The 72,089-nt window shown below is 43.3% G+C and overlaps 3 protein-coding genes across 6 annotated transcripts in view; 1 reads left to right on the top strand and 2 right to left on the bottom strand.

The window, feature by feature from the left end:
* The window catches only part of jam2a (junctional adhesion molecule 2a), a 13,609-nt gene extending 6,041 nt beyond the window's left edge, over nucleotides 1-7,568 (top strand). The window contains exons 2-10 of the mRNA XM_041866952.2: nucleotides 2,546-2,722; nucleotides 3,021-3,170; nucleotides 3,304-3,491; nucleotides 4,167-4,269; nucleotides 5,123-5,230; nucleotides 5,451-5,463; nucleotides 6,368-6,439; nucleotides 6,755-6,788; nucleotides 7,094-7,568. Of these exons, the coding sequence (XP_041722886.2) occupies nucleotides 2,546-2,722; nucleotides 3,021-3,170; nucleotides 3,304-3,491; nucleotides 4,167-4,269; nucleotides 5,123-5,230; nucleotides 5,451-5,463; nucleotides 6,368-6,439; nucleotides 6,755-6,788; nucleotides 7,094-7,132 (884 nt within the window). The 3' untranslated portion in view covers nucleotides 7,133-7,568. The remainder of the gene's footprint in view (nucleotides 1-2,545; nucleotides 2,723-3,020; nucleotides 3,171-3,303; nucleotides 3,492-4,166; nucleotides 4,270-5,122; nucleotides 5,231-5,450; nucleotides 5,464-6,367; nucleotides 6,440-6,754; nucleotides 6,789-7,093) is intronic.
* A 1,143-nt stretch (nucleotides 7,569-8,711) lies between these two features.
* On the bottom strand, nucleotides 8,712-15,085 carry atp5pf (ATP synthase peripheral stalk subunit F6). Its single transcript, XM_041866953.2, has 4 exons — nucleotides 14,980-15,085; nucleotides 14,344-14,514; nucleotides 9,580-9,707; nucleotides 8,712-8,825 (listed from the first exon to the last, which is right to left on the bottom strand). The coding sequence occupies exons 2-4, from the start codon at nucleotides 14,511-14,513 to the stop codon at nucleotides 8,797-8,799; spliced, it is 327 nt and encodes a 108-aa protein (XP_041722887.1). The 5' UTR covers nucleotide 14,514; nucleotides 14,980-15,085; the 3' UTR covers nucleotides 8,712-8,796.
* A 13,408-nt stretch (nucleotides 15,086-28,493) lies between these two features.
* Nucleotides 28,494-67,335, bottom strand: appa (amyloid beta (A4) precursor protein a). Of its 4 annotated transcripts, none has more exons than XM_041866956.2 (16): nucleotides 67,143-67,335; nucleotides 48,215-48,382; nucleotides 46,184-46,313; nucleotides 45,842-45,954; nucleotides 44,063-44,247; nucleotides 43,244-43,536; nucleotides 41,946-42,113; nucleotides 37,367-37,500; nucleotides 36,937-37,011; nucleotides 36,525-36,674; nucleotides 36,054-36,182; nucleotides 35,557-35,656; nucleotides 32,592-32,822; nucleotides 32,173-32,318; nucleotides 31,281-31,427; nucleotides 28,494-30,560 (listed from the first exon to the last, which is right to left on the bottom strand). In XM_041866956.2, exons 1-16 carry the CDS (start codon nucleotides 67,200-67,202, stop codon nucleotides 30,459-30,461), a joined length of 2,331 nt encoding a protein of 776 aa, XP_041722890.2. In that variant the 5' UTR covers nucleotides 67,203-67,335; the 3' UTR covers nucleotides 28,494-30,458. The 4 variants fall into 4 exon arrangements, with proteins under 4 accessions (XP_041722890.2, XP_041722889.2, XP_041722891.2 ...); XM_041866955.2 differs by having other exon boundaries at nucleotides 36,525-36,683; nucleotides 67,143-67,334; XM_041866957.2 differs by lacking the exon at nucleotides 36,937-37,011 and having other exon boundaries at nucleotides 36,525-36,683.
* Nucleotides 67,336-72,089: the final 4,754 nt, after the last annotated feature.

Raw genomic sequence — 72,089 nt, 5'->3', positions numbered from 1 at the left:
CAAGAAACACGAGCAATGGATATTAGACCGGTGGAAATGTATCCTTTGGTCTGGAGTCCAAATTTGAGATTTTTGGTTCCAACCGCTGTGTCTTTGTGAGACGCGGTGTGGTGAATGGATGATCTCCGCATGTGTAGTTCCCACCGTAAAGCATGGAGGAGGAGGTGTTATGGTGTGGGGGTGCTTTGCTGGTGACACTGTCTGTGATTTATTTAGAATCCAAGGCACACTTAACCAGCATTCTGCTGCGATATGCCATCCCATCTGGTTTGGGCTTAGTGGGACTATCATTTGTTTTTCAACAGGACAATGAACCAACACACCTCCAGGCTGTGTAATGGCTATTTTACCAATAAGTGATTGAGTGCTGCATCAGATGACCTGGCCTCCACAATCCCCCGACCTCAACCCAATTGAGATGGTTTGGGATGAGTCGGACGGCAGAGTGAAGGAAAATCAGCCAACAAGTGCTCAGCATATGTGGGAACTCCTTCAAGACTGTTGGAAAAGCATTCCAGGTGAAGCTGGTTGAGAGAATGCCAAGAGTGTGCAAAGCTGTCATCAAGGCAAAGGGTGGCTAATTGAAGAATCGCAAATATAAAATAAATTTTTATTTGTTTAACACTTTTTGGGTTACTACATGATTCCATATGTGTTATTTCATAGTTTTGATGTCTTCACTATTATTATACAATGTAGAAAATAGTAAAAATAAATAAAACCCTTGAATGAGTATGTGTCCAAACTTCTGACTGGTACTGTATATATGTATGTATGTATGTATGTATGTATGTATGTATGTATGTATGTATGTATGTATGTATGTATGTATGTATGGATATATATATATATATATATATACACTATATATATATATATATGTATATATACTACTGTTCATATAGTATGTAGTATATATATATATACTTGTGTGATATATATATATATATGTGTATATATATATCATATATAGTGTAGACATTGTATTATATATGTGTGTATATATATATATATGTGTGTATATATATATATATATGTGTATATATATATATGTGTGTGTGTATATATATATATATATGTATATATGTGTATATATAGTTTATATATTTATATAGTTTGATATTAGTATACCCTATTTGCATTTATGTATAGCATAGCTAATACTGTTGTGCGATATATATATATATACACTACTGTTCAAAAGTTTGGGGTCACTTAGAAATGTCCTTGTTTTTGAAAGACATTTTTAAAAATTGTCCATTCAAATAACATCAAATACAGTGTAGACATTGTTCATGTTGTAAATGGCTATTGTAGTTTTATTGCTTCTTTAATCAGCACAACAGTTTTCAGCTGTGCTAACATAATTGCAAAAGGGTTTTCTAATGATCAATTAGCCTTTTAAAATGATAAACTTGGATTAGCAAACACAACGTGCCATTGGAACACAGGGCTGATGTTTGCTGATAATGGGCCTCTGTACGCCTATGTAGATATTCCATAAACAATCAGCCGTTTCCAGCTACAATAGCCATTTACAACATGAACAATGTCTACACTGTATTTCTGATCAATTTGATGTTATTTTAATGGACAAGGAATTTGCTTTTCTTTTCGAAAACAAGGACATTTCTAAGTGACCCCAAACTTTTGAACGGTAGTGTATATTTACAACAAATATTTACGGGGGATTGGAAATGATGCAGACAATTACATTGATGGAAGCTACAATCTAGCTGCAATATTAAATCTGATCTACCCCCCCCAAAAAAAATAATCTTTATTCGTATAAATAAAACGGATTTATTGAATTCTCCATGTGGTACAGGAAAAAACAACAATTTAATCAATTTTAGAATAAGGCTGTAATATAACAAAATGTGGAAAAAGTCAAGGGGTCTGAATACTTTCCGAAGTCTCTTCATTTAATATAACAGGCTTTTAAAATTCAATATTGATGCACAATTTCTACTTAAAATACCAAAAGGGATGCAAAAGGCAGTCTTTTCATGGAACGACCCGCATATTAAGTGTGCGTGTGTGTAGTACATAACATTACTGTACCAAACACGCTCCTCCCTCGATGGACGGGTGTTACCCGGGCGACCTGTGGTCAGCAACAGGATGACAAAACTATAATCCTGACCTCATCAACCAACAGGAAGGGCTGCTCCTATTTCCTATTCCTGTCAAGATGCACAAGTTCAACTGGCAGACACACAGGCACACAGACACAGAGGCACACAGAGACACAGTCAGCCAGCCAACCAACCAATCATCCATGCTCCACTTCCAATCTGGTCCAGAGGAAAAACTGGTTCATAAAAGCTGTAATTGGTTCATACAACATTTACAACTGGTTCATCATAACTGAATATAACTGGTTTATAACAGATTATAACTAGTTCATAACTGATTATAACTGCCGTATAGCTGATTTTATAACTGAGTTAACTTGTTCATAACTGGTCCTCCATCTTACAACCCTTTCCCCCAACCCCATACGTGGCACCTCTCTCTCTCTCTCTCTCTCTCCATCCCTCAGGCCTTCCCATTGTCCCTGTTACCGTGTCAACAACCACACCCAAGGTGGAGGTCCGTGAGAACTCTGATGCGGTTCTGAGCTGTGATTTTCGGACAGAGAAGGAACAGAATCCTCGAATCGAGTGGAAGAAGAAAGGAACAGATGTATCATTTGTTTACTATGAGGGACACTTCAGAGGTGATTGGCTGTCCTGGCACATTGTCTTCCATCGCTGTCTTTCTCTTTCTGTCTCTTTTAACCCCTGTCCAGAGCCCATCTCCAGACTCCGATTTCATTTACTCTCCTCACATGAGGGAAATTCATTTTAAGAGCTTCATCAACATAAAGCAGAATGTGATGAACATTACAAAGACATTTGAATGAGAAGTTACCAGAGGATTGATGGTAGTTTAAGTATAAAACTTTTCCTTAAGAAACTAAATATCCATCCCCCCCCACCCCCCTTCTCTGTGTTGACCGGTTTCCCCTCTCCCAGGTGACTTTGCGGGGCGTGCAAGGATCAAGGGGGCGACGGTGACCCTACAGAGGGTGACCCAGAAAGACGCGGGCGAGTACCGCTGTGAGATCAGTGCCCCTCACGACACCATCACCCTGGGGGAGACTAACATCACCCTCAAAGTCTTGGGTGGGTACCACACCATCTGTCTGATTGGCTGACTGAGAGGGTCTGACTGACTGTGTGTCTGTGTGTTGTCTCAGACATGCTGTTTGTGCACCCCCTTAACCCTGCTGACATTGTGGCTGTACCCTCCCCACAGTGCCCCCCCACACCCCATCCTGTGAGATCCCCAGCTCAGCCCTGACGGGTTCTGTGGTGCAGCTGCGCTGTAGGGACCAGCAGAGCATCCCCCCAGCCACCTACTCCTGGTACAAAGATGACAAGCCGCTGACCCCCTCCCGTATGGCCAACGCCACCTACCACCTTAACCCAGTTACGGGCATACTGGTGAGATACTTTTTAAGAACAGTGTATATGCAGTCATACCATTGATGCTTTGGCACGATTTACTCAATGTATGTGCCAGTAAAGCAATATGAATTTGAATTTGAGAGAACGAGGGCCCAGCCACACACACACTGACTGTGTGTTACATAGGAGCCACACTAGGGCGTCAAGAAAATAGTCTTTTTTTTTAACCTGCTACACTGGAAGTGTAACTTTTGGCCAGCGAGAGCAATGTGCGAGCTTCTTTATCCTATTTGAGCTGAAAATGGAACCAAAGTGTAACTTCACCTACAGCTCACTTATGCCCAAGTTTCATTGAGATTAATAGGAGCGCCTCACGCTCCGTATACTGTTAGATATGCATCCGGTGTAGCAGGCCTCCAATACAGACTCCAATACATGGAAGTATAACCAACCACTAGCACAGTATATGTTAATATAAACTTCAGTACGACACTCAAACCTTAGCTACAGTTCAGACCAACAGTGGCTACCTACAGGTCACTTCCCTTTGGTCAGACATCAACCCATATAGACCCTTAGTTCGGAAGCACACTGGTAAACTCTAGACCAATTGCCAAAAATACTGTACAGGTTCTGTGCATCATATCCTCTTCCTCTCTCTTTTTCTTTCTGTTGATCCCTCCATCTGTCTCTTTCCCTCTCCTCTGGAAGGAGTTTAAGATGGTGGCGAGAGGCGACGCGGGACAGTACAGCTGTCTGGCATCAAACGAAGTGGGGCCGCCCAAGATGTGTGAGGCTAAACACATGAAGATAGGTGGGTGTGCATGCATGCAAGTGTGTGTGTTATTATAAGAATGATCAAATCAAATCAAATGTTATTTGTCACATGCGCCGAATACCACAGGTGTAGACCTTACAGTGAAATGCTTACTTACAAGCCCTTAACCAACAATGCAGTTTTAAGAAAAATAAGTGTTAAGTAAAAAATAGATAAGTAAAAATACAGGGGGTACCGGTACAGAGTCAATGTGTGGGGGCACAGGTTAGTCGAGGTAATTTGTACATGTAGGTAGAGTTAAAGTGACTATGCATAGATAATAAACAGAGAGTAGCAGCAGCGTAAAAGAGGGGGTGGGGGAACAATGCAAATAGTCCGGGTAGCCATTTGATTAACTGTTTAGTAGTCTTATGGCTTGGGGGTAGAAGCTGTTAAGAAGCCTTTTTGGACCTAGACTTGGCGCTCCAGTACCGCTAGCCATGATTGTTGTTCATATGAGTGTAGTTTTGTCTTTCCACAAACTACCGTGACTCTCGTGTTTCAGATATGTTTTATTGTGAAGTGTAGGTATATAGGCATACAACTGTACAATTGGTCTTCTAAGCTTCTTTTTTACATACAAGAAAACATTAGAACAAATGGATACAACAAAAACAGTAATAAAAAAATAAAGAAAAGACCTCTTGAATATCCCTAAAAGCCGTGGCTTTTGTGGAGCAATAGGTAACGATGCTTCAGGTCCAAGATATTGTGGATACTGGCTTGAGGGTTGGTTACATAGAGGAGAATGTCATCTGCGTATAGAGAAATGTTATTTGATGTGTCGTTAGTATTGAAACCAACTAGCGTGACTCTCAACCTCTCTCGCTCCCTCCACTCTCTCTTTCAGAGGATGTAAACATGGCAGGGGTCGTTGCTGCGGTCGTGGTCATCTGTCTGGTCATCGCCATTTGTGGCTTCGGGGGGTACTATGCACACCGTAATGGCTACTTCAGCAGTGAGTCTGTCTGTCCCTCTCTCTGTCTTTCCATGTACATACAATATGTATCTGTCTGCCCGTTTGTCTGTCTGACTGTCTGTCTGTCTGTCTGTCTGTCAGTCTGTCTGTTAGTAAATACAATTTGCTAGTGAAAGTTTTTGTACTCACTTCCTCTTACTTTCTGTCTCCACTCTCCTCCTCTCCCCCCATCCTCCCTCCAATTTCAATCCATCTCCAGGACACAGAGGAAGGTAAGAGCTTGTGTCTCCTTAAAGCCATTCAGAATTATTAAAATATAGTGAACACACCCTGACACTGAATACATCTACATTGCTGTGTAACTACCACAGACTAATAGAGGTGTGTGCGTGTTAATGTGCTGAGTAAGTGTAGTGTATTAAGATTATGATGGTGTTAAATGTTTTTCATGAAGAAATGGAATGTTGTTTATGTTAGTATCAAGAGGGAATGTTTTAGGTGTAACGTCACATACAACAGACCGGAAGTGTGTTGTAGACAGGGGAGACTGGGGATTGGCCAGAAGAGGGAGCATCATTGGTTATAAATAGGGGGGAAAACGAAGAAGAAAGGCAGAACGAGCAGCCATTCTGAGGCGTCACTCTCCGGGTGTCATGTCACCTGTAACTTATGCTGTAACCTCGTGATTTTAATAAAAGCCTCTAACACGATGCAGCATAAACGGACTCTTTGTTGACAGCAATAACTGGCCACCACTCATCCGATACGACATAAGGTCAGTAGAGAGTGATAGGTGTGTGTGATTGAGCCCAGCGGTGCAAGCCTGTCTCTTCTCACAGAGAGAGACACTAACAGGTGATTTGTGACCCAGTTAAAAAAAACTAGGTTTGTTATTTTGACTGACTGACTCTAGATTAGGCCAGTTAGATGACTAAGAATACTATCATGATTATTTTAAATGAATTACAAATAATAACAATAATTAATCATCCTTTATCTAGGGAAGTCATATTGTGATTGACATCTCTATTTCAAGTGAACCCTGGCTGCTTATAAACTCCCCTCCCGGCTGAATTGTGATTAGCTTACCTGCTCCGTGTGGTCGTGTTGTTAGTAACCCTAAGCATGGTGTGTGAACCTCATCACCCCCTCACTCAACTTTGACCCCCCCCCCAGGTCCTTTTGGATCCCTCAGTGTCACGGTGTGGCCCACATCAGCAGCCAAAACCTCCACAGAACAGAAGACAAGTGAGTCTTACCCACAGACAGACAGAGTAATAGATTTAAAAGTAGACAATTGAACAATTGACAATGAACAGGACTTTACATAGAAGCACACACTGTGTTTGTGTGCGCTTGCGCGTGTGTGCCCAGGAGTCCTTTACAGAAAAGGTTGCCCTTTCAGCTCCCTAGGACCGTGTCCTGTGCTGTGTTAGATGTAGTGGTGTTCTTTGATAGTGGCCAATGTTTTTACTGCGACCACAGCTGCATCACATTTATGAAACTCGCTCCCTCCACTGTGTCAAACAATCTAGTATCTTTATAAATGCCTCTGTCTTCCAGGACGAATGCCAACTACAGCCCTCCGCCCCAAGATGTGAGTAATTTTCTCTGATTTTGTCTGTTGGTGTATTCATGGATGGGTATTATATTCACAGGAAATGTTGACTTGAGCATTACCGCTTACACATTACTTTGAGCACATAACATTTTCTAGATTGATTCTAGATAACATTTTATCACCATATTAAAAGACAATATGATAATTACTGGTAGAATTATCTTGGTGGTAGTAGTAGTAGTAAGTAAAATTCTCCAAATGTTACTAATAATGGAGAGAAAAAGAGCTGAACTGCAGTAGTTCTGACCGAATGAAAATATGCTACTGTTCTTCTCTCTCAGCCTGTGGACTTCAAACACACCCAGTCCTTCATGCTGTGAGGACCTCGACAACCCCTAAAAGAAACCACACACACCAGCATCATGGCAAGACTGGAGTAGTTTTATTCGATCCAAATGAATAGCAAGGAGGCACAGACAACTTAGCGTAGAGGCCCTGTATTCCTCCTGTTTTGCTGTACTTGGGCCCTCAATGCGAGCCTATTATATTAGTCACATGGCACTCTATTCCCCCTCTGGTGGCCAAGTTGTTAAAAATGACATCCCACACAAATGCTCACTTACCCCTCAACTGGCCAAAACATGAACTACCTAAATCTTATTTTATACCAAAGACTTGAACATGGCATCTGAGTGTAATATACTGTAAATATTTTCTGATGGCTTTTGGCTAAGCATAGATTTTTATTTAACTAGGCAAGTCAGTTAAGAACAAATTCTTATTTACAATGGCAGCCTACCCCGGCCAAACCCTAATCTGGATGATGCTGGGCCAATTGTGCGCCACCCTATGGACTCCCAATCACGGCCGGTTATAATACAGCCTGGAATCGAACCAGGGTCTGTGGTGCAGTGCCTTAGACTGCTGCGCGACTTGGGAGCCCACAATGCAGAATAAGAAAATCCATCTTCTTCCGCGGGCAGTACTCGCGGAGACCTCATTCACGGTAAACACTGCATATGTCGGTTCAAAATTACCTAGTTAATGTCTGCGTCAAATTAGCATACTGTAATTTTGTAAAAATCCACATCAAAATCCATCTGTTTTAAGATAGAGATGTTTTTTTGTTGTTGCTTGGGCTGGATCTCAATAATATTAAAGTAGTGTTTGTGAGACCAGGAGACTTGTGAGACCGAAAAACACCACTGAGCTCACCAAAATAGTTTTATGGCGGCTTCCTCTCTTTCTTGAATATTGGCCATCCACTATATTGCTTTCAGAACCGTGCATGTGAAGGAAAGGAGAAGCTTGGGGCTCGATTCAATCTGTATTGCTGAAGTTCAGAGCTATGATAGAAATGTAAAGGTTATGTTCCTGTGTTCGCAGAGACTGCATTCACGTTAAACGCTGCATATGTCAGCTCAATCGTAAATTACCTTTATATTTCAAACGTGCTAAAGCTCTGAACTTCAACAGTACTGATTGAATTGAGACCTTTGAGATGGACCCCTGCTCACTCGAAGTTGCCAACATTTTGTGATGCCCAATGCCTTTCAAAAGTAGTTATGTCATATTCTATCTAGGGGCTCTTTTGTAAGTGTTTTCTTGTTTTGTTTAAGCAAAAGTATTATTGTGCTACTGCATTTTTTTTATAATAGAGTATGTTTCTTAGGCAATGGATGAATGAGTTGCTGTTAGTTTATTCTTTGTAAGATGTTTATTCAGTATTAAAGATTTATCCAAAACGTGTTCAATCATTTCTCACCATGTAGTCTCTTCCCACAGCCGCTGGAGCAGGGTGGAGCGCCATGAGTCAGGCGAGCGAGACTCATCATTCAAAATCAGTAAATGATCAAAACATTTTATAAAGTAGAAATGCAAGCATGTAAGGTAGAACATGGTTTGCAAAACCACTCTCACTATAACCCCTTGACTGATTAGCATAAGAAAGCAAAAATGTTCACATTTAATCCAACATCCTTTATTAAATAGTACATTATAATGGTGACATGTAGGACAGAGACAACGTCATCATGGCCAGTGTTCACTTGGCCACTTCCTGCAGCTGGGGCTCTGGAGAAGAGAGAAGGGAGATTGTGAGTAATGCTGGGTCGTATTCATTACTGCATACCGTAGTAAAACACTTTGCAAAGGAAAACAAAAACAAGCGTTTATTGGACAAGTTCCAGTAGTTCCTTTCATGTTTTTGTATATATATTTATCGTTTGGTGCCTAATGAATACAACCCTGGTTGATGGTGAATGAATCCTTTAAACCACCTGTGTCAAACTCATTCCACGGAGGGCCGAGTCTGTGGGTTTTCGCTCCTCCCTTGTACTTGATGAATTAAGGTCACTAATTAGTAAAGAACTCACCTCACTGGTTGTCTAGGTCTTAATTGAAAGGAAAAAACTAAAACACGCAGACACTAGGCCCACTATGGAATGACTTTGACACCCCTGCTTTAAGCATAGAATGAGTGTAAGTTATGTAGGGTGAGATGGTGGTATTACAATTTAGTCTGACTGAGCTACCAATAAATGCTACTACTGCAGTAGAGCTGGGCGACATGGACAAAACCCATATCACAATAAAGAGAAATCAAACGATACGTTTATTAAAATGAATTTACACCCCAGTTACTTTTTTATATTACCCTTTAAACGTCGTAGCTATCAATTGTCCCATTAGCAATCACCCATATTATTTCATACATCACATTTCTCTACTGTAGGCTACTTATCGTTATTAATGATATTAGTAAAATGTCTGATCATTTTCAGTTTATCATCCCAGCTCTATACTGCAGTGCATCGCCTTAACGAACCTGTAAATTTGAAGTCAGGGAATTTGGTGAGGTCACCGGTCCCATATAACCTCTGCAGTTTGGTGATCTCCTCTGAGACACCCTTTTCATAGGAGGGGCCTGCATCAACGATCCCACCTGCTGCAGCCCTGGAGAAAAGGGAGAGAGATGGGGAATTAACCTTTAACCTCTTAAGGATCGGACACTTTTTTTCAATTTTCGCCTAAAATGACATACCAAAATCTAACTGCCTGTAGCTCAGGACCTGAAGCAAGGATATGCATATTCTTGATACCATTTGAAAGGAAACACTGAGGTTTGTGGAAATGTGAAATGAATGTAGGAGAATAACACATTAGATCTGGTAATACAAACAAAAAAACATGCGTTTTCTATTTATTTGTTCCATCATCTTTGAAATGCAAGAGAAAGCCCACAATATAATATTGCAGTTTAGGCGCAGCAGTGTGTGCAAAGTTTCAGATTGATCCAATGAAGAATTGCAATACTGGACTATTTTGTATTAAGTCTGCCCAAATGTGCCGAATTGGTCAATTGATACATTTTCAAGTACATAACTATAGAGAACATATTAAAATGATACATTAATACAAAATGTAAGTTTACACACTCCCAGGAATGTCATACATGATGGATCATTAGCTTATACACTAACTTTCACACATCTAGCAGGGTGGGTGTGGAGCCAGAGACAGCAGGGGTTCAAACTGTAGAACCCAGTTCCTACATTTGAATATAAAAATTGATTTTATCAAACAAAACTATGCTAGCTTTTATCTCTGGGACCCTTAGGATGACAAATCAGAGCAAGATTACTGAATGTAAGTATATTATTTACCTTCAGAGGTGAATGTATCAAACCAGTTGCCGTGATACGTTTTTTGTTGTTGTGTACTCTCCTCAAACAAGAGCATGGTATTTTTTCACTGTAATAGCTACTGTAAATTGGTGCAGTGCAGTTATATTAACAAGAATTTAAGCTTTCTGCCCATATAAGACATGTCTATGTCCTGGAAAGTTTGCTGTTACTTACAAAAGTCATGCTAATCACATTGGCGCACGTTAGCGCAACTGTCCCGTATACGGGACACCGATCCCGTAGAGGTAAAAAACAACACTGTAGCATAGAATACACTACTCTGTGGTAGGGCTGACCCCATTTTGTCGATAGGCTGTTGGTTGACCCTTTATTTCTTTAGTCGTGGTGTACAAGAGACCTGTCTGATTTGCGCCTATGAGTGGACTAATCTATTGTGGAGGCCGTGGGAATGGCACTGTCCATCACTCCAAGACGTGCTACTGAAATTGTATATGGTTATATTACATATGATAACAATGATGCAAAACTAATAAAAAAAGATTAATTTATAACAAATGCACCTTCTCCCACGTTGGACAGTGGTCACTGTCTGCGGTTCTGAAACACATCAGTGCGCTGTTGAATTGGCACCTTTTCCTAGACCAAGTTGCTATGTGCATAATAGCAAAGTTAACCAGCATATTGGTGTTGAGAACAATGCAGCGGAGGCAGCATCAGAATGAGGAGATGAGAAAACAGCCCTTGCCTTATTGTCTAAGAAAAGTGAGGTGAGAGGAAACCAACTTAATTAGGTCTATAAATCAGTAGCCTAACTATTAAATGTGCCTGGCTTTATATAGTCTTAATACCATAACTTACTTAGGCCTATATTTCAATACTTATGTAGGCTACTGTATCAATCATTCATTCATTCATGTCATCACACAGCATATGAGTCATTCATGATTTTAAATGCAATCAAGCGAGCCTTGAATAATTAGCGTACACAATAAATAAACCGTTCCATTTCGGAAATTGCATTCATGAATGAATGCGACTGTTTTTAGTCTTTGCTGTAATAAAGGCTTAATAAAAAAAACATCAGAACAAATTCTCTGGTACGCTTATAATGTATTTTACGTTGTTCCAAATGTTCCGAAAAATTATATTGTAATCTATACAGCACCTGTTTGGCGCACACAATATGCACGCAGCGCTTGCTCCTTACCTTATTTTTCTTGATCTCCAGTATTTTCCACAACTAGTCAAATTTATTCCACACATCTGACTTCCCCTTTACCTCATGAGCAACCAGTAAACATTCCCCCTTTTTGAGTTTGTCACGTCCTCTGCATCCATTTTGCTGTTATGGCGTTCAGAGTTTGTTATAACCAATTTATTGATGTGATTATTATATGCTACAGGTCAGGCCCTATTGGTCACGTGCATGCGATGCATACATGTGTCACGTAAAGAGAGCAAGGGTTGAGGGAATAGGGAATGTTTTTCCTAAACAAATGAGGAATTTCAGTAACAGAACTTTTCAGTCAGAAATGGCTGTAATTATGTTGCAGCTTAAGCAACATGGACAGCACGATAAACACTTTGATGTTCTGTGGTGGTCACTGCAGCAGGGAGGAGAGAGAGAACAGGTGCTAGTCAAAGTCACTCGCTATCTTTTTTTTTTTTTAACAAAGCGCAGCAAGTCTTAGCCCTGCACAATTAAATCAACTGCTGGTCGGACTCCCTCTAGTCATTTTTGTATCTTAATTATTTAATCAAACAGTGTGCTTAAAGCATCAGACAAGCTCAGTGAATATAGTTGATTTGATTAAAACACATAGGATGTCTATATATATGGACAAAATACACGTTTTAAAATTTCAACCAATCAATTGGTCGAAAGAACAGACGAATCTTGGTCACCAAGATTTTTTTGTCGGAGACAGCCCTACTGTTGTTGTAGTGGATGAGTTCAAGAAACCACATAACTAATCAGCCCTATAATTATTATACCCTATAATGTCTCAGACATGTATACCCTATAAAAACATATTCAGCATCCTATGCGTTTCATGGATCTTGCCATCTAGGCATATATGGCCGACGTACTGTATAATCAAGTCTGCCAGCTCCGTTCCTGACATTTCTATTTGCAACGTCTGCTTACTGAACGTATGGCCCAGCCTTCTGTAAATTGCTCTGCAGTGCTAAAATGACGTGCAGACTCCCTGCCACCATCTCAGTCATGACATCACGGGTCATTCCACTTAAGCCTAGTTAACTTATTGCCTTCCAACATGAAGAAACATGTACAGTGGGGAAAAAAAGTATTTAGTCAGTTCTCCCACTTAAAAAGATGAGAGAGGCCTGTAATTTTCATCATATGTACACGTCAACTATGACAGACAAATTGAGATTTTTTTTTCAAGACAATCACATTGTAGGATTTTTAATGAATTTATTTGCAAATTATGGTGGAAAATAAGTATTTGGTCACCTACAAACAAGCAAGATTTCTGGCTCTCACAGACCTGTAACAACGTCTTTAAGAGGCTCCTCTGTCCTCCACTCATTACCTGTATTAATGGCACCTGTTTGAACTTGTTATCAGTATAAAAAGACACCTGTCCACAACCTCAAACAGTCACACTCCAAACTCCACTATGGCCAAGACCAAAGAACTGTCAAAGGACCCCAGAAACAAAATTGTAGACCTGCACCAGGCTGGGAAGACTGAATCTGCAATAGGTAAGCAGCTTGGTTTGAAGAAATCAACTGTGGGAGCAATTATTAGGAAATGGAAGACATACAAGACCACTGATAATCTCCCTCGATCTGGGGCTCCACGCAAGATCTCACCCCGTGGGGTCAAAATGATCACAAGAACGGTGAGCAAAAATCCCAGAACCACACGGGGGGACCTAGTGAATGACCTGCAGAGAGCTGGGACCAAAGTAACAAAGCCTACCATCAGTAACACACTACGCCGCCAGGGACTCAAATCCTGCAGTGCCAGACGTGTCCCCCTGCTTAAGCCAGTACATGTCCAGGCCCGTCTGAAGTTTGCTAGAGTGCATTTGGATGATCCAGAAGAGGATTGGGAGAATGTCATATGGTCAGATGAAACCAAAATAGAACTTTTTGGTAAAAACTCAACTCGTCGTGTTTGGAGGACAAAGAATGCTGAGTTGCATCCAAAGAACACCATACCTACTGTGAAGCATGGGGGTGGAAACATCATGCTTTGGGGCTGTTTTTCTGCAAAGGGACCAGGACCGACTGATCCGTGTAAAGGAAAGAATGAATGGGGCCATGTATCGTGAGATTTTGAGTGAAAACCTCCTTCCATCAGCAAGGGCATTGAAGATGAAACGTGGCTGGGTCTTTCAGCATGACAATGATCCCAAACACACCGCCCAGGCAACGAAGGAGTGGCTTCGTAAGAAGTATTTCAAGGTCCTGGAGTGGCCTAGCCAGTCTCCAGATCTCAACCCCATAGAAAATCTTTGGAGGGAGTTGAAAGTCCGTGTTGCACAGCGACAGCCCCAAAACATCACTGCTCTAGAGGAGATCTGCATGGAGGAATGGGCCAAAATACCAGCAACAGTGTGTGAAAACCTTGTGAAGACTTACAGAAAACGTTTGACCTGTGTCATTGCCAACTAAGGGTATATAACAAAGTATTGAGAAACTTTTGTTATTGACCAAATACTTATTTTCCACCATAATTTGCAAATAAATGCATAGAAAATCCTACAATGTGATTTTCTGGAGAAAAAAATTCTCATTTTGTCTGTCATAGTTGACGTGTACCTATGATGAAAATTACAGGCCTCTCTCATCTTTTTAAGTGGGAGAACTTGCACAATTGGTGGCTGACTAAATACTTTTTTTCCCCACTGTACATTAGAGTAGGCCAGCGGTGACAGTCGGACAATAGTGCGGTTATTTATTACACTCACTTGCTCTTGGTGCTGTAGTCGCGGATCTTGTCTAGGAATAGTTTCTGGATAGGGTCCAGGTCCTTGGCCCGGTTGAAGAGGACAGCAGACAGGCCGACATTCCTGCGCAGTGTCAATGACACCGCGGAGCGGAACAGCGAGGACAGACGGAATAGTTTATGAAGCGCCATACTATCAAACGGAGAGAGAGGGACAAATGACAACAGTTAACTTTGACAGTACCAAACTAGCTAACAAACTGAACAGGTATATTACTGACGAAAGCTAAACAGTGCATGTACAGTAGCTAGCTGAAGTTCCTAGCAAGTTAACGTTAACGGTTCCTAGCTAGATAGCTGACGGAAGTAACGTGGCTGTGGTAACTAGTGGAAACCCAACCTGTGCACATCTTCCATACAGGCATCTAAAGCAAAAAAGACATGACACTAGCTAACTTACAGTATTTGAGGAAGTTACAGTATTAGTCGACCCTATGATAACTTTAGCTAGCTAGCTTAGCACTCGCGTTATCATGTTTGTCTCTTACCAGCCAGCTATGACTTGTATTAGCATGAAGACGACGAACATGTAAGATTTGTCGTTAATACAATGAAAACGATTAAAATGCGTTAAATTCTGCTGAAAAACACCACTCACCTTGAATTTGACACTCCTGTACAGGCTGAGCGATTGCTTCCAATGTGATAAACCGCTTTGCATCATGGGTATTCTTTTAATTGGTCGTGTTCGCGAACATCAATGTACATCCTGGCTGCGCATCTCTACATGTTGTCCAGCGACAGTTTTTATCCTAGCAATAATGACATAATAATTATGCTTTATTTGCTACCTTATTTGGTATTTTATTTCTGAAATGAAAATCAAACTAGTCAATGCCTTGAAGGTGCATGTCTATGCCCCTGTGGCAATGCACCAACTGTCACACACAAAAAACATAATTGCTGGATTTACACAACTGATTTAGTCTTTCCCTCAACTTCTTTGTGCAGTCCTCTAAATCTGTTTTTCTTTAGGCTATTGAAAACTGGATTTACAGTGTGCACCAGTAACCTACTGATTGTATTCATCTCATTCATCAGATTTTAGTTGTCTATGATCTCCTACTGAAATAAAATACTACATGGGCTATAATAAGATGACAATAAGCAATCATGTGGTGTTGATCAAAGCAAAATCAAACAGGACAAAAAATACATATATTTTTAAATTACATACCTTCCTACGCTCTCAGAAGAAAAGGTACAGAATTGTAGCCTAGCTTAGGCCTATTTAAATGGATACAAACTAGAGGGCTGCATTCCCGCGGGATGCCTGCAGGACCTGCGGGTCCCGACAGAGATCATTGTGGCGCAGTCTGCATTTTTCATGCAGAGGGTGGGAGCGGGCAGTCAGACAGACTACTTAGGGAGGATGTCAGAGATTTAGCAGTGTAGTGCCAGGACAACAACCTCTCCCTCAACGTCAGTTTGACCAATGAGCTGATCGTGGACTATAGGAGAAAGAGGGGACAGCACGCCCCCATCCACATCGATGGAGCTGTTGTGGAGCGGGTCGAGATCTTCAAGCTCCTTGGCGTACACATCACTAAGGACTGAATATGGTCCATACACACCCGCACAGACGTGAAGAGAGCACGGCAGCGCCTCTTCCACCTCAGGAGGCTGAAAAGATTTGGCATGGGCCCTCAGATCCTCAAAAAGTTCTACAGCTGCACCATCGAGAGCATCATGACTGGCTTCATCACCACTTGGTATGGCAATTGCACCACCCTTGACCGCAAAGGGCTACAGAGGGTGGTGCGGACAGCCCAGTACATCCAGGACCTCTATATCAGATGGTGTCAGAGGAAGGCCCGAAAAATGTCCAAAGACTCCAGTCACCCAAGCCATAGACTCTTCACTCTGCTACCATCCGGCAAATGGTACCAAAGCATCGTCTCTCGGACCAACAGGCTCCAAGACAGCTTCTACCTCCAATCCTTAAGACTGCTAAATAGCCAGACTGCTAAATAGTCAATTAATGGTACCCAAACTATCTGCACTGACTCTATCTTGCACTGACCCTACGCACAATCACTAGATGTTATATACACTCTATATACACACTCCCTCACACACACTACACTGTCACTCCCACACAAAACCCTCACACATTCACATACACACACACACACACTTTTACACTCATCATTTGATGCTGCTACACTGTTCTTTATTTTACTCTTATTGTTATCTATCCAGATGCCTAGTCACTTTACCCTGCCTTCATGTACATATCTACCTCAAATACCTCGTACCTCTGCACATTGATCTGGTACTGGTACTCCCTGTATATAGCTCCATTCTTGTGTATTTTATTCTATTGTGTTAGTTACTATGACATTTTTTTATTATTATGTTTAAACTCTGCATTGTTGGGAAAGGTTCGTAAGCAAGCATTTCACTGTAAAGTCTGCACACTTGTATTCGGCGCATGTGATAAATACAAATGTATTTGATTTGAAAATATTTTTTGTTGTCCTGTAGATTATTTGGAAACGGTCCTCTTTCTGCTTTGTATGCGTAGGGGCTCTGCATGGTCAATCCAACGTCTGCAGTGGCCATACAGCATTTAGTGCGATGCAGCCTCCGCAGAAGTCAGAGCATTCATACTTCTTGCGCTTCGCGGAGCAGAGCTGTTGTGAAGGAAGTTGTCAAGGAAGTGAGTTTGTGTTTATACAGGACCTCCTGCCCCCACCTAAGGTCAACCTATCATGTAAATGTGGAGCTATACGGAGCCCTCCGCATTGTTAAGACATTTGGGAGGCGCACAGCGATGCGGTACAGAGCTCGATTTGGCCTCTGCGTGCCCCTAGAGGCTACGCAATTGCGTCAAATCCTCTGTACGGAGCCACTTAATCACAATTCCAGAGCAAGCATAAATTGGCTTTAACAATGCAGACGGCTCTGCATAGCTCCGCATTGACATGATTGGTTGATGGTAGGTAGGGGCGGTACATCCTGTATAAACACAAACTCACTTCCCTGACAACAAAAACATGGATAAACTTTGACAAAAGACTATCAGAACAGCTTCACAAATAAATAACATGTTTATGATACCTCATGTAGGGATTTCAAAGACACAAAAATTAGTTTGAGGTAATGGAGATAGATGCGGTAATGAGGATAATGGAATAAATGCAGACCATGGGGAATAGAAGGACGCTGGATTGGATCACGTTCAACAAATCTGATCTAACACAGTGGATATTTGTTAAATCCTTAATGATTTATGTATTGTAACAGGCCCATAATGTGGTTACTAAAATCCGATTTGGATATATTTGGCTGTTTTTGCTGCATAACATTTAGAAGTTGTCCCTTTTCAGGTTTAGAAAAAGTGACTGTTAAATGCTAACTCCCATTCGTATAAACTGGTAGGGTACCAAAAAATGTCTGCAGCATTGAAGGTCCCCAAGAACACAGTGGCCTCCATCATTCTTAAATGGAAGAAGTTTGGAACCACCAAGACTTCCTAGAGCTGGCCACCCGGCCAAACTGAGCAATCGGGGGAGAAGGACCAAGAACCCGATGGTCACTCTGACAGAGCTCAAGAGTTCCTCTGTGGAGATGGGAGAACCTTCCAGAAGGACAACCATCTCTGCAGCACTCCACCAATCAGGCCTTTATGGTAGAGTGGTCAGACTGAAGCCACTCCTCAGTAAAAGGCACATGACAGTCCGCTTGGAGTTTTCCAAAAGGCACCTAAAGGACTCTCAGACCATGAGAAACAAGATTCTCTGGTCTGATGAAACCAAGATTGAACTCTTTGGCCTGAATGACAAGCGTCACGTCTGGAGGAAGCCTGGCACCATCCCTACAGTGAAGCATGATGGTGGCAGCATCATGCTGTGGGGATGTTTTTCAGCGGCAGGGACTGGGAGACTAGTCAGGATCGAGGAAAAGATGAAAGGAGCAAAGTAGAGAGAGAGATCCTTGATGAAAACATGCTCCAGAGTGCTCAGGACCTCAGACTGGGGCAAAGGTTCACCTTCCAACAGGACAATGACCCTAATCACACAGCCAAGACAAAGCAGGAGTGGCTTTGGGACAAGTCTCTGAATGTCCTTGGGTGGCCCAGCCAGAGTCCGGACTTGAACCCGATTGAACATATCTGGAGAGACCTGAAAATAGCTGTGCAGCAACACTTCCCATCCAACCTGACAGAGCTAGAGAGGATATGCAGAGAAGAATGGGAGAAACTCCCCAAATACAGGTGTGCCAAGCTTGTAGCATCTTACCCAAGAAGACTCAAGGCCTTAATCAAAGGTGCTTCAACAAAGTATTGACTAAAGGGTCTGAATACTTATGTAAATGTGATATTTCAGTTCTTAATTTATAATAAATTTGCAAAAACATCTAAAAACCTATTTTTGCTTTGTCATTATGGGGCATTGGGTGTAGATTGATGAGGAGAAAAAATCAATTTAATCCATTTTAGAATAAGGCTGTAACGTAACAAAATGTGGAAAAAGTCAAGGGGTCTGAATACTTTCCGAATGCACTGTGTATGGAGCTCTGCGGAGCCCTCCGCATTGTTACACAATTTGGGAGGCGCACAGCGATGCGGTACAGAGCTCGATTTGGTGTTGCGTCACACACTCCATACTGAGCCTCCGGGTCTCATTGCAAAGAGCAAGCATAAATTGGCTTTACCTCAGTCCTCTACTGTTTTTAATGTACATCTGTGATATTTATTACCCCATGACATGTGGCCCAGTTTGCAGATGATCTCTGTTATTGGGCCTCTGTTATTGGGCCTTTGCCTATGCTGGAAAAAAGCTACAGAGGAGCATAACAGAGATCGAGAACTGAGCCAATCAGTGGTGGGTCAAGCTCAACCCCCTGAAGACCCAGTACTTACTCTTCTCCAGAAACCCCAAAAGAACCAAGCAAGTGCACCTTAAACTGTATGGACAGGCACTCCAGACGACCCCAACGGCTAAGTTCCTTGGGGTCACATTTCAAGAAAACATGTCCTGGAGTGCCCACACGGAGTGCATGGAGAAGGAGGGAAGGAAGTGAATGAACCACCTGAGGGTACTCTGCAGAAGGAAAGGAGGAGGCACGCCTGGAACAGCCATCAGAGTGTACCAGAGCTACATCCCGCCACTCTTTGAGTATGCTACACAAGCCTGGTGTAACGTGGGGAGGTCTCATGTCAGACTATTCAAAACTTTGCCATCAAGATGGCATACAGACTCCCCACGTACACAAACACACACTACATACATTAACTTTCAGGATTGAGAACAGTAGAGGAGAGGATGGCTGTTCTGGGGCGCAGGTTTACCCTCAGGTTGGTGGACAATCCATCTCTGAAACCCATGATTCGGGAGGAACAAGCTGACCCCCCAGATTTTTATCCAGCACCCTCCTCTCCATGCTTCTTAAATATTGAGCATATCACTTTTAAAACCATTTTAGAGTGGATATCTGATGCATTTTATTGTGATTTTATCCACTCTTACTCCCGCTGATAGGTACTTCAATAGAAGCTGACATTTTAACAACCTAAACGCCGGTTTTACTGCACTTTAAATCCATTAAAGTTTTTTAAAAATCATATCAAGTTGAGAAAAAAAGAAAATAAAGAAAGGAGAACTGGACCACCCCCTCCGCCTTGTACCTTGCCAAACCTGACCTTCACCAGACCGATACATGGAGAAGACGGATAGAAGAGGGCATGAAGCCCTGAGATGTCCCTACCAGTCCCAAAGTTCGTCGCCTCCTAGTTGGGCGTGCGAGATCAAGTGAGTCTAGTAGGATATGTGTGGTCTCATTGAAATAGAGTAGGCTGCCTATGCATTGGCGGAGAATCACGTGGCAGTTATATTTCCAAGGAAATTACCTTAAATATGAGTAGAATATAGTTTACTACAATGTCTGTAAATAAATATTGATCATGGGAAAAGTGTAGGGCGCTCAACCAATGTGAGTCAAGGTGCAATCAAATTTTTTTTATCATAATTGAAAAGGAAAACGTGCGCACAGGACACCATGGTGAGAGAGTGTTGCGTCTTTTCATTTTAAATAAATATTGATTACCCGTTTATATGTCTTGGCCTGCAAATCGTCCTCCTAAAAGGTAGGATATATCCTATATGCAAAATAGAAAGTGCAAGTGACCGCTGTCATCCTTCTTGCTGCTTCAAGTTCAGTAGCCATAGGCCTACTTGCGAGATCAGGGGCGTGTGTGGTCTCAATTAAATAGAGTAGGCTATAGCCTATTTAATACACATATACAGTCATGGTCAAAAGTTTTGAGAATGACACAAGTATTGGTCTTCACAAAGTTTGCTGCTTCAGTGTTTTTAGATATTTTTGTCAGATGTTACTATGGTATACTGAAGTATAATTACAAGCATTCCATAAGTGTCAAAGGCTTTTATTGACAATTACATTAAGTTTATGCAAATAGTCAATATTTGTAGTGTTGACCCTTCTTTTTCAAGACCTCTGCAATCCGCCCTGGCATGCTGTCAATTAACTTCTGGGCCACAATCCTGACTGATGGCAGCCCATTCTTGCATAATCAATGCTTGGAGTTTGTCAGAATTTGTGGGTTTTTGTTTGTCCACCCGCTTCTTGAGGATTGACCACAAGTTCTCAATGGGATTAAGGTCTGGGGAGTTTCCTGGCCATGGACCCAAAATGTCAATGTTTTGTTCCCGAGCCACTTAGTTATCACTTTTGCCTTATGGCAAGGTGCTCCATCCTGCTGGAAAAGGCATTGTTCGTCACCAAACTGTTCTTGGATGGTTGGGAGAAGTTGCTCTTGGCTGTTTTTGCTGCATAACATTTAGAAGTTGTCCCTTTTCAGGTTTAGAAAAAAGTGACTGTTAAATGCTAACTCCCATTCGTATAAACTGGTAGGGTACCAAAAATGTCTGCAGCATTGAAGGTCCCCAAGAACACAGTGGCCTCCATCATTCTTAAATGGAAGAAGTTTGGAACCACCAAGACTTCCTAGAGCTGGCCACCCGGCCAAACTGAGCAATCGGGGGAGAAGGACCAAGAACCCGATGGTCACTCTGACAGCTCAAGAGTTCCTCTGTGGAGATGGGAGAACCTTCCAGAAGGACAACCATCTCTGCAGCACTCCACCAATCAGGCCTTTATGGTAGAGTGGTCAGACTGAAGCCACTCCTCAGTAAAAGGCACATGACAGCCCGCTTGGAGTTTTCCAAAAGGCACCTAAAGGACTCTCAGACCATGAGAAACAAGATTCTCTGGTCTGATGAAACCAAGATTGAACTCTTTGGCCTGAATGCCAAGCGTCACGTCTGGAGGAAACCTGGCACCATCCCTACAGTGAAGCATGGTGGTGGCAGCATCATGCTGTGGGGATGTTTTTCAGCGGCAGGGACTGGGAGACTAGTCAGGATCGAGGGAAAGATGAAAGGAGCAAAGTAGAGAGAGAGATCCTTGATGAAAACATGCTCCAGAGTGCTCAGGACCTCAGACTGGGGCAAAGGTTCACCTTCCAACAGGACAATGACCCTAATCACACAGCCAAGACAAAGCAGGAGTGGCTTTGGGACAAGTCTCTGAATGTCCTTGGGTGGCCCAGCCAGAGTCCGGACTTGAACCCGATTGAACATATCTGGAGAGACCTGAAAATAGCTGTGCAGCAACGCTTCCCATCCAACCTGACAGAGCTAGAGAGGATATGCAGAGAAGAATGGGAATACAGGTGTGCCAAGCTTGTAGCATCTTACCCAAGAAGACTCGAGCTCTTAATCAAAGGTGCTTCAACAAAGTATTGACTAAAGGGTCTGAATACTTAAGTAAATGTGATATTTCAGTTCTTAATTTATAATTAATTTGCAAAAACATCTAAAAACCTATTTTTGCTTTGTCATTATGGGGTATTGGGTGTAGATTGATGAGGAGAAAAAAACAATTTAATCCATTTTAGAATAAGGCTGTAACGTAACAAAATGTGGAAAAAGTCAAGGGGTCTGAATACTTTCCGAATGCACTGTGTATGGAGCTCTGCGGAGCCCTCCGCATTGTTACACAATTTGGGAGGCGCACGGCAATGCGGTACAGAGCTCGATTTGGTGTTGCGTCACACCCTCCATACTGAGCCTCCGGGTCTCATTGCAAAGAGCAAGCATAAATTGGCTTTACCTCAGTCCTCTACTGTTTTTAATGTACATCTGTGATATTTATTACCCCCACCCAAGAGAGGGACATGTGGCCCAGTTTGCAGATGATCTCTGTTATTGGGCCTCTGTTATTGGGCCTTTGCCTATGCTGGAAAAAAGCTACAGAGGAGCATAACAGAGATCGAGAACTGAGCCAATCAGTGGTGGGTCAAGCTCAACCCCCTGAAGACCCAGTGCTTACTCTTCTCTGTAGAATTTTAAAAAAAAAATCTCCAGAAACCCCAAAAGAACCAAGCAAGTGCACCTTAAACTGTATGGACAGGCACTCCAGACGACCCCAACGGCTAAGTTCCTTGGGGTCACATTTCAAGAAAACATGTCCTGGAGTGCCCACACGGAGTGCATGGAGAAGGAGGGAAGGAAGTGAATGAACCACCTGAGGGTACTCTGCAGAAGGAAAGGAGGAGGCACGCCTGGAACAGCCATCAGAGTGTACCAGAGCTACATCCCGCCACTCTTTGAGTATGCTACACAAGCCTGGTGTAACGTGGGGAGGTCTCATGTCAGACTATTCAAAACTTTGCCATCAAGATGGCATACAGACTCCCCACGTACACAAACACACACTACATACATTAACTTTCAGGATTGAGAACAGTAGAGGAGAGGATGGCTGTTCTGGGGCGCAGGTTTACCCTCAGGTTGGTGGACAATCCATCTCTGAAACCCATGATTCGGGAGGAACAAGCTGACCGACCAGATTTTTATCCAGCACCCTCCTCTCCATGCTTCTTAAATATTGAGCATATCACTTTTAAAACCATTTTAGAGGGGATATCTGATGCATTTTATTGTGATTTTATCCACTCTTACTCCCGCTGATAGGTACTTCAATAGAAGCTGACATTTTAACAACCTAAACGCCAGTTTTACTGCACTTTAAATCCATTAAAGTTTTTTAAAAATCATATCAAGTTGAGAAAAAAATAAAATAAAGAAAGGAGAACTGGACCACCCGCCTTGTACCTTGTACCTTGCCAAACCTGACCTTCACCAGACCGATACATGGAGAAGACGGATAGAAGAGGGCATGAAGCCCTGAGATGTCCTTACCAGTCCCAAAGTTCGTCGCCTCCTAGTTGGGCGTGCAAGATCAAGTGAGTCTAATAGGATATGTGTGGTCTCATTGAAATAGAGTAGGCTGCCTATGCATTGGCGGAGAATCACGTGGCAGTTATATTTTCAAGGAAATTACCTTAAATATCAGTAGAATATAGTTTACTACAATGTCTGTAAATAAATATTGATCATGGGAAAAGTGTAGGGCGCTCAACCAATGTGAGTCAAGGTGCAATCAAAAAAAGTATCATAATTGAAAAGGAAAACGCGTGCACAGGACACCATGGTGAGAGAGTGTTGCGTCTTTTCATTTTAAATAAATATTGATTACCCGTTTATTTGTCTCTGCCTGCAAATCGTCCTCCTAAAAGGTAGGATATATCCTATATGCAAAATAGAAAGTGCAAGTGACCGCTGTCATCCTTCTTGCTGCTTCAAGTTCAGTAGCCATAGGCCTACTTGCGAGATCAGGGGTGTGTGTGGTCTCAATTAAATAGAGTAGGCTATAGCCTATTTAATACACATATACAGTCATGGTCAAAAGTTTTGAGAATGACACGAGTATTGGTCTTCACAAAGTTTGCTACTTCAGTGTTTTTAGATATTTTTGTCAGATGTTACTATGGTATACTGAAGTATAATTACAAGCATTCCATAAGTGTCAAAGGCTTTTATTGACAATTACATTAAGTTTATGCAAAGAGTCAATATTTGCAGTGTTGACCCTTCTTTTTCAAGACCTCTGCAATCCGCCCTGGCATGCTGTCAATTAACTTCTGGGCCACATCCTGACTGATGGCAGCCCATTCTTGCATAATCAATGCTTGGAGTTTGTCAGAATTTGTGGGTTTTTGTTTGTCCACCCGCTTCTTGAGGATTGAACATAAGTTCTCAATGGGATTAAGGTCTGGGGAGTTTCCTGGCCATGGACCCAAAATGTCGATGTTTTGTTCCCCGAGCCACTTAGTTATCACTTTTGCCTTATGGCAAGGTGCTCCATCATGCTGGAAAAGGCATTGTTCGTCACCAAACTGTTCTTGGATGGTTGGGAGAAGTTGCTCTCGGAGGATGTGTTGGTACCATTCTTTATTCATGGCTGTGTTCTTAGGCAAAATTGTGAGTGAGCCCACTCCCTTGGCTGAGAAGCAACCCCACACATGAATGGTCTCAGGATGCTTTACTGTTGGCATGACACAGGACTGATGGTAGCGCTCACCTTGTCTTCTCCGGACAAGCTTTTTTCCGGATGCCCCAAACAATCGGAAAGGGGATTCATCCGAGAAAATGACTATACCCCAATCCTCAGAAGTCCAATCCCTGTACCTTTTGCAGAATATCAGTCTGTACCTGATGTTTTTCCTGGAGTGAAGTGGCTTCCTCGCTGCCCTTCTTGACACCAGGCCATCCTCCAAAAGTCTTCGCCTCACTGTGCGTGCAGATGCACTCACACCTGCCTGCTGCCATTCCTGAGCAAGCTCTGCACTGGTGGTGCCCCGATCCCGCAGCTGAATCAACTTTAGGAGATGGTCCTGGCGCTTGCTGAACTTTCTTGGGCACCCTGAAGCCTTCTTCACAACAATTGAACCTCTCTCCTTGAAGTTCTTGATGATCCGATAAATGATTGATTTAGGTGCAATCTTACTAGCAGCAATATCCATGCCTGTGAAGCCCTTTTTTTGCAAAGCAATGATGACGGCACGTGTTTCCTTGCAGGTAACCATGGTTAACAGCGGAAGAACAATGATTTCAAGCACCACCCTCCTTTTAAAGCTTCCAGTCTGTTATTCTAACTCAATCAGCATGACAGAGTGATCTCCAGCCTTGTCCTCGTCAACACTCTCACCTGTGTTAACGAGAGAATCACTGACATGTCAACTGGTCCTTTTGTGGCAGGGCTGAAATGCAGTGGAAATGTTTTTTTGGGATTAAGTTCATTTTCATGGCAAAGAGGGACTTTGCAATTAATTGCAATTCATCTGATCACTCTTCATAACATTCTGGAGTAAATGCAAATTGCCATCATATAAAAACTGAGGCAGCAGACTTGGTGAAAATTAATATGTGTGTCATTCTCAAAACGTTTGACCACGACTGTACTCTGCGTTGCGTCATTCATAAGAACACCCCTTAGCCATGGTATATTGGCCATATACTACACCCCTTCTGGCCTTATTGCTTCAATATACAGTGAGCTCCAAAAGTATTGGGACAGTGACACATTTGTTGTTGTTTTGGCTCTGTACTCCAGCACTTTGGATTTGATTTAATTTAATTTGAGTGTATTTTCATCCATATCGGGTGAACCATTTAGAAATTACTGCCCTTTTGTACATAGTCCCCCCATTTTAGAGAACAGTTTCTGTTTGTTTCGGTTGTGTTTCAGATTAATTTGTGCCCAATAGTAATGAATGGTAAATAATGTATTGTGTAATTTTGGAGTCACTTTTATTGTAAATAAGAATAGATAATGTTTCTAAACACTTCTACATTAATGTGATTATGGATAGTCCTGAATGAATCGTGAATGAATGAGAACGTTACAGACGCACAAATATTTCCCCAAAATGCAAACCTCCCCTGTTATTGTAATGGGGAGAGGTTAGAATGTCTTGGGGGTATGATCAGTGGAGATTTTAGCATGTTAATCTTGGTGGGGCAAACTCAAAAACAATTTTTTAGATGCATGCCAGCAAAGCCACAACACTAAACGATACATTAATTGCACTAAAACAATGACAAACCGTTCCCACAAACTGTTAGGGTCTACATATTGCTGTCCCAACAGCAGAACTTTATTTTCAGCACCATGGAGTAAATCCTTTCCACCACTACACCTGGCTATCAGCGGAGCCTTGTCTGGCAGGGAAACAGTTAATTCAGACTCATTTGCTGCCTTTTTTTAAAACATAGCTGATATGGCTGACTTGCTTAACGTGTTTAACAAATGTGGTGACAATTGAGACTATGGCATAAGGGAAGGACGAGCGGATAAGAGGCAATCCGTAATTTCGATTAAGACATTAATGAGCGAGCTAGGATGGACGTAGTCAATATAACTACTTGTTCAGCACTTTTTAAATGTACAGCGGCAGAATTCAGAACATGGGCCATTCTTACAGTAATCTCCCTGAACACCAAGTCAGAACTGTAGGATAAATAAAGGGGGCATATAAGCAGACAATGAAAGCTCTTACAATATTCAATGATTACATTTCTCTAAAACAGGCTATAGGCTACATGTGCACCACCAAGTCAGAACAGTAGGCTAAGTTATGAGGGGGAAAGGGACCAAATTATTAGGGTGAGGCACATGGGCTACTAACAGCTTACTACACAACATACACTTTGTATTACTTTATTAGCTACAGTATATATATCTCCCTGGCATATTACATAATTTATGCAGCAGCATAAAATACATTTTTGGACTCAACTTGAGTTCCCAGTTGTCTTGAACTCACTGAAGTCTGAGATTTCCCAGTTACGAGTTTCCAGTTGTTTGAACGGGCAGAAGTCATGCTGGATTGACAGCATGGCCAATGTATTCAACCTTTTTCTGGCCCATGGTCTTGCATGTGAATGTTTATCCTTTTAAGCTTGGAAAAAAGACCCTTAAACCCAGACTTGGACCACATACCCAGTCCACTGAATAGTAGGCTAGTGATTGTCTTGCAATGCTTGCAGTTAGCCACTGATTCCTTCCAAACCGCTCATTGTTGAATTTGCGATTTCCAACTTGTTGTGTAATATTTATGTCCAATGGCCGATGAGTACCGATACGTTTTATCTATCATTTCTCTTCATATGACAAGGATTGAAAAGGATTTGCCAGTAGATTGTCGACTTGATTCATGATGACTGCTTGCTAGCTAAGATTGTGAAAGTATGATGTTGACATGGTCAGTCCAATCAAAGCTACGGTAGATAGATATAATGTGATTTGACGTCATTTTATCTGTGGCCAATGACCTTGAGCCTTCTTGGATGGGCAATTGTAATGTAAATCTATGGCAGCACCCAAGGGGCTTGAATTTTCGAGCTCTCCTTGTAGATGTTGCGGTGACGTAGTGTCCCCATGAGTGACAGAACACTAAGCCAATCACCACGCAACTAGAGAACATTACTGGCTGCCCCACCACCACAGAAAGCACTGAGCTAGGCTGAAACACCTGCATTTTGGAGCTGCCTTCCTCAAGAAAGCAAAAAGGAGACCATGTTTGTATGCGTCTTTATTAACTCAATGATTATTTTATTTTTTACATTGTTTGCAAACTGATATGTGACACGTATTATTGCCAAAATAACATGCAAAACAGGCCACACATTTATTTTATTTTAGCTAAACAGGTGGGGCTCTGCCTCAATGACTGTTCGCCACTGGGTATATTATTTGTGCATCTGTAACTTTCTCACTCATCATTATTCACGATTCATTCAGGACTATCCGTAATCATGTTACTTTGCGTTACATAGGGTGCCTTGCAATATATAAAAGAGCCAATAGTGTACCATATAAGTCCACAGGTACAAAACTGTACGTTTAGAAAATATACACTTTTAGGGTACCACCACAGTGATAAAGCCATCTGTTCCTTTTAAGTGGCAAAAATGTACCTCTTCTCTATATCAAGTCCCTCACGTGTACACAACTCTTTGCGAGACCAATTTTGACACCAATGGAGCAAATTCAGGGAGAAGCCCAGACCAGGACTCAAACCTGGGTCCTGCGATTGTCAAGCCAACACGCTAACCATTACGCCAAGAGGTCTTTACCTCTTGACAAGGTCGCTCAGTGTTGCGGTCACTACAATATTAATTACAGCTCAATTCTAATGGGCTTTGACAGTAGTGAAAATAGCCATGACTCAGTGAGAGCTGTATGTACATTCAAAACTTTATTTATGGAATAGTGTAGAAAGCGTTTTTTCCAGTCAAAGCAAATGGCTTGCACAATTACACACAGTGGAAATAAAGCCACAGAGAAAGAAAAAGAAACCCTGCTCTCTCTAACTCTATACTGCCTTATTCTGGCTATAGTGAGGTAATGCACCCTCTGAAAACCCAAGCAAAGGACTGACCCACCTGCAGCAGTGTGTGATGCACACAGCTCTACACACCACCAAAACACTGCCTTACCTCCTCTAGTACTGTGTCGCAAAATGGCACCCTATCCCCGGCCTATATTTTGCACTACTCCTCACTGAAACTGTAGTCCATCCAATTACTTGCTTTATAGGCCATGGTAGAGGTCGTCGTCTGGCTGGTTCTAGACAAGTGCTTGAGAGAGGTGAGTAGCATGCCTGAAATAGGGGAAAGAGGGGAGGAGGGGGTTGTAAATTCATTTTACTGACTGCCTGTGACTATCCATCTGGAACAGCTAGTAATTCCCTCTACCTCTTCCTCATTCCTTCTCTCAATCTTTCACATGCACACCCCCCTGCACTGATCCTGTTCTGTTTCTAGTCTCAACAGCGAGAGAAAGAGAGAAGGATGAGCCGAAGGAAGAAAGGAACAGATTGGGAAGAGTAAGTAAGCCCAAAATGGTCTTGGATTGTTCTTATATATCACAAACAATGTACAGAGAAGAGCGTTGTTTATTTCTGCGGAAACATAGAACCGGAACAAAAACGCTAACTAGACTGGAGAACACACAGAATCATCCACCCCCCTCCCTCGTCCGGAACCGGCCTTCCCGCCACATACCCCTATCTTTAAAAAACACACGACAACATGAAATCAAAAAAAAGAAATCAACAATTAAATAGGACTGATTCCTAAAGTCTGCAAACGCAATAGGATGCCAACGCAATAGGATGCCAACGCAATAAACTAAAGATAATAATCACAATTATATAATAATAATAATAATATACACATACGGATCAAGCCAGCCCCCCGCAGTTTTAGGAACATAGCATGGTTAAAATAAAAAAAGAAGAAACTTTTAAATCCAAAAAGCACAGATCTCTCTTACAGTGTATTTAACATGATATCCAAGCAGAGAGCCCATTCACCGAGATTCATATATATTTTTTATCCAATGTCATTTAAGTCACGTGATCACGAGAAAGATACTAAATGTATAATCCTGCTAGAATGATAGTCTCTACGTGAGAATCTCTCTGGAGACTCAAAGATCTTTTTTGTTTTCAATAATAACCCCGTCGTAATTTTTGTCATCATGCACTAAAACAGGAACAGCTACTTTGTTACATTACACATAATTTAAAAAAGGACTTGTTTTTTTCTCTTTACATATGATTTTTTTTGATTTGATTTTTTAAATTTATTTTTTGAAAAACAAAACCGGAAACGATAGAATAACTAAAATAAAGAGCTCATTCAGAGTACATCATCATCATTATCATCATTCTAGCCTTGTGTGACCTAACGCAGCACAGCTGTCATAAGAATGCACAGAGAAGGAAAGAGGGAGGAAGGAAGGATAGATGGAGAGGAGGAGAGGAGGCTTCATTGACCCATAGACCTCACCTATTCCCCAGTGTATAGAGAGAATGCAGTAGTGTAGGGTTGGGGACAGTGTGGCTGGCAATACAGCCAGAGAATGCCCCCTTAAATAACACTGGTCTGGAGTCAGATCTACCTACCCAAGTCCATACCTCAACTCATTCCAAGTCAAAAACTAAAAACTGACTCTGGACCAGTGTTGAAGGGGACAGTCTCCATCTACACCAGGAGTGATAGTGGTGCCTGGTTCCAACCTGCACTGCTTGAGGGTAGGATAGGGTTTGTTTGGGGTGGGGATAGGGTTAAGGGCGTGGGGGTGTGGAGGGTTAGAGGGGTTGGGTAGTGGTCAAGAGGGTGAGGGGTTTGTCATTCCTCAGTTCTGCATCTGCTCGAAAAACTTGTAGGTGGGGTTCTCATAGCCGTTCTGCTGCATCTTGGACAGGTGGCGCTCCTCAGGGGTGACTGCTGCATCCACCTGGAGAACAGAGAGAGATGTGTTACACACAAAAATAAGGTATGTCCTCGTACACCGGGGTGTCAAAGTCATTCCACGGAGGACCGAGTGTCTGCAGGTTTTTGTTTTTTCCTTTCAATTAAGACCTAGACAACCAGGTGAGGGGAGTTCCTTAATAATTAGTTACTTTAATTAATCAATCCAGAACAAGGGGGAAGCGAAAACCCACAGACACTCGTCCCTTAGTGGAATGAGTTTGACACGTGTCGTACACTATTCTGGTTCTTTTTTTTTGTTGAACGAGTGGGGGCGGTTCCCACTCCTTACATGTTTACAGATAGACAGTGGGATGGATTCGTACCCATGCCGACACGGTACATGTACATTGTTTAGATAGAAGTCTTAAACAAACTCATAAACAATAGAAATAGAGACAAAGGAAACACTGAGCCAAAGTCAATAACAGTACACACATAGCGTATATTTTACTATCCTTGTGGCGACCTAAAATTGATTTCCATTCAAAATCCTATTTTCCTAACCATAAACCTAACCCTACCTCCTAACCCTAAATTCTAACCCCTTTTGTAACCCTAAACCTAACCCCTAAGCCTAAAATAGCCTTTGTCCTCGTAGGAGAATTTCCCTTGTTTCACTATCCTTGTGGGGATGTTTTGGGGATTTCCGGTACCCACTAGCATAGTAATACAAGCCCACACACACATCTCCTCTACCCCTCACCTCGATGACTCCGTGGTGGATGGACGTGTACTGCTTCTTCCTCAGCATCACCAGGGTGATGACGATGACGGTCGCTATGACGACGCCTCCCACCATCAGCCCGATGATGGCGCCCTTGTTAGAGCCGACATCCTCGGCGAAGAACACCTAGAGAGAGGAGAGAGAGACAGAGGGAGATGGAAAGAGAGAGGGACTGTAAATCACAATGCACAACCAATCACAAACACTGACTGGATTTAAGGAGGCAGATCTGGGGTCAGGAGTACAAGGCATTAAGGTGAAATTAAGTTGGAGTAGGAATGGGGCTGAATACAAAAGACATGATTTGTAATCTAACGTTAGGACTACTGTTTAGGTGTTAAAGAGGCCGCGGTAAAGTTGAGGGGGTTTGGGATTAAGGTTCAGAGTTACATTATCGAGGGATTTTAGAGGTAAGCTTAAAGCTATGTTATGATATGTTATACAAGATTAATGTTACATAATAATAGTTTCCTTATTTAATGAGGAAAATTACTAAATATATAAGAGATTTAATTGGGCACCAATTATTGTGTGTGTGGTGTGTGTTGTGTTTTCAATTCCAGACAGTGTTCATCTGAGGACAATTATAAATTAGTGCTGGTGTGAAACTAACATCCTGGCATCAGACGCCAGTTACCAACCCTGGTCGTCTCGGCAGGCCTTGGTTACCATGGCATTAGTAAGTTGGCCACAAGGACACGGTCAGCCAATACATATGGATAGACATATGGATATACCCATATGGGTATGGATTCGGTCATGGATATGTCTGGGATAACTCCAGGATGCTTGTATCTGTGGCCAAATGTACAAAATGGAGTGGTGTGTGTACCAGCTTTGGTGGTATGTGTATGTGTGTGCGTGTAGATACCAGTTTCTGGTGGTGCACTTCGAATCCGGTGCTGTGCCTCTCCTCTGCCTCCATCCTGAGCTCAGGGATCTCCTCTGGCTTCAGACCAGACACTGGTCGTGTTGGAAAACCTCTATCAGGAATAGGGCGGGCATCCACATGCTCGACTAGGGAGAGAGAAAGTGAAAAGGGAGGATGAGTATCTTCTTAACATAGTTTCGCTTTGATGTCATCCCTTTCAAGACCCTGACAGCTGTCTACAATCAGTTATGGATTCGGTACATTTAATGTGTAGTTATGTTTATAACATGGTGGTATGTATAGTACACCTACCCTGGTTCTGTCTGTTCTCACCCTGATTCTGGGTGTATACTCTGGTAGTCTGTACTATACCTATCCTGATTCTGGGTGTATTGATCATAGCTTTAGGGCACACCTACCCTGGTTATCGGTGTTGACCTGGTTGAAGCTCTCGGGGTGGATGAAGCCCAGTCCGTCCAGACCCATGCCCAGGTCCAGGCTCTCTTCCTGGGGCAGCAGGTCCAGGGTGGCCCTGGTGCTGTCTGGAAGACTGTCGGGCATCAGGGCGTCGTTGCCGTAGCTCACCCGCACGTCACTCTGCAGGTTGGACAGCTGCTGGGCCATCTCTTCCTGCTCCTTCTGCAGCAACTCTGGAGAGAGGGAAGGAGAGAGGGAGGGGAGGAGGAGATGGAGAAGAAAAAGGTGGGGAAAGAGGGGGAATGACAGATAAAGAAAAAGGTGTGGGGAGAGAGGGAGGGGAAAAGATGGAGGAAGAGAATAAGGTGGGAGAAAGGAGAGGAAATAGAAACGGGGGGAGAGGGTGAAGGACAGCAGCAGAGAGAGAGATGATAAGAATAGAAAGGGGAGGATGGAAGGTGTAAGAAACAAGGAGAAACAAGGGTAGAGAGGGAGAAAAGGAGAGAAAACGTCAACGCTGTTGCAGTGGAGTGGGAAATGACTAACTGAACCGTTACCATTATTTATTAGTACATAAAAGACAAGACAACAATAAAATAGGATCACTAGAATATGGATGCGTCCCAAATAGCACCCTATTTCCTATATACAGTGGCTTGCGAAAGTATTCACACCCCTTGGCATTTTTCCTATTTTGTTGCCTTACAACCTGGAATTAAAATGGATTTTTTTGGGGTTTGTATCATTTGATTTAAACATGCCTACCACTTTGAAGATACAAAATATTTTTTTGTTGTTGAAACAAACAAGAAATAAGACAAAAAAACAGAACACTTGAGCATGCATAACTATTCACCCCCCCAAAGTCAATACTTTGTAGAGACACCTTTTGCGGCAATTACAGCTGCAAGTCTCTTGGGGTATGTCTCTATAAGCTTGGCACATCTAGCCACTGGGATTTTTGCCCATTCTTCAAGGCAAAACTGCTCCAGCTCCTTCAAGTTGGATGGGTTCCGCTGGTGTACAGCAATCTTTAAGTCATACCACAGATTCTCAATTGGATTGAGGTCTGGGCTTTGACTAGGCCATTCCAAGACATTTAAATGTTTCCCCTTAAACCACTCGAGTGTTGCTTTAGCAGTATGCTTAGGGTCATTGTCCTGCTGGAAGGTGAACCTCCGTCCCAGTCTCAAATCTCTGGAAGACTGAAACAGGTTTCCCTTAAGAATTTCCCTGTATTTAGCGCCATCCATCATTCCTTCAGTTCTGACCAGTTTCCCAGTCCCTGCCGATGGAAAAACATCCCCACAGCATGATGTTGCCACCACCATGCTTCACTGTGGGGATGGTGTTCTCGGGGTGATGAGAGGTGTTGGGTTTGCGCCAGACATAGCGTTTTCCTTGATGGCCAAAAAGCTCAATTTTAGTCTCATCTGATCAGAGTACCTTCTTCCATATATTTGGGGAGTCTCCCACATGCCTTTTGGCGAACACCAAATGTGTTTGCTTATGTTTTTATTTGAGCAATGGCTTTTTTCTGGCCACTCTTCCGTAAAGCCCAGCTCTGTGGAGTATACAGCTTAAAGTGGTCCTATGGACAGAGCTTTGCAGCTCCTTCAGGGTTATCTTTGGTCTCTTTGTTGTCTCTCTGATTAATGCCCTCCTTGCCTGGTCTGTGAGTTTTGGTGGGTGGCCCTCTCTTGGCAGGTTTGTTGTGGTGCCATATTCTTTCCATTTTTTTTATAATGGATTTAAATGGTGCTCCATGGGATGTTCAAAGTTTCAGATATTTCTTTATAACCCAACCCTGATCTGTACTTCTCCACAACTTTGTCCCTGACCTGTTTGGAGAGCTCCTTGGTCTTCATGGTGCCGCTTGCTTGGTGGTGCCCCTTGCTTAGTGGTGTTGCAGACTCTGGGGCCTTTCAGAACAGGTGTATATATACACTGAGATCATGTGACAGATCATGTGACACTTAGATTGCACACAGGTGGACTTTATTTAACTAATTCTGTGACTTCTGAAGGTAATTGGTTGCACCAGATCTTATTTAGGGGCTTCATAGCAAAGGGGGTGAATACATATGCACGCACCACTTTTCCGTTATAAATGTTTTTGAATTTTTTGAAACCAGTTTTTTTTTTCATTCCACTTCACCAATTTGGACTATTTTGTGTATGTCCATTACATGAAATCCAAATAAAAATCCATTTAAATTACAGGTTGTAATGGAACAAAATAGGAACAACGCCAAGGGGGATGAATACGTTTGCAAGGCCCTGGTCCAAAGTAGTACGCTATAAAGGGAAAATGGTGCCATTTGGGACGCACACTATGTGTGAGAGGCCAAAAAGGTAATATGGGCAATGCCATTACATTCCAAAGGAGTGTGTAACGCGTATTGACTTAAAGTGTGCGTCCCAAATGTCACCCTATTCCCTATATAGTGCACTGCTTTTGACTAGGGCCCATAGCATGCACTTCACTTTGAAACACAAGGTCGCTCTCTGTTCTCATTTGTTTTAAATACAGGAGAAAAGCAAACCAATGTCTGTGTTGCTGGGAGGCGGTGTGTGTGTGTGCACAGAGGGCAGGGGAGCAGCCTGAGAGGAGGGGAAACTAGACAGAGTCTGAGATTGACTCAGACACAGATGGCTCGGTGACGCACACAACTCAAGACCCAGACAAACACAGACAGAGTGAGGGAGGGAGTGGGAAGGAGAAGGGAGGGAGAGGTTATAGTTATTGATTTGATGGAGGAGAGAATTGAGGAATGTCATGATGTTACAGTGGGGAGAACAAGTATTTGATACACTGCCGATTTTGCAGGTTTTCCTACTTACTTGCTTGGTGACAGTGTGGATGAGGGAAGGTTACTGGTTCATATCAGTTAATGCTTGCACACAGACCTGGTCAACCTTTACCTGGGTAATTAAAGGAGAGATGAGACTGAAAATAACACTCACCAACTTGGTCCTGGATGTCGTCGGCCACTCCCGGCACCTTGTAGAGCAGACCCAGGGACTGGTTCATCCTCTCCTCAATCACACGCAGGTGGGTCAGTACCTACAAGTACATTTGAATGCTATTTAATACAAGCTATCTTCTGTGAGCCATACACTGTACATGTCAGGAGGTTACCAAAATACCCTTCAGAGGTGTATTGGTGTTTGTGCGTGTGAGCATGTTTGGGCTTGGTGGTGGATGAGAAATGTTGTTTCTAGGTTTATTATTTTATTTGGTACAAATGGCAAATATTTTGTTGTTTCTGCACTGGAGAGGAGTAGAAGGCACTCAACCAACGTGAGACGAGGTGCATACAAAAAGTAATAAGAGCATCAATAAATATCATTATTTATCTAATTCGTTCAAATCAAATTGTTTCGACCTTCAATGGCCTTCATGAGAATGACAACAAAATCACGGTCACCACGTAAAACACATTAAAATGTGGGCTTATTACCTGGGGTCGGATCTGTGCGGCCTTCTTGGGGTCGACCATGCGGACGTGCTCAAAGTGTTTAAGGGTGTGCTGTCTGTCCTTCTGTTCTGCACGGACATACTTCTTCAATAGGCTGAACACATGACGAGGCTAGAGAGAAAGAGGGGGGGGTAGAGGGAAAGAGAGAAGAAGAAAGGGAAAAAAGGGAGAGAGCGAGAGAGAGTCAGAACGTCGGTCTGTGTGTGGGAGGAGTAGGACTATGGTAGGATGATCCATATGTACTGTATGTGTCTGTATATGTCTGCATAGTGTGTATGTGTCCCTACCCTGGGTGGCTGGGCCTGCAGGGCGGTTAGGTGGCTCTACAGGGCCAGGCAACAATGTGTGTATGTCTGTACTCTCTACCTGTGTGTGTGTGTGTGTGTGTGTGTGTGTGTGTTACTCTCTACCTGTGTGTGTGTTATACTCTGTTACTATGTACTCTCTATCTACCCTGGGTGGTTCGGCCTGCAGGGAGGTCAGGTAGCTCTCCAGGGCCAGGCGGCGGCGGTCATTGAGCAGGGCCTCGACCCGGGCCATGTGGGTCTCAACCAGCTGCTGCCTCTCACTGGCTGCCTCCTGCTCCAGGGCCTCAACCTTCTCCTGGAAACGCTGTGTGATACACACACACACATTATTATACTATGCAACATGACACACAAATGTAATACACATGATACATTCATGATAAGACACACTTATATACAGTATATGATACACACACAAATTAAATTATAGACAGAGTCCCTACCACCACCACGCTATTTTCAAATATTCAGCTCCTACACTCAAGACACACACCTATGACATTGACAGTCGCTGATTTAGCATTTATTAATATGTTTGAGTATCCTTTGTGTCTGACCTGGATGACAGCCTTCTTATCAGCACGAGGTAGACTCTTGGCCTCCCTCTCTGCCTCCTCCCACTCCCTCATCACCTACAAGAAGAAAGACAGGTTACTGCTGTATCTAACCCCTTCCCCTCCCTACCCTTCCTTCCCTGTGGCTACGTTCATACATGGTATTTTCACCTCAACAGTGTCTTTGCTTCCTTCTCTCTCCACCCTCCCCAACCTCACCCCTTCTCCATCCTCCCTCCCGCCTTCCACTCTCAACACCTCTCTTTATCTCTCCTTCCCTCCCCCCTCCCTCTTCTTCACCCCTCCCTCCCCCTTCTTCACCCATCCCTCCCCCTTCCACTCTCAACCCCTCTCTTCCTCTCTCCCCCCCTCTTCACCCCCTCCGTCCCCTTTGCCCCTCCCTTCTCTGCCCTTCTCTCTTCCTCTCTCCTACCTGGGACATCCTCTCGCGGTGTTTGGCCTCCAGACTCTCCTTGGCCTTGGCAAAGTGGGCGTGTTCGTTGTCATCCCCGGGCGTCTCCAGGTAACGGTCCACGGCATCGGGAGGGCTGGGGGTGGCGGTGGGCACTGGGTGGTGGAGGGGGGAGAGATGGGGATGAGATGGAGAGAAATTGAGAAAATTACTCTTACAATCTGGTCTTCAGATAACCCCATCTTTCCTTCACCTCCCCCGCATCCCTTTTTCTATGTTTCTTCTTACATTGCTTTCCTCCTCAAAATCCAGACCATTTTATCCAGAGTGACTTACGATAAGTGCTTTCAGATTATTTGATTTGATTGAAATAAGGATCCGGAGGCAGTAATATAACACCAATAAACAAAGTAAAAAGACAGAAGATCCAAACTACCAACACCATGTAGCAGGTCCATAACAGCAGACACTAAAGCGAGATGATTAATAATATTAGTGTTAGTAACAACAGGTTGGTTAGGGATTCATCGAGTGAGTGAACGAGAGTAAACAATACAGACAGAGTGAAAAAGCAGAGAAGTGTGCGTTTGAAGGGTGGCTGGTGTCTCTGTGTGTGTGTGTCCTGGTTGGAGGATTCCAGATTTCCTGCTTATTCCCTCCTGATTCCAGGAATCTTCCAACTGTGAATTCTGCAAAACCTTGGTATTTTGGTTACCAGAATATAAGTTACCAGAATTCTTTCAACATAGTCTCTTCCATAGACACTCCAAGTCATTTAGATGTTTGATTAGAATCCTCTCTAGAATAGAGTTACTTTATCAATTCCCCCATTTATTCTACTACAGAAGAACCTACTAAAAAGCTGTTATGCCTTAAGGCTGGGATACCTTGCATGACCTGTATCTATCGGTTTGACATTAAAAAGTAAATCGCTTTCATTTATGTAATATTCTGAGCGTAATGATGTTGTAAAATATCCTCCGGCTAAAGTGTGTGTGTGTGTGCGTGTGTGTGTGTGTGTATGTTATGTATATCACATTACGTGACATACTGTATTTATCATCATCAGAGTCCTTGATTAAACACTGAACTGCATACATTTATTATTTCTTACATGAATACATAAATGAATAAGGAAGCGTTGATGTGATACTTTGGAACCTGTGTGTGTGTCATGTGAAGCTTGTTTTTTGTTATAGTTTGTCTCAGAGATTAGCACATGACTTAATTTCACAGACACTCAATAGTCCCAAAACAACCAAGAGCATTTTGTGATCCGAACAAAGCAGAACCATTAATACAATTCTAACTTGGACTCTGCTCTGGGTCCGGTCTATGTGGTCATGATGTAATTAATTGATACGGTCAAACAAGCTAAGCCTAAACAAGGGAGTCCTATCTTTAGTTCTGACCGCAGTGTGACCCCTTGGCTTTGACCCCACTGTGACCGCTTGTTGATCATGCAGTAACCGCTAAATGACCGTGTGAAAGGTGAGGGTGCGAGGCGCATTGGACACAGAGGGAGTGTGTTGGTGCAGAGGGTTGCTAGTTGGTGTAAACACAAGCTGTAGTCTCGTTCCCATACTACAGAACTGTCTTTCACAGCTCTGCTCAACCAAGTAGAAATCTCACACACGCTCGCACACACACACACAGAATTTCAGAGGCTGCTACAGAGGAGGTGAGATGGAGTGAAAGACAGGATTAGTGAGAGAAAGAGGGAGTGTGAGAGAGAAGACACTGTATACAGAAAGATAGTAGGGGGAGGGAGGGAGGGAGCGAGAGTGAACCATCGCTGGTTGGATCATATGCTCTCGTTCACACACACACGACTGTCAGTTCACTGCCTCACACAACACTCAAATTAGTGTGAGAGAGAAACATTTGCCTTCCCTATCTGGCACGCGCACACACACACACACACAGGTGTTCGCTCATACGGAATCAGTGGAAAAACAGGTGAAATCACTCGTTTTAGTGTCTTCTAAAACACACAAACAGGTTAAAGGATAAGTGTGTGTGTGAATGTATTCGTCCATGTGTACAGTAAACTAGGGGTGGGGCGGTATCTAGATTTTCATAGTCATACCGTTTCTGTACCATACCGGGGTATATGGTATTACCGAATATGCACACAAGGGGCGCTATTTAAAAAAAAGAAAGCAACACACAAAACAATTTAGGTAACAGGGATTTTTATCCAGGAGGGGATTGAATGTCTCTGCTGTAACCAAGAAGCTTGATCTTGACATCTAGCCCCTTATCCAGCAAGTTAGCAAACCGGATAACATTTGACACATCTTAGATTTGTTATATTTACACTTAACTTAAGCAAAAAGTATATACAGTGGGGAAAAAAAGTATTTAGTCAGCCACCAATTGTGCAAGTTCTCCCACTTAAAAAGATGAGAGAGGCCTGTAATTTTCATCATAGGTACACGTCAACTATGACAGACAAATTGAGAAAAGAAAATCCAGAAAATCACATTGTAGGATTTTTTATGAATTTATTTGCAAATTATGGTGGAAAATAAGTATTTGGTCACCTACAAACAAGCAAGATTTCTGGCTCTCACAGACCTGTAACTTCTTCTTTAAGAGGCTCCTCTGTCCTCCACTCGTTACCTGTATTAATGGCACCTGTTTGAACTTGTTATCAGTATAAAATACACCTGTCCACAACCTCAAACAGTCACACTCCAAACTCCACTATGGCCAAGACCAAAGAGCTGTCAAAGGACACCAGAAACAAAATTGTAGACCTGCACCAGGCTGGGAAGACTGAATCTGCAATAGGTAAGCTGCTTGGTTTGAAGAAATCAACTGTGGGAGCAATTATTAGGAAATGGAAGACATACAAGACCACTGATAATCTCCCTCGATCTGGGGCTCCACGCAAGATCTCACCCCGTGGGGTCAAAATGATCACAAGATCGGTGAGCAAAAATCCCAGAACCACACGGGGGGGACCTAGTGAATGACCTGCAGAGAGCTGGGACCAAAGTAACAAAGCCTACCATCAGTAACACACTACGCCGCCAGGGACTCAAATCCTGTAGTGCTAGACGTGTCCCCCTGCTTAAGCCAGTACATGTCCAGGCCCGTCTGAAGTTTGCTAGAGTGCATCCAGAAGAGGATTGGGAGAATGTCATATGGTCAGATGAAACCAAAATATAACTTTTTGGTAAAAACTCAACTCGTCGTGTTTGGAGGACAAAGAATGCTGAGTTGCATCCAAAGAACACCATACCTACTGTGAAGCATGGGAGTGAAAACATCATACTTTGGGGCTGTTTTTCTGCAAAGGGACCAGGACGACTGATCCGTGTAAAGGAAAGAATGAATGGGGCCATGTATCGTGAGATTTTGAGTGAAAACCTCCTTTCATCAGCAAGGGCATTGAAGATGAAACGTGGCTGGGTCTTTCAGCATGACAATGATCCCAAACACACCGCCCGGGCAATGAAGGAGTGGCTTCGTAAGAAGCATTTCAAGGTCCTGGAGTCTCCAGATCTCAACCCCATAGAAAATCTTTGGAGGGAGTTGAAAGTCTGTGTTGCCCAGCGACAGCCCCAAAACATCACTGCTCTAGAGGAGATCTGCATGGAGGAATGGGCCAAAATACCAGCAACAGTGTGTGAAAACCTTGTGAAGACTTACAGAAAACGTTTGACCTGTGTCATTGCCAACAAAGGGTATATAACAAAGTATTGAGAAACTTTTGTTATTGACCAAATACTTATTTTCCACCATAATTTGCAAATAAATTCATAAAAAATCCTACAATGTGATTTTCTGGATTTTTTTTTCTCATTTTGTCTGTCATAGTTGACGTGTACCTATGATGAAAATTACAGGCCTCTCTCATCTTTTTAAGTGGGAGAACTTGCACAATTGGTGGCTGACTAAATACTTTTTTTCCCCACTGTACATGTATTATTTTTAACGGTATTGAAAAACATACCGTCTGTATTTCGAAATACCCCGGTATACGGTATATCGCCCAAGCCTACAGTAAACACACAACGAGTGGTGGTTAGTGAGACCAGAGTGGTTAGCAAGCATGGTTAACGGCTAGCGGACATGGTTAGTGTAGTTAGCACCAAGGTAGCAAGACGGCTAGGGCCATATGCTAGCCAGACGGTTAACCAGACACTAGCTAGCAGACGTGGACACTTAACAGTGCTACACGCAGACAGACAGTTAGGCAGGATGCTATGCTGTCCGTGTGACTGACTTACTGAATATGCTGCAGACAGACAGGCAGTACAACAAGGGGTAGTTAAGTGAGACCACAGGTTAGCGCGAACTAGCGTGGTAAAGAGCTAGCTAGTCAGACGGTTAGCAAAACGGTAACTAGCCGGCATGGACACTACACGCAGACAGACAGGTAGTCTGTGTGACTGACTTACTAACAGTGCAGCAGACAGACAGGCAGTACAAGTGGTGGTTAGTGAGACCAGAGGTTAGCATGTAGCGTGAAGTAGTATTAGCGTGGTTAGCATCTAGCTAGCCAGAGGGCTAACGACAGAGGCTAGCTTTCAGACGTGGACACGCAGACAGACAGGTAGACAGGACGCTGTCTGTGTGACTGACTTACTGACGGTGCTGCAGACAGACAGGCAGTACTCCTCCGACTCAAAGTTATTGCGGTTGCCCCCGCAGCCGCCATAGATGAACTGGGCACAGCGGCCCTCCTCGCGGACAAAGTACCAGCGTGCAAGCATGGCACGGCATGGGCCCGTCTCCGCATTCGCCCAACACACCTCTGGTGGGGGGGACGATGAGCCGTCAGCACACACACACACACATAGGGTGAGTCCCAAATGGCACCCGGCCTATTCCCTACATAGGGATCTGGTCAAAAGTAGTGCACGATGGGCCCTGGTCAAAAAGTAGTGGACTATATAGGGAATAGGGTGCCATTTGGAACACATACTTATAATCGTACAGGCGTGAGCATTCCAATGGTGTGTGAACTTACACACACACACTACTGTAATGTCATACACTCGGGTGAAATATGGGGGGCAAAGACTCCAGCCACCCTAGTCATAGACTGTTCTCTCTGCTACCGCACGGCAAGCAGTACCGGAGTGCCAAGTCTAGGTCCAAAAGGCTTCTTAACAGCTTCTACCCCCAAGCCATAAGACTCCTGAACAGCTAATCATGGCTACCCGGACTATTTGCACTGCCCCCCCACCCCATACTTTTTACGCTACTGCTACTCTGTTAAGTATTTATGCATAGTCACTTTAACTCTACCCACATGTACATATTACCTCAACTACCTCAACTAGCCGGTGCCCCCGCACATTGACTATGCAACGGTACCCCCCTGTATATATAGCCTCCCGTGTATACGGTATATATACGGTATATATCTATTGTATATATAGCCTCCCTACTGTCACTTTATTTTTACTTCTGCTCTTTTTTTCTCAACACTTTTTTGTTGTTGTTTTATTCTTACTTTTTTGTTTAAAATAAATGCACTGTTGGTTAAGGGCTGTAAGTAAGCATTTCACTGTAATGTCTGCACCTGTTGTATTCGGCGCATGTGACCAATAAAATTTGATTTGATTTGATTTGATTTGATTCTACCCCCAAGCCATAAGACTCCTGAACAGCTAATCATGGCTACCCGGACTATTTGCATTGTTTTATTAAAACTGCATTGTTGGTTAAGGGCTTGTAAGTAAGCATTTCACTGTAAATGAATGGTGGGGATGGAGATTTAGCTGAATTCCTACTGATTTACAGTGGTGAGTTTCTAGATTGGCTCCCCCCAATTCCACCCCTGCATACACTCACTCAACCTTTAAATAGACAAGCAGAGTAAATGCACAGTAAATGATGTACACACACATGGCCCCTGGTCCTCCCAGTCCCTCTCACCTCTGACCACTTCCTCCACAGACTCGGTGGTAGTAGTAGTGGTGGTGGTAGTCATGGCGATGTTGGTGGTGGGTTCGCTATCGTCAATGACGTCATCATCCTCCTCGTCCTCGTCCCCGTCTCCATCCTGGTCATTATCCACCACCTCCTGCTCCTCCTCCTCTTCCTCTTCCACATCCTCATCATCTTCCTCTACCAAGGCAGGGGCTGTCTCCTCTGTCTCCTCCTCCTCTTCCTCCTGTTGTTGCTGCTGGGGCGCGGATCCAGCTAGCTCTACAGCCCCCCTGGCCATACTGAGAGAGGGAGGGAGGTGGAGTGAGGGAGGGAGGGAGGGAGTGAGGGATAGTGAGGATGTGTGTGAGTAATGTTGTTATGAGTGTGTGTACTGTATGTGTGTGAGTGCTAGTATAAGTATAATCTTGTTCCCAGACACTTCCGCCCAAATGGGCAAAGAGCCTGGTGGACCAGCGCGTCAAACATGGCCGTCGTTAGCCAATACAGAAAGACCGGTAGGCATTGGCTTAATCGGCTTAATCTACCAACCAATCATCTCCCACAACACCTTCCCCCTAGCCCTCCCCGTATGTGTCTTGGCGCACCTCAGTTTACGTTCCGCCTCGCAGTCGTGTGATTCGATTTTTTAAAATGATAAATACTTTACTCACTCCCATAGAATTCTATGGTCTCTCCCACAAAGGCCAACTTTGAATCATTGATATCCCAGGCTGATATGCACTGTGCACAATAGCCTGAGGACAAGGTTAGTATAAGTATGAATCTAAGTGAGTACTGTATGAGCTCCTGTGTGTGGGTGTGTACCTGTTGTCAGTGTAGTCAGTCTCGGCTCCTCCCCACCACACGTCTGAGTCATCCTCGTCCTGCTCAGTGCTGTCGGTCTCCCTGTCTGACGGACAGCACACAAACTCCACCCCCCGGAAACGGTCGATGCCGCACGGCAACAGCATCCCGTAGTCGTGGAGATTCAAGGTGCGGTCTCCGCAGGACTGGGTGAGAGAGGGATGGGGCAGTTAAATCAAGGGCTGCATGTATCAAGAGTAGGAGTGCTGATCTAGGATCAGTTCCCCCCTGTCCATGTCATTCTATTCATGGTGATCTAAAAGGCTAAACTGATCCTAAATCAGCACTCCTACTCTGACATAATTGATCCAGGTTTTGTTTATTATACACTACATGACCAAAAGTAAGTGGACACCTGCTCGTCGAAAATCTCATTCCAAAATCATGGGCATTAATATGGAGTTGGTCCCCCCTTTGCTGCTTTAACAGCCTCCACTCTTCTGGGAAGGCTTTCCACTAGATGCTTCCATTCAGCCACAACAGCATTAGTGAGGTCGGGCTCACAGTCAACATTCCAATTCATCCCAAAGGTGTTCGATGGGGTTGAGGTCAGGGCTCTATGCAGGCAAGTCAAGTTCTTCCACGCCTATCTCGACAAACCATTTCTGTATGGACCTCGCTTTGTGCACGGGGGCATTGTCATGCTGAAACAGGAAAGGGCCTTCCCCAAACTGTTGCCACAAAGTTGGAAGCACAGAATCGTCTAGAACTAAGGGGCCTAGCCCGAACCATGAAAAACAGCCACAGACCATTATTCCTCCTCCACCAAACTTTACAGTTGGTACTATGTATTGGGGCAGGTAGCGTTCTCCTGGCATCCGCCAAACCCAGATTCGTCCGTTGGGCTGCCAGATGGTGAAGCTTGATTCATTACTCAAGAGAACGTGTTTCCACTGCTCCAGAGTCCAATGGCGGCGAGCTTTACACCACTCCAGCCAACGCTTGGCATTGCGCATGGTGATCTTAGGCTTACGTGCGGCTGCTTGGCCATGGAAACCCATTTCATGAAGCTCCTGACGAACAGTTGTTGTGCTGACATTGCTTCCAAAGGCAGTTTGGAACTCGGTAGTGAGTGTTGCAACCAAGGACAGATGATTTTCACGCGCAATGCGCTTCAGCACTCGGCGGTCCTGTTCTGCGAGCTTGTGTGGCCTACAACTTCGCGGCTGAGCCATTGTTGCTCCTAGACGTTTCCACTTCACAATAACAGCACTTATAGTTGACCGGGGCAGCTCTAGCAGGGCAGAAATTTGACAAACTGACTTGTTGGAAAGGTGGCATCCTATGACGGTGCCACGTTGAAAGTCACTAAGCTCTTCATTAAGGCCATTCTAAGGCCAATGTTTGTCTATGGAGATTGCATGCCTGTATGCTCAATTTTATACACCTGTCAGCAACGACTGTGGCTGAACTAGCCGAATCCACTAATTGAATGGGGTTTCCACATACTTTTGTATATATAGTGTATTACTATACAATCATTTCATAGATTTGTTGTTTTATGCACTTTAGGGTGGGTGTATTTGGTGGATAGTATATGGCCTACATGAACTAGTAAGTACTCAAGATGTATCCAACTAAGATAGATAAAGTTAAGAAAACTTTGTCTTACAGGGTAAAATAATAAAAACAGACATACACAGAGGGTCAACACTTTTGGGTGCGCCCCTGCCCCTACTGCGGATGGAGTGGCATTCTGTAAAATATGTAGCATGTATGTGTGTGTGTGCGTGGTCTCACCTCTTTGGCCACGGTGTGCCAGTGCAGGTGGCTCTCACACATGTCCATGCGCTCCTGGTGCAGGAACTTGCACTTATCAGGAACCAGCAGGGCATCACTGACAAACTCCCCCACTGCAACATACACAGACAGAGCCAATTAATACACAGACATAAGAACAAATAAAAAACAACAGCCAACAACAAAATAACCACTTTTTACTAATTCAAATAGGACAAAAGCACACATAAATTTCATCTCCATACACACACACACACACACACGTGTGAACCGTCGACCCCACCCACACACCCCCTATGCACACAGGCCTCCCCCACCCCCCCACACACAGTGCATTTGTACCTAGGCATCGGTAGGGCACCACGATGTGCAGGTGACTGCGGCACTGCTTGCGGCCCTTCTTGCACCAGTTCTGGATGCTGACTGGCTGGTTGGCCTCCACCACGTTGGTGATCTGCAGCTCAGGGTACACCTGGGAGAGAAGAAACACGGTGTCTGTCTATCATCATCATCATCATCATCTCCTTTCACCCCCCCATCCCATTTTCTATCTATGATTGATCTCTCCCTCTCCTCCTCCCTCTCTTCCACATCATCACCCATCTGTCCCACCATCCGTTCACAGGGTGGTGAGCACTCTCTCTTTCGCTCTCTCCCAATCACTGTTCATCCACATCCTCCCATCTGTCCCTACCATCCGGTCACAGCCCTCTCTCTTTCTTACTCTCTCCCCCTCTCTCTATATCCCCCTCTCCCTCTGTTCATTGTTCTCGGTTCTTCTCTAATCCACCTCTCCAAGTATTACTTCTCTGTTTCGCTCCTCTCATCCAATTACTTCACTAACTCACTCCCCCCTCCTTTCCTGCCTTTAAATTGGTTTATCATTTATCCACCGTTTCCCTGACCCAATTCTTCTCAATCTCCATTTTAACAACAGCACTACTCTCCAACTCCTCTCTATGCACATTCCTTTCTGATGTCTCTTTCTCTCCCTCCCTCCCTTTAGTTTTTTTTATTTATTCATCAAACAATTCAGAGTTCAACTGTATTGTGCCATGTAAATTAATTACATTTACTTGAGCTTGAACCCTCCCTCTCCCCTTCTCCCTAACCCTACCACCTGGCAATACATGTCTCTTCTTCCCTACTCCCTCTCTCTTCCCCCATGTCCTCTCCTCTCTTCTCGCTCTCTCTCTCCCCCCCCCGGCAATATTGCAGGATGCCGATTTGGCTCTTGATCCTTCTCCTTTAGCTCCTCCCTCCCCCTAACGCTACCACCTTCCCTCCCCCCTAGCTCCTGGCAATACGTAGCTCTTGATACATGCCTCTATCCCCCCCTTCTCTTCCTACCTCCGGGCAGTCCTGGTTGATGCCAAAGCCACCCTTTCTACTCCCTCCTTCTCTTCTCTCCTCCCTCTCCTACGAGTACTGCAGGATGCCGATACATCCCTCTCTCATTCCCCTCCTTGTCCCTTCTCCCCCATGTGTGTTCTCACATTCCAGTATTTTTGCATTGCATTTTGTATTATAGTGTATTGATAGTGTATAGGTCCCGTGTGGCTCAGTTGGTAGAACATGGCACTTGCAACACCAGGGTTGTGGGTTCGAATCCCACGGGGAACCAGTACGAACAAATATGAAAATGTATGCACTCACTACTGTAAGTCGCTCTGGATCAGAGGGTCTGCTAAATGACGTAAATGTGTATTTAGTATGGTGACCTAACAAAATAAAATGTCCATTTATATGGACATTAAAGTAGCTTCCTCTGTAGCTTAGTTGGTAGAGCATGGCGCTTGCAACGCCAGAATACTACTACTACTACTAATAAGGTGGGTGCTTACATTTGTCCTATTTCATACATGTACATGTGTGTATTATACGCATGTTGGAATTGGAAATTCCGAGGGTGTCTCCCCCTGAGACACCCTCGGAGAGTGCCATTATTGATGGCGACCCTGGAGCAATTAGGGTTAAGTGCTTTGCTCAAGGGCACGTCAACAGATTTTTCACCTAGTCGGCTCAGGGATTCGAACCAGCGACCTTTTGGTTACTGGCCCAACACTCTTAAAGGGATACTTCGGGATTTTGGCAATGAGGCACTTTATCTACTTCTCCAGAGTCAGATTAACTCGTGGATACCATTTTAATGTCTCTGCGTCCAGTATGAAGGAAGTTAGAGGTAGTTTCGCAAGCCAATGCTGACTAGCGTGTAGCGCAATGACTGGAAGTCTATGGGTATCTGCTAAAATGTTTAGACGCATGACTGTAAGTCGCCTTTGGATAAAAGCGTCTGCTAAATGGCATACATTATATTATTATATATTAAGGTATTGTATCGTATCATATCGTATCCAACCCCAATCTCCATACCTCCTGACAGTACTGCAGGATGCCCTCCTTGGTGCCGATACAGCTCTTGGTGCCGGAGGGGTCCGACTCCCACTTGCCGCTCTGGACATCCACGTGCATGTTGAGCTTCCCACAGAACATGGCCACCTGGGGCTCCGCCAGCAGGCCCATCCCACCGTCCGTCGGCACCTTGAGAGGAGGGAGGGGAGGGGAGGTGAAGGGAGGAGAGACAAAAAGAGAATTGTTCATTTACTCTCGTTCTGTAGTATTACAATTTGCCAATGGCAGCTATACAGGTAGGCATGTGCGAGAAGAAGTGAGAAAACCAAATGGTCAGCAAAAAATACTTGATACAACATTTTACTAAATAGGTTATTTTCATTGAATTTGTATTTATACAGGTTACTGTCATTGTTGTTTGCCAGGGAGCCTTATTCAAGATGGCAGCAGTTTCTAACATAAGCTCCACAAATAATTGGCAAATCATGTCACATAGAACAATATAATACAAAGAAGGTTTAAAAATACATTTTCATAAAAAACGTAATAATGATGTAGAGATGGGATGGACAGAAGGAATAGAGGAATGGAAGATTGGAGAAAAAACTGAAAATGTGTAAGAAAGGGAGGGAATGGGGTAATGATTAAAGAAGAAAAGTGGGAGAGGAAGGAATAAGAGGAGAACAAAGATGGGAAAATAGGGGGAAGATGACTTGAGGTGTTAGCGGGGAAAAGACAAAGGGTTGAGGGAGGAGATATAGGCCCTTTATTCGTGCACTACTTTTGACCACGGCCCAATAGAGTGCCCTTTGGGATGCAGGCACAGATTAGAGTTTGGGTGCCGTTTCAGGCATTGACTTGTTACATCAATGAGGCTCCGGTGTGAGGTTTCCCCTCAGTACAGATCTAGGATCAGCTTCCCCTCCCCCAATCCTAACCTTAACGATTTGTGGGGGAAATGCAAAACTGACCCAAGATCAGCGTCCTAGGGGCAAATTCACACTACACCCATCAATGGTAAAAGGAGAGGCTTTCTTTGAGGAGCTTTGATGGTGAGAGAAAGGATTTCTCTACTGTAGACTTCCCTACTGAATTGTGATTGACAAACCCATAGCACCACTGCAGTCTCTTACGAAACGTCCCCAAACCTATCAAGCTTTTACACACGCACGCAGGCACATTGGACTGCATGCACGCACAGCACACACATAGACACAAACACACATGCACGTATCCTCGATATCCCACAGGTGGCAGCACTGAGAAAGAACATGTACTGTAGTATGCCAGCCTGCCAAAGGGTATGCATGCTTGGCTTGGCTCACGTGTGTGTGTGCCTTTGTTGTCCATCCAATGCCTATTCACAGGTACTAATGATATTATGTAACTGTATCGATGTGTGTACATGTATCTCTGCGAGTATGTGAGTGTGTGTTTGTGCATATGTGTGTCCATAAGGAGGTTTTATAATGAGAATCCTGTAAGAAGGGAGGTGGGGACAAACGAAAGACTGAAAGACAGCATTGTACTAGGGAACGAGAGAGAGAGAGGAGAGAAAGAGAGACTGTTTGCATTGTGTTTTTCTATAATCTTGTTAGTGGTTTGGCAGTAAAACAAATGTTTGTGAAGTCGAGGATGACATACTGTGAATGGACTTGATTCTCTTCTGAGCTAATGCACAATGTAATCCTTATCCACATACACACACACACACATTCACACAGACACACGCACACGCCCATTCATATGCACGCACACTCAGTGCACTGTGCATGCCCACATTCTGGCATGCACGTCTACACACACAAAAACAAACTCACACAAACACACACTCGGACAGATCAGATTGCAGTGTAGTTCTATGAGGGATGGATGTGTCGCCTAAAGAAATTCATGTCCTTAACGCCAACCTGCTAGGCCACATGCCCTAGCGCCATGCAAATCCCTCACACACATACAGGTTGTGAAATCCTCTCCTCGGTCTCTTAGCACGAGGCCAGCAAAGCTAACACCCTGCCATCTGTAATGAGGGAAGTAACCTAACGTAGCAGGCGTAACATAAATGCCTGAGCGGTGTTTCTTTCTTTTTGGTCCTGACGAGAAACAATCTACTGTTGGGAGAGGTTCTGTTCAACCAACGCAGTAAATGTGGAGGAGTTAAGAAGGAGTGTCGCCTTGTTAATGTCCAAAAGCGGAAGTCGCGTCAAAGGCTCTCTTTCCATTTCCCCTGAAAACCGGATACATCCAGTTGTATACAGACCCCGCAGAGGGTGTGAGGGAGGTGACATAGGGACCGGGACCCAATTCCTACACTGCCATCTGGGAGCCGGAGAGGGGATGCTTAGGGGTGGAGGATCAACTCCCCACACAACTCTCAAAGTGCAGGGTTAAAGGGATTCTGTAAGATTCCAAGATTTAGGTCGTTTTTCTACTTACTTCGACGAACTCATGGATACCATTTTTATGTCTCTGCGTGCAGTTTGGAAATTATTGAAGTTAGCATATCGCTAGCTTAGGGCAATTGCTAGAAGTCTCCCGGTACAATAGCCAGCGCCTCTCAAAAGCAGGGAAATAGACCTTCCAACTACTCCAAAGCTGGGTGGTTGGTCATATATAGTCTTTCAAAGCTATACATAGTAATCAATATTTTATAAATTCATAAATTTGACTGATAATCATAAACGAGATAATCATAATCCACTTCCTCATTCTTTGTCCCATTGTCGTATAGAGATTGCAGTGTTGTAATATGTCTCAATGGAGCGGCCCGTGCATTCACAGACGCCATAATGCGATAGATGAAATAAAATAAAATAAAATAGCCCTTACAGAGCCTGGAGGTGTGTTGGGTCATTGTCCTGTTGAAAAACAAATGATAGTCCCACTAAGCCCAAACCAGATGGGATGGCGTATCGCTGCAGAATGCTGTGGTAGCATTGCTGGTTAAGTGTGACTTGAATTCTAAATAAATCACAGACAGTGTACCAGCTATGCACCCCCACATCATAACACCTCCTCCTCCATGCTTTACGGTGGGAAATACACATGTGGAGATCATCCGTTCACCCACACCGCGTCTCACAAAAGACAAAGTGGTTGGAACCAAACATTCTCCAATTTGGACTCCAGACCAAAGGACACATTTCCACCAGTCTAATGTCCATTGCTCGTGTTTCTTGGCCCAAGCAGGTCTCTTCTTCTTATTGGTGTCCTTTAGTAGTGGTTTCTTTGCAGCAATTTGACCATGAAGGCCTGACTCGCACAGTCCCCTCTGTCACAACACAACTGATTGGCTCAAACGCATTAAGGAAGAAATCAATTCCACAAATTTACTTTTAAGAAGGCTCAGCTGTTAATTGAAATGCATTCCAGGTGACTACCTCATGAAGCTGGTTGAGAGAATGCCAAGAGTGTGCAAAGCTGTCATCAAGGCAAAGGGTAGCTATTTGAAGAATCTCAAATATGAAATATATTTTGATTTGTTTAACACTTTTTGTCACTACATGATTCCATATGTTATTTCATTGTTTTGATGTCTGGCGCAGTGGTCTAAGGCACTGCATCGCAGTGCTAGCTGTGCCACTAGAGATCCTGGTTCGAATCCAGGCTCTGTCGTAGCCGGCCGCAACCGGGAGACCAATGGGGCGGCGCACAATTGGCCCAGCGTCGTCCTGGGTAGGGAATGGCCGGCAGGGAGGTAGCTCAGTTGGTAGAGCATGGTGTTTGCAACGCCAGGGTTGTGGGTTCGATTCCCACGGGGGGCCAGTATGAAAAAATTAAATAATGTATGCACTAACTGTAAGTCGCTCTGGATAAGAGCGTCTGGTAAATGACGTAAATGTAAATGTTCACTATTATTCTACAATGTAAAAAATACTAAAAATAAAGAAAAACCCTTGAATGAGTAGGTGTGTCCAAACTTTTGACTGGTAGTGTATATCACCAGTAGTACATTTACCTTTCATTCCTAATCTACAATGTTTGTCTGTAATTTCTGTTAATGCATTCAATATTTTATTATTCCAGTCTTTTACCGTTCTCATTGTTAGGAGCGCACAACCTATGCTTGTGAGAAACAAGTTTTGGTTTATTTCATTCCATTTACGAGTTGTCAATTTGTCGTGTGCAAGATGAGAATCTTAGTTCTGCTCTATAAGAAATCAATGGTGTAGAACAGGGTTCTCCAACTTCAGCTTTTGATACAGCCCTGCAGTAACTAACAAACCTGATTCAGCTAATTCCGGTCCAGAGAGACAACCTTTATTAGTTTAATATTTGAATAATGTGCATTACTGCAGGGCTGGATCGAAAGTCTGCACACCCATGATTGGAGTTGGAGAACCCTGGAGTAGATAGGGTCAGATTTGACACGACGCTCCTATACCCACATTATCGTCCCAACCCAAACCATATTGCTTGGATATTGTATTTTCACATGGCTAGTTCCAGTCGCTAAAAGCGAGCTGAGCTGGCCCCATAACATATCTGTTTCCAGCCCAAAGTGAATAGAGGCATAGTTCGCTTGCCATGCCCCACTCAAATCATGCTGGAAAAAAGCAGTTAGTAACAAAAGCAGGCTGGCCATCGTCCCAATCAGTACTCACTGGAAAGCGAGCCAAAAGAGCACAGTTCAGGTTGACACAATAGTGTGAAAAAGGTTATTGTTATAGAAAGACTACGATGACCCAGTTCCACTTTGTGGCAACTGCTGATGTAAAAAGGACTTTAGAATATAATGTGATTGAAATTTGACCCAGTTCCATGTCCCCCCCTACGTAACACTTAGATGTTAAGTGTCTTAAATGTGAAGAAATTGGAACAGAGGCCTAGGTGGAGCAATCCCCAATATTGCTTTTAGACCTACCCGCAGCTCTGATGTGTGAACACTAAAGGGATATTGCTCTCTCTCCCTCGCACTCTCTCTCCCTCGCTCTCTCAACCACTTCCAGTATTCAAAATCACCTCATCTGTTTTTGCCTTGTAAATCATGTCCTTCCTCTATTCCCTCTCTTCTCCATCCCTCTGCAAACAGTTGGGGGCAGGCCTGGGGAGCAGCCAAATCCCACTGCAGTCTTATAAATCAGACTGTTTACATTTACATTTGAGTCATTTAGCAGTTTAGAATGGAAAGGTGAAGAAAGAGAGAGAAAGCAACAAAGCGAGAGACGAAAGAGGGCGGGATACAAATGGACAATGAGGCTTTGTGCGTATGAGGTTCAAGTAAGGTGATGTACGTAAGGTGTATAAACTATGAGCCCCAGTGGAGTAGGGTGAAGTTGCCCCTAGACCCTGATCTTGGGTCAGCTTTGTATTTCCTGGTTAAGGTTAGGATTGGGGGAGGGAAAGCAGATCCTAGATATGTACCTAGGGAAAACTTCACCCTGGAGCACAAACCAGTCGGGAGAGGTAGAACAGTAATGGTTGAGGGGAAATGGTGTCCAAACATCTAATGGTTTTCCTAGGTGCAGGGTTCAAAACATGAGAGAGAGAAAAGAAAGGAGGGAGAGAGAGAGAAAGCGAAAGCGAAAAATAGAACAGAGGAGTAGTGTACATTATGAGAGGAGACAGGGCATTCCCTGAGCCGCCTGCTCCCTCACTTGCCTCTGCCCACTCTCATCCATCGCCTCGCCAGAATTGCAATCTCATCTATCGGCTGGCCAGCCTGCCGGCAGTAATCTGGGCGGGGGATTACGCTGAGCTGCCTGGCCGAGATATCCCACAGTGGGCCCAATCCACACTGATACCACCCACAGTACCCTCCTGCTGCTGTCACAACAAGATACTCTTCTCTTACTGCACCATCGAACTAGATATTGCATGTAAAGTACCCCATATAGGATCATAATGGAGGTAACATAGACCTATGTACTGTTGTCGTAAGCACACCGTAAAAGGCTAATCCAGTAGACTTAAGCTTAATTTAAAATTAGGGAAATGCGGGAATAACAGTCCCGGCTCGCAACATCAAGAGTTTTCCCCCCACACGGCCAACAAACAATTTATACCTGTGCAATGGTCAACTGCGGCACACCAAATGTAAAGTGATAGCACATCGGGCAAATCTCTGTTAGAATCGGGTAGAAAGGCATTCGACATGCGGCCAGACTGCTCCGAAGTCTAATTCACATATAAGTGGCAGTACTCCCCAATGTAAATCTACCTTAATCCAAAGCTTGGTACTACTGGTGCTAGCCTTACTAGCACAGCACTGGTGGAGACTGCCGTCATCAATCATGCCTTTGGCCCTGGTGCACTGCATTGGTTAATGATCCCAGTTGCACACAGCTCAACCAGCAAAATGTTGATGCCATGGAAACTAGAACACACATCACTACAATAGAGGCGGCCACCGCCTGAAAACACAGGGAAGATTTGCCTCTGTGTGCTACTTCCTAAAAAGTGAGCCATGAAACAGACAGTGTCCGTTTCTGAAAATAAAGCCAGTCAATCCTATACCCACGTATAATCTTTGGACTGCGCCTAGCCAGCTAGTGGCTGGTGCTAGTAGGAACGTACTGTCGACATGCTTACAAATCCACCATAACACAGAGAGAAGATGCCACGTTGATAGTTTTTCTATGATAGTGTGTAAAGGAAGCAGACCTGGGTATATTGCATTAACAGAAATTACCGTAACCAAACAAACATTGTGGATGAGAAATTATGGAAATGAATGGTAAATGTACTACTGGTGATACTGGTGTGCCATCCCTGCGGCCCCCGCAATGGATTAGTCCACTGAGACGTGTGTCAATAAATCCGTGCCATAAAAATGTGTTTTTTGTTTTTTTGCAACTGCTCAACAAAAACAATTCTCGGCCGACCAACAGCCTGTCAACCAAACAATCCACCAGTCGACTAAATGGGGTCAGCCCTACACAGGATAAATAAAGTTATTTTGATTGAATTGGATCATGGACGCATTTCAGTCGGGTGACCTCGTCCAGTGACCTATATTGAAACCAGACAAACATACCAGGTCTCTATCACACATGTTTAAGCACATATGATCTTTGCTCCGTATTGTATCTGAGAGCCACATAGACATTGTCTCAGTATTGACTCGTTTGGTTAAACAGAAAACTTGCCTGGTACCTATTGTCCAGTGAGAATGTGTCTATGTGTGTATCTCCGTCGCTATGCTATTATTGTTGGGTCACTGACTGTTCCACTAGCTCTACCAATGGGTATAGGGTGCTTCCCATTGGTTTGCAAGGGGATCTCGAGGGTTTTGACCGGGGGTTAATTCTTCTTCTGGCTGGGTCCACCCTCTGCTTTGTCATTCTATTCACATTAGCATGAAAACACACATGCACTCATATGCATAATGTGCATGCACGTGCAGTGTTGTACATACACGCATACACAAACACACCGAAGACCAAGTGTATAATATCATTACACACTTGCACACACACTTCGATTTAATCCTCCTGGGCCCTGTTCTGTGAACCAGTCCAACAGTCCCGGGGCGACATTAATTGTGGCTGTTGCGGTGAGGTGTTATCAGAGTGTCCCAGGCCTGCCACTGGGATCTGAGATCAGATTTCAGACCTAGGGAGACCCCCTGGCGGCGCAAGTGTCGCCTGAGATCAGCAATTATGTCTGGAGAGTGTACGGACACAGGAGAGTCTGCCTGTCTCTACCCACCAGAGACACAGAGTGCATCCGAAATGGCACCATATTCCCTATGTAGCGCACTACTAGTGTACCACTCTATGGTCTGTTTAGCTCCCTGGCTGTGTTTGAAATGGGCTCTGGTCAAAAGTTGTGCACTTTAAAGGGAATAGGACGCCATTTTAGATGCAGCCAGGCCGTATAGAGAAAGAGAAGACACATCAACAATGACTGGGGAGGAAAGAGAAATAGCCAGAGGCCTTGTATAAAAACATTGACAGACTGACTTATTCTAGGTGCTGGGTCATATTCATTAAATACCAAAATGGGAGAAAACAGACAGAAAAAGGAAGGACCTAAACTTGTCCAATAAGAAATGCTTATTTTGCTTTCAGTTCCAAAAACATTTTGCTATGTTTTACACCAATGGAGCAGTGGTTTAAAGTAAATAAGTAAAAATGATTTGAATACTACTTAAGTATCTTTACTTTACTATTTACACTACCGTTCAAAAGTTTGGGGTCACTTAGAAATGTCCTTGTTGTCCATGAAAACATACATTAAATTAGTTTGAATAGGAAATATAGCAAAATGAATAGGAAATGTAGTCATTGACAAGGTTAGAAATAATGATTTTTAATTGAAATAATAATTGTGTCCAAACTTTGCTTTCGTCAAAGAATCCTCCATTTGCAGCAATTACAGCCTTGCAGACCTTTGGCATTCTAGTTGTCAATTTGTTGAGGTAATCTGAAGATATTTCACCCCATGCTTCCTGAAGCACCTCCCACAAGTTGGATTGGCTTGACGGTCAAGCTGCTCCCACAAGAAATCAATAGTGTTGAGATCCGGTGACTGTGCTGGCCACTCCATCATAGACAAAATACCAGCTGACTGCTTCTTCCGTAAATAGTTATTGCATAGTTTGGAGCTGTGCTTTGGTCATTGTCCTGTTGTAGGAGGAAATTGGCTCCAATCAAGCGCCGTCCACAGGGTATGGCATGGCGTTGCAAAATGGAGTGATAGCCTTCCTTCTTCAAGATCCCTTTTACCCTGTACAAATCTCCCACTTTACCACCACCAAAGCACCCCCAGACCGTCACATTGCCTCCACCATGCTTGAAAGATGGCATCAAGCACTCCTCCAGCATCTTTTCATTTGGTCTGTGTCACACAAATGTTCTTATTTGTGAGCCGAACACCTCAAACTTCGATTTGTCTGTCCATAACACTTTTTTCCAATCTTCCTCTGTCCAGTGTCTGTGTTCTTTTGCCCATCTTAATCTTTTCTTTTTATTGGCCAGTCTGAGATATGGCTTTTTCTTTGCAACTCTGCCTAGAAGGTCAGCATCCCGGAGTCGCCTTTTCACTGTTGACGTCGAGACTGGTGTTTTGCGGGTACTATTTAATGAAGCTGCCAGTTGAGGACCTGTGAGGTGTCTGTTTCTCAAACTAGACATTCATGTATTTGTCCTCTTGCTCAGTTGTGCACCGGGGCCTCCCACTCCTCTTTCTATTCTGGTTAAAGCCAGTTTGTGCTGTTCTGTGAAGGGAGTAGTACACAGCGTTGTACGTGATCTTCAGTTTCTTGGCAATTTCTCGCATGGAATAGCCTTCATTTCTCAGAACAAGAATAGACTGACGAGTTTCAGAAGAAAGTTATTTGTTTCTGGCTATTTTGATTCTGTAATCAAACCCACAATTGCTGATGCTCCAGATACTCAACTAGTCTCAAGAAGGCCAGTTTTATCGCTTCTTTAATCAGCACAACAGTTTTCAGCTGTGCTAACATAATTGCTAAAGGGTTTTCTAATGATCAATTAGCCTTTTAAAATGATAAACTTGGATTAGCAAACACAGCGTGCCATTGGAACACAGGACTGATGATTGCTGATAATGGGCCTCTGTACGCCTATGTAGATATTCCATTAAAAATCAGCCGTTTCCAGCTACAATAGCCATTTACAACATTAACAATGTCTACACTGTATTTCTGATTAATTTGATGTTATTTTAATGGACAAAAAAACAAGGACATTTCTAAGTGACCCAAAACTTTTGAACAGTAGAGTATATTTTGTACTACTTTTACTTATATTCCACTACATTCCTACAGAAAATATGTACTTTTTACTCCCATACATTTTCCCTGACACCCAAAAGAACTCGTTACATTTCGAATGATCAGGCAGGACAGCAATATTGTCCAATTCACGCACCCATCATCCCTACTGCCTCTGATCTGGTGGACTCACTAACCACAAATATTGTGTTTGTGAATGATCTCTGAGTGTTGGAGTAAGGTATCTTTACTTTTACTCAAGTATGACAATTTAGTACTTTTTCCACCACTGCCCTGGAGGACATAGAACCTTATTCTGTTTGGAATACCGGTTGGACACTATGGGAAACTAGTTCGGAAGGATATCAGTGATGACTGAATTAGATATGACTGGAGATAAGACCGGCAGAATGATACAGAGAGACGTGAACAGGCAAGCACACGTACACATACATTCACTAATAATTAGCAAAGCAGGGCCTGCTGTGACTTAAACCCCTGGCCTGAGCTCATCTTTGAACCCTATCAGTGTGTGTGTGTGTGAGAGAGAGAGTGTCCATGCATGAGAGTGTGTAATGGTACATGTGCCTGGTCTTTGGAGTGGGTGAGTGAGAGTGTGTGTTTGTGTGTGTGTACATATGCTTGCGTGTTTATGAGTGTGTGTGTAATGCGATCTGTGCTAGTCTCTGGGACCGGATCCTCGGGTGGGTTGGGTGTGGGAGTGTGTTACAGTGATTAGAGGGTAGTCAGCCCTCGTTTCTCATCACATCCTGCCTGCCAACATTCCAATTACACCCTGCAGCAGGAACGGAAGACTGGTTGTCGTGGCCATCGCCATGACGATGACGTCTATTCCCATCTGGTCGAGAATGCTACTGTGTCCCTATGACGACACTTGACAACCTCATCGCCAAGCAATACGACTGGCTGTAACGTGACAACATTTTGAAAAAGTCAAGGGGTATGAATACTTTCCGAATGTATGTCAAATCAGATTGTATTTGTCGCATACACGTGTTTAGCAGATGTTATAGCGGGTGTAGCGAAATGCTTGTGCTTCTAGCTCCGACAGTGCAGTAATATCTAACAAGTAATATCTAACAATTTCACAACATACAGTGAGGGAATTAAGTATTTGATCCCCTGCTGATTTTGTACGTTTGCCCACTGACAAAGACATGATCAGTCTATAATTTTAATGGTAGGTTTATTTGAACAGTGAGAGACAGAATAACAACAACAAAATCCAGAAACACGCATGTCAAAAATGTTATAAATTGATTTGCATTTTAATGAGGGAAATAAGTATTTGACCCTCTGCAAAACATGACTTAGTACTTGGTGGCAAAACCCTTGTTGGCAATCACAGAGGTCAGACGTTTCTTGTAGTTGGCCACCAGGTTTGCACACATCTCAGGAGGGACTTTGTCCCACTACTCTTTGCAGATCTTCTCCAAGTCATTAAGGTTTCGAGGCTGACGTTTGGCAACTCGAACCTTCAGCTCCCTCCACAGATTTTCTATGGGATTAAGGTCTGGAGACTGGCTAGGCCACTCCAGGACCTTAATGTGCTTCTTCTTGAGCCACTATTTTGTTGCCTTGGCCGTGTGTTTTGGGTCATTGTCATGCTGGAATACCCATCCATGACCCATTTTCAATGCCCTGGCTGAGGGAAGGAGGTTCTCACCCAAGATTTGACAGTACATGGCCCCGTCCATCGTCCCTTGATGCGGTGAAGTTGTCCTATCCCCTTCGCAGAAAACACCCCCAAAGCATAATGTTTCCACCTCCATGTTTGACGGTGGGGATGGTGTTCTTGGGGTCATAGGCAGCATTCCTCCTCCTCCAAACACGGCGAGTTGAGTTGATGCCAAAGAGCTCGATTTTGGTATCATCTGACCACAACACTTTCACCCAGTTCTCCTCTGAATCATTCAGATGTTCATTGGCAAACTTCAGACGGGCCTGTATATGTGCTTTCTTGAGCAGGGGGACTTTGCGGGCCCTGCAGGATTTCAGTCCTTCGCGGCGTAGTGTGTTACCAATTGTTTTCTTGGTGACTATGGTCCCAGCTGCCTTGAGATCATTGACAAGATCCTCCCATGTAGTTCTGGGCTGATTCCTCACCGTTCTCATGATCATTGCAACTCCACGAGGTGAGATCTTGCATGGAGCCCCAGGCCGAGGGAGATTGGCAGTTATTTTGTGTTTCTTCCATTTGCGAATAATCGCACCAACTGTTGTCACCTTCTCACCAAGCTGCGTGGCGATGGTCTTGTAGCCCATTCCAGCCTTGTGTAGGTCTACAATCTTGTCCCCGACATCCTTGGAGAGCTCTTTGGTCTTGGCCATGGTGGAGAGTTTGGAATCTGATTGATTGATTGCTTCTGTGGACAGGTGTCTTTTATACAGGTAACAAACTGAGATTAGGAGCACTCCCTTTAAGAGTGTGCTCCTAATCTCAGCTCGTTACCTGTATAAAAGACACCTGGGATCCAGAAATCTTTCTGATTGAGAGGGGGTCAAATACTTATTTCCCTCATTAAAATGCAAATCAATTTATAACATTTGTGTTGTTATTCTGTCTCTCACTGTTCAAATAAACCTACCATTAAAATTATAGACTGATCATTTCTTTGTCAGTGGGCAAACGTACAAAATCAGCAGGGGATCAAATACTTTTTTCCCACACTGTATGTATGTACGTACAGTGCCTTATTCATCCCCCTTGGCGTTTTTCCTATTTTGTTGCATTTCAACCTGTATTTTAAATGGATTTTTATTTGGATTTCATGTAATGGACATACACAAAATAGTCCAAATTGGTGAAGTGGAATGAAAAAAACAACTTGTTTCAAAAAATATATATACAATAAATTACGGAAAAGTGGTGCATGCATATGTATTTACCCCTTTTGCTATGAAGCCCCTAAATAAGATCTGGTGCAACCAATTACCATCAGAAGTCACATAATTAGTTAAATAAAGTTCACCTGTGTTCAATCTAAGTGTCACATGATCTGTCACATGATCTCAGTATATATATATATATATATATACACACACACACCTGTTCTGAAAGGTCCCAGAGTCTGCAACACCACTAAGCAAGGGGCACCACCAAGCAACTGGCACCATGAAGACGAAGGAGCTCTCCAAACAGGTCAAGGACAAAGTTGTGGAGAAGTACAGATCAGGGTTGGGTTATAAAATAATATCTGAAACTTTGAACATCCCACGGAGCACCATTAAATCCATTATTATAAAATGGAAAGAATATGGCACCACAACAAACCTGCCAAGAGAGGGCCGCCCACTAAAACTCACGGACCAGGCAAGGAGGGCATTATTCAGAGAGGCAACAAAGAGACCAAAGATAAACCTAAAGGAGCTGTAAAGCTCCACAGCGGAGATTGGAGTATCTGTCCATAGGACCACTTTAAGCCGTACACTCCACAGAGCTGGGCTTTACGGAAGAGTGACCAGAAAAAAGCCATTGCTTAAAGAAAAAAAATAAGCAAACATGTTTGGTGTTTGCCAAAAGTAATGTGGGGACTCCCCAAATATATGGAAGAAGTTACTCTGGTCAGATGAGACTAAAATAGAGCTTTTTGGCCGTCAAGGAAAACGCTATGTCTGGCACAAACCCAACAACTCTCATCACCCGAGAACAGCATCCCCACAGTGAAGCATGGTGGTGGCAGCATCATGCTGTTGGGATGTTTTTCCATCGCCGGGGACTGGGAAACTGGTCAAAATTGAAGGAATGATGAATGGCGCTAAATACAGGGAAATTCTTGAGGGAAACCTGTTTCAGTCTTCCAGAGATTTGAGACTGGGACGGAGGTTCACCTTCCAGCAGGACAATGACCCTAAGCATACTGCTAAAGCAACACTTGAGTGGTTTAAGGGGAAACATTTAAATGTCTTGGAATGGCCTAGTCAAAGCCCAGACCTCAATCCAATTGAGAATCTGTGGTATGACTTAAATATTGCTCTACACCAGCGGAACCCACCCAACTTGAAGGAGCTGGAGCAGTTTTGCCTTGAAGAATGGGCAGAAATCCCAGTGCTAGTTGTGCCAAGCTTATAGAGACATACCCCAAGAGACTTGCAGCTGTAATTGCTGCAAAAGATGGCTCTACAAAGTCTTGACTTTGGGGGGGTGAATAGTTATGCACGCTCAAGTTCAGTTTTTTGGTCTCATTTCTTGTTTGTTTCACACACAAAAATATTTTGCATCTTCAAAGTGGTAGGCATGTTGTGTAAATCAAATGATACAAACCCCCCCAAAAAAAATAATTTTAATTCCAGGTTGTAAGGCAACAAAATAGGCAAAATGCCAAGGGGGTGAATACTTTTGCAAGCCACTGTATGTTCCATTACTGTATACTGTCACACACACATACACACAGTAGACTATACGTCCTCCTGCATCACACAAATACAGGAAACCCACCCAAGGTAATGGTGGGGACAAGGAAACAGGAACTGGGAATAGCAGGGCACAGCCAAGAAACAAAGAGGACCTTTTAGATATATTTATTTCAAAACAACAGCAGACTGTAATCAACAATGCAATTTTGAGCAACCGGATTAAATCGAAGCCCAAATCAACACTTAGACCAGCACTGATTCGATTCTGCAAATGTCAGGTCATAGTTGATTGAAACCGTTGTAAAGCGATACACATATAATAACTCCCTTAACAGTACATGTAGCAATAAATATACATAAGGCCAATATACAGAGGGACACTGTCGAGGGTTGAGTGAGGGAAGCGTTTGCCTGTCTTAGAGAAAAAGGCAGTAAAAAGAAAGAAGAGAAATAAGGAGGGAATGAAAGGGAGGAATGGGAGCAAGAGCAGATATTGAACGAGGGACTGTTGCTTCTGAAGAAAAAGTCAGTGAATTTGTTTTTTTTTAAAGAAGGGAGGAATGAAAGGAAGAAAGCATGAGAGAGCAGAGACAGGAATATCTCTGGGAGGCGGCGCTCTAATTATAGCGCGGGTGCTAGGAGACGGGGGAGGGCACCTCCGCCACCAAAACACAGGAGAAGGAGGGAAGAGGGGGATAAGGAGGGAGGAGAGGAGGTGGGCAGGGAGCGTAGCTCAATCATTTCGAAGAGACCCAACAACATGGGAGAAGGAGGGATAATTGATGAGGGGAGGAATAATTGCTCAATTCCAAATCAACCCCTAGCCCCCTACTCCCTATCCACTCCTTTCGATCTGAGAGGATTGGATGGTTAGATCGGTGGAATTAATATGCCAATATTTACAACATAGCAAAATGAAGGTAAAAGTAAGCTATTACCAATACCTACCAAATTCTTTCAGAAATAATCAGATCTACAGGAGTGTCTAGGTGTGTAGCCTGAAAATACATGTTTTAGACTATTTATTTGATTGCTTTGGGAGACATTTGGTCAAGTAGGACAAGTCAATCATGAATAAAGGAGGCTGACTGAAGAAGGAGTGGCCATTTTGTAGTCAGAGGGACTAGGGTGCAGCATAATTCCTAAGACACATGCTGCTGTGTTTGTGTATTGGCGTTGGTGTCGAGCGAGCGAGCATGCGTGTGTAACTGTCTGAGTGTGTGTCAGGAGCACGTTGCCATCAGACTTTACTATTAATTAATATATCCACGTGCGCTCAATCAACGGGTCACACCGATCACTGTCCCATACGTCGATGTACATCACATTGACCTTACTGCCCTCCCTCTTTTCTCTCTCCATCTTGCTCTTACTTTCTGCAGCTGTATGTTAACGGTGGACTATGTCTGCGTCCCAAATGGCACTGTACTCCCTATGTAGCGCGCTACTTTTGACCAGAGCACTATTGGAAAGGTGACATAAGGAATAGGTTGCCATTTGGGATTAATTCTATAAAACTATAAGCCACAGTGAGTCAACCCCCTATAACCTGAAATCATCATGAACGACCATCACAGCTTGATTAGTTTCCATCAGGCTCTTTGACTGCGCTTGGTCGCTCAGTCGGATTATCACTTTCCAGGTTTGTGTGTGGGGACGTATAGGTCACACATGACTCGCCCCGGGCCACTTCAGTCACGCCGCGGCAATGACACTGACAATTAAGACATGATGCACTGGCCTGTACAGGGCAGCGGTGGGGTTGCCATAGCAGCAGGGCTATAGGGCGCATTCCAGGTCATCATTATCGCAGATGATCAGAACTCACAACGCCTGGATTAGTGTTTAACGATTCAGAAAATACTTTAGTATGATAGAGTAGTCTTTTGAGATGTGCAGCGTGACTGCAAAAAGACGACCTGGAACACATCCATTCTCTCCTGGTTGGAGGTGGGGTCCCTGTTAACGCTCATCCAGGTTTCATTGGGGAGCATTACAATGGAGCAGCACCTGCACAGAACCACTGATCTGTGTAGATGAGGGGATTGTGAGGAGTGGGGCTTGAATCGCTTCTCAATGGAGCCCATCCTGATGTTGTGAGAGCCTCTGAATGTGGTCTGTACCAGACGCTGCTGCACATTTCATATCAGATGATACCATGATATCATGATATATTTGCTCTGTGAAGCTCTCTGGGGTCGTGTTCATTAGGGCACACCATCGCAAAATGTTTTGCAACAGAAAAAAAAAAAACTGTCTCTTATTGGATAAGTTCAGGTAGTCACTCCCTGTTTCACTCCATTTCATGCCAACTGAACACGGCCCAGGGCTAGCAAAACAGCGATAACCAGCCATGGATGCTATCTGAAAGGCCAGGTTACAGCGCACAAAGCCGCCTTACACCACCATGACTGCGTGTTTTCACTGAGATGAGCTCCCTTGAAAGCCTGCCATGCCATTAAAGGGATAGGCGACATTATCTTTTCAGACAAACACATTACTTAAAGGTGAGGATGTCCAGTGTGGCTACATGGGAGAGAAAGGGGGTCCAAAAGACAACAAATCCTGAAAGGGGAGGAACATCCCAACGTGGGGAGAACACAACAGCCCCATGACAACATGACAAACGTAACATGACAATGCCATAAAGGGACAGGAATTTCTGTCTGGCAGGCAGAAAAAGGAGCTTAAAATGGAGGATGGTTGGCATGGCATGAGAAACATCCCAAAACAGAGACAATGATTGGCACACAACAACAAACCATTACAAGGGTAGGGATTGTAGAGACTGTAACATAGAGCTAATTGTCCCTTTAAAGTGCTTTTGGAAACTGGCGTTTTAAATGGATGGTTGGACGAAGCTGCAACATGAGCAGTGGATGCCAAAGGGGGACAATGGGCATAATGTACGCTAATGTGGTGAGGCTGTGTTGCCTTGGGCTTGAATGACTGCAGTGCATAGACAGACTGCCTGGGTTGCTCTTCGACCAATTTTTCAAGGATGGGAAACACACAAAGGCTGGAATTCAGCTCCCACGCCCGTACACTCCAGTCTGTATAGAGGCCGGATCAACAAGAGAGCCCTGCCCTCTATATCCTTAGACTGTTACATTTGTGGCTTATACATGTATATACCAAGTAATAAAGCATTATAACCTACATGTCAGCTTTCTTCCCCCCAAAAAATTAAGACATTAATTGTCAATTATCGACAACCCACAATATAGGAAATACCAACTAACTATGAACTTCTGTATTGGGAGGTTTGAACATCAACTTCATACCCTATTTGGCATTTAATTGATTGAAATATTCGTAATCTGTGTTGAAATATTACCAACACCCTTTGGCTATATTGAACTAAGATTAAGAACAATTGATATATTTAGTCAGAAACATTAGGGGTAATACATATAACAACTAGCTATGTAAGGTGTCTGGCGGTGAAAAGGCATAGTAAAACCTGAGTGACATTCAAATCTTGAACTTGAGGCCGACAATGTAACAGCGGTGTGTGAAGAGTAATGTATATTGTGTCGGTAGCCTAGCTAGCTAGCTAGCCCACAGACCCGCATCGAGCTGTTACAAGTCTCACCCATATCAAATGTATCCGCTACTGCCTGGAATAATGTCTTAAAATTCCCACACACAGGCATACCAAATGTAGCAACTGAGCCGCAATTGCAGTGTAGCGTTTGTGTTACACTGTAATACTAAGAACGTGGTAAGAGAACAATTGTTGTCGCTCTCTTTACAAGGCCACATTCACACCGACATGGCATAGCGCCTGAGAGATGGATGATCAGTGATTATGTGCAACATCCCCACACCAGGGCCAATTCCAGACAACTCTCATGGATTAAACAGACATTTTAGAAGGGTATTTTCTTGAAACGGTTACATACGTTGTGATAAGGGGGGGGAACAGGTAGACAGCCTATCGGTTGAAATGTTAACCTAATGGTTCGCGCAAGAACAGTTTCCCTGCGTTCCGAGCCTCTGTGTTCATGGAATGCTGCAGTGCACCGCCGCCATCTTACTTCTGTCTCACTACATTATCTTTATTCTCTAGCTTACGTGAAACAAGTTGACGGAGGGAAAACATACGCGATTTTACCCTTATCCAAGGAAGCAATGTGAAGAATTAATGGTCATAGGTCTACTCGTTTTTTAGGGAGTAGCCTGTCTTTAGGCTACAGAAAGCTCAATCTAAGGGAAATAATAACCCACTATAGATGTTTATTTTCCGAACACGCCCACCACCTCAAATATACCATCGAGCCATGAAAGAAAATAATACACAAGTGGCTACAAAATGGTGATCATATTACCAATAATCTCCGGATACAACAATCAATATTGCCACTACAGAAACCTGTTTAGACTAGGCTGTGTTGAAGTGCAATTACGCACAGAAACAAATCACGCTCGTTTACATAGGCTACACCGGAATTTCAGCCGTAGCCTATAGATTGGAACGCTTCATCATGTCTTCCTTTCTGTGCACAATAAATGTAATGATTTCTCATCTTGAATTATGAAAAATAAAACGTATAGGCTAAGACTAGATTTAAATTCAAGCAATGACATAAATAGAGTAGTTTATAACAGCACTGAGCAAAAAGAACAAGGGATCTAAACACTGGCTATTCTACTTTATAATTTCGAGTCCGACTAAATTCGATAAAAGCTGTCCAACATGTATTCAGACGTGGAATATGTTCATAGCCTTGCTGACTGTCTGGTTTCATTTTGTTCTATTCATGCGTAATTAGCCCCCATGGTTTGGAATCACCCGACTGCTCCCTCCCGCAATAGCAGCGGAAGAGAAGAAGAATAGGCATGGAGCTCAGTCTTTTCCCGACTCCCGTCTTTCTTTCCCCGGTTTCTTACCTCAACTGCTAGCGCCACGGTCACAACAACCAACAGCAACAAAGCCAAATGGTCCCCCATGCCGTATTATTGTCACAACGCGTCCTATGTATGGTTTATTCTGTTTTCCGTCGGTATGTATTCAGAGCTTGTCTCGGTGGCTGTGCCGCTGACTGTGTTTGTTTAATGGAGAATGATACCGAGGCTGCACAGCTGCTCGAGCGCCAGGTCACCTGACCGGACAACGAGAGGACGGAATTCTAGGGGTGTGTGTGTGTGCAGGGGCATCATGCACCCCAGAAATCTGAGGGGGCACAAAGTAAGTGAGAATGGCTGGGGGGTGGTCCGGAGGGGGGCTAGGCCCTGTCCATAAATTGGAGAATTTAGCTTTTTCAAACACCTGAAACAGCTTTTTCCAGCAATATACATTTAAATTTTTAGTCATTTAGCAGACATGAGTGCATACATTATATATTTTTTTCATACTGGCCCCCTGTGGGAAACGAACCCACAACCCTGGCGTTGCAAACGCCATGCTCTACCAACTGAGCTACATCCCTGCCGGCCATTCCCTCCCCTACCCTGGACGACTTGTGCGCCGCCACATGGGTCTCCCGGTCACGGCCGGCTACAACAGAGCCTGGATTCAAACCAGGATCTCTAGTGGCACAGCTAGCACTGCAATGCAGTGCCTTAGACCACTGCGCCACTCGGGAGATAATAATTATTATTATTATTAGAGCCATAATAATTATGCTTAATTGTATTCTATTTTTTTTCTGCATATCAAAGCATACTTCTTGAGCTGTCTGTATCCTCCTGACTATTGTTTCTTTTTTTAAAGAAACAAAATATGCTATCTGTATCGCTGCAAAAAGCTGGGTAAAAGATTGAAAGGAATGTGAGTCATATTCCGTACATTTACAGTGCCTTCAGAAAGCATTCATACCCCTTGAATAATTCCACATTTTGTTGTGTTACAGCCTGAAATAAAAATGGATTAAATGTATTTTTTCTTTCTCACCCATCTACATACAATGACAAAGTAAAAACATGTTTGCAAATGTATTGAAAATTAAATAAAGAAATATCGAATTTACATAAGTATTCACACCCCTGGGTCAATACTTTGTAGAAGCACCTTTGGCAGTGATTACAGCTTTGAGTCTTTCTGGGTAAGTCTCTAAGAGCTTTCCATACCTGGATAGTGCAACATTTTCCCATTATTATTTTCAAAATTCTTCAAATTGGTTGTTGATCATTGCTAGACAACAATTTTCAGGTCTTGCATTAGATTTTCAAGTAGATTTAAGTCAAAACTGTAACTCGGCCATGCAGGAACATTCACTGTCTTCTTGGTAGATTTGGCCTTGTGTTTTAGGTTATTGTCCTGCTGAAAGATGAATTAATCTCAGAGTATCTGGTGGAAAGCAGATTGAACCAAGTTTTTCCTCTAGGATTTTGCCTGTGCTTAGCTCCATTCCGTTTATTTTTTATTACAAGCATACCCATAACATGATGCACAACCACTATGCTTGAAAATATGGAAAGTGGTACTCAGTAATATGGTGTAGTGTTGTATTGGATTTGTTACTTTTTAAAATCTTTTAAAATGTATTTACTTTAGGTTATTTAGTCAATATTTTCCTATCTCTTATTTTTCTTAAAACTACATTGTTGGTTATGGGCTTGTAAGTAAGCATTTCACGGTAAGGTCTACACCTGTTGTATTCAGCGCATGTGACAAAAAACATTTGATTTGAGTTGAACACTATTCAGGACAAAAAGTGAATTGCTTTGCCACATTTTTTGCAGTAGTACTTTAGTGCCTTGTTGCAAGCATGATGCATGTTTTGGAATATTTGTATTCTGTACAGGCTTCCTTCTTTTCACTCTGTCAATTAGGTTAGTATTGTGGAGTAACTACAATGTTTTGATCATTCTCAGTTTTCTCCTATCACAGCCATTCAACTCTGTAACTGTTTTAAAGTCACAATTGGCTTCATGGTCAAAGCCCTGAGCAGTTTCCTTCCTATCCGGAAACTGAGTTAAGAAGGACACTTGTATCTTTGTAGTGACTGGGTGTATTGATACACCATCCGAAGTGTAATTAATAACTTCACCATGCGCAAAGGGATATTCAATGTCTGCTTTAATTTTTTTACTCATCTACCAATAGGTGCCCTTCTTTGTGAGGCATTGGAAAACCTCCCTGGTCTTTGTGGTTGAATCTGTGTTTGAAATTCACTGCTCGACTGAGGGATCTTACAGATAATTGTATGTGTGGGGTACAGAGATGAGGTAGTCATTCAAAAATCATTTTAAACACTATTATTGCACACATAATGAGTCCATGCAACGTATTATGTGACTTGTTAAGCAAATCTTTACTCCTGAACGTATTTAAACTTGCCATAACAAAGGGGTTGAATACTTATTGACTCAAGACATTTCATTTATAATTAATGTGTAAAAATGTCGAAAAAACATAATTCCACTTTGACATTTGGTATTGTGTGTAGGCCTATGACAAAGAAATCTACATTTAATCAATTTTAAATTCAGGCTGTAACACAGTAGCCCTTTCCTGCAGTCAATGACCAAAAGAGCCCTCTTCGGCCTCATGGGTGGAATGTTATTAATATTGTTCATAATTTCATCATTAATAAAGATTATTTTAAAAAACCTGATGAAAATCCAGTGTTTCTATGTTAAACAGTTTTGTTATATTTCAGTCTTCTGTTATGTATATAAAGTGTAATATTGGGATGCAAACTCAAAATTGAATATATTTCAACTATATCTGACATTGTACAGGTGTCTTCTTTTTTTAAGCCCATAACCATGTGTGTGAGGTGTATACTTTTGTTTCAAAGTAGATTTGTTTAAGAATACCAAAAGTCACTCTGTGCAACACTGATTTAGCCCACTGCAGTACATTAAAATGTGGAAAAAGTCAAGGGGTGTGAATACTTTCTGAAGGTTTGCTTTTCTCAAGTTTACCAACCTTGCCAGCAGGCATGGCAGCTAAAATAGTTAGACAAGCTAGCTACTCTAACTTAATTGATAGCCTGAAATGGCTTCTTGGTAGCTAGTTATGAAGTTGGGAGATTGGGAACCTATCTGGGCTAGCTAAAACCAACTTCATAAAATTGTTAAGTGGCTAGTAGTATTACAGAGAAAAAAAACTATTCCAAAAAATAATTATATATATATATATATATATGTATATATTATTTTTTTGTTTTTTTGTTTTTTTTGGAATAGTTTTTTAAATATATATTTTATATATATACACTATATATACAAAAGTATGTGGACACGCCTTCAAATTAGTGGATTCGACTATTTCAGCCACACCCATTGCTGACAGGTGTATCAAATCGAGCACATAGCCATGCAATGTCCATAGACAAACATTGGCAGTAAAATGGCCTTACTGAAGAGCTCAGTGACTTTCAACGTGGCACCGTCATAGGATGCCACCTTTCCAACAAATCAGTTTGTCAAATTTCTGCCCTGCTAGAGCTGCCCCAGTCAACTGTAAGTGCTGTTATTGTGAAGTGGAAATATCTAGGAGCAACAACGGCTCAGCCACGAAGTGGTAGGCCACACAAGCTCACCGAACGGGACCGCAGAGTGCTGAAGCACGTAGCGAGTAAAAATCGTCTGTCATCAGTTACAACACTCACTACCGAGTTCCAAACTGCTCTGGAAGCAACGTCAGCACAATAACTGTTAGTCGGGAGCTTCATGAAATGGGTTTCTATGACCGAGCAGCCGCACACAAGCCTAAGATCACCATGTGCAATGCCAAGCGTCAGCTGGAGTGATGTAAAGCTCGCCACCATTGGACTCTGGAGCATTGGAAACGTGTTCTCTGGAGTGATGAATCACGCTTCACCACCTGGCAGTTTCACGGACAAATCTGGGTTCAGGGTTCAGGCTCCATAGTTCCAGTGAAGGGAAATCTTAACGCTACAGCATACAATGACATTCCAGACGATTCTGTCCTTCCAACTTTGTGGCAACAGTATGGGGAAGGTCATTTCCTGTTTCAGCATAAAAAGCCGCCGTGCACAAAGCGAGGTCCATACAGAAATGGTTTGTCGAGATCAGTGTGGAGAGAATGCCAAGAGTGTGCAAAGCTGTCATCAAGGCAAAGGGTGGCACACCGCCTAGTATACACAGCACCAGTCAAAAGTTTGGACACACCTACTCATTCAAGGGTTTTTCTTTATTTTGATTATTTTCTACATTATAGAATAATAGTGAAGACATCAAAACTATGAAATAACACATATGGAATCACGTAGTGTTAAACAAATCAAAATATATTTTATATTTGAGATTCTTCAAATAGCCAGAGGAAGGCCCAAAAAATTGTCAAAGACTCCAGTCACCCAAGTCATAGACTGTTCTCTCTGCTACTGCATGACAAACGGTATCGGAGCACCAAACCTAGGTCCAAAAGGCTCCTTAACAGCTTCTACCCCCAAGCCATAAGACTGCTGAACAATTAATCAAATGGCCACCCAGACTATTTACATTGACACCCCCCCCACCCAGCCTTTTTTTTTACACTGCTGCTACTCGCTGTTTATTATCTATGCATAGTCACTACATGTACAAATTACCTTGACTAACCTGTACCCCGCACATTGACTTGGTACCGGTACCACCTTTATATAGCCTCGTTATTGTTATTTTATTTTTTACTTTAGTTTATTTAGTAAATATTTTCTGAACTCTATTTCTTGAACTGCATTGTTGGTTAAGGGTTTGTAAGTAAGCATTTCATGGTAAGGTGAAACCTGTTGTATTTGGCGCATGTGAAAAATTATAGTTGATTAGATTTTTAGCCTTAACCATAACCCTAGCCTTTTGTATAGTATAACCTATTTTAGCCTTAATCCTATCCCTGAACAAATAGCAACCCTAGCCACAACCCTAATTCTAGGGTAGGGT

Source organism: Coregonus clupeaformis, unplaced genomic scaffold (assembly GCF_020615455.1).
Source record: "Coregonus clupeaformis isolate EN_2021a unplaced genomic scaffold, ASM2061545v1 scaf0870, whole genome shotgun sequence".
In the NCBI taxonomy this organism is placed as follows: domain Eukaryota; kingdom Metazoa; phylum Chordata; class Actinopteri; order Salmoniformes; family Salmonidae; genus Coregonus; species Coregonus clupeaformis.
This window is presented reverse-complemented; position numbering and strand designations above follow the sequence as displayed.

Coding starts and splice junctions, on each gene's coding strand:
- atp5pf (XM_041866953.2), bottom strand. CDS start 14,513: ATGGCGCTTCATAAACTATTCCGTCTGTCCTCGCTGTTCCGCTCCGCG. Junction 9,708..14,343: donor GACTACAGCACCAAGAGCAA/GTGAGTGTAATA, acceptor CCTTTTCTCCAG/GGCTGCAGCAGGTGGGATCG. Junction 8,826..9,579: donor CCCTGACTTCAAATTTACAG/GTTCGTTAAGGC, acceptor TCTCTTCTCCAG/AGCCCCAGCTGCAGGAAGTG.
- appa (XM_041866955.2), bottom strand. CDS start 67,202: ATGGGGGACCATTTGGCTTTGTTGCTGTTGGTTGTTGTGACCGTGGCG. Junction 44,248..45,841: donor GGCACACCGTGGCCAAAGAG/GTGAGACCACGC, acceptor TCTCTCACCCAG/TCCTGCGGAGACCGCACCTT. Junction 35,657..36,053: donor CCGCACAGATCCGACCCCAG/GTAATAAGCCCA, acceptor ATGTACTTGTAG/GTACTGACCCACCTGCGTGT.